Source organism: Schistocerca serialis, chromosome 1 (assembly GCF_023864345.2).
Source record: "Schistocerca serialis cubense isolate TAMUIC-IGC-003099 chromosome 1, iqSchSeri2.2, whole genome shotgun sequence".
Lineage (NCBI taxonomy): Eukaryota > Metazoa > Arthropoda > Insecta > Orthoptera > Acrididae > Schistocerca > Schistocerca serialis.
In genome coordinates, this window is record NC_064638.1 from 1042415097 (window position 1) to 1042487185 (window position 72089).

A 72089-nucleotide genomic window follows, 5' to 3' on the forward strand; every position below is an offset into this window, starting at 1 on the left:
TCCCGAGTCTTAGGATGAGACAGCCGAAGGAGACTAAATGTAAATGTCGTGTGACTAGGGCCTGATGCTATAGCTTTAAGGCCTTAATCAGAAAAACGTGTAAATCTAGACCTAGTTCGCGGACCACTGTGCCTTTCATTTGTACCACTATTCATGGTGATCTCGTTTGTTCGTTGTTAGACTGTGGTAGTATGCTTTCTCTTACTGACAAAAAATTGTATCAACACACTGTGCGCGTGTTCTAGGCTCCACAGGCTCAGAGTATAATTTACGTTGTTGTAGTGTAAGTGTATAGGTTATCCCAGTGATATGAACAATTGTTCTTCGTGTTAAGATTCAGGAACTGCGTTGGCCTACCGAGTTTACTATTGTGAAACAGTCGATGGTGATATCTTAAGAAAACCGGCTGCTATTCAGTTTCAGTTTCGTCGATGGGTTAAGTTTCTATTGCGTCATCAGTGTCGACAGAGAATGTATTACTTTCGGGCTAGCAATCCCAAGTTTGAATCATCACATTTAGATCCGAAGCAAAGTAAGACCTTATGAATGATATTGGAATATTTCCTGATATACTTCCGGACAATGTACCATTCAGCTTACTGATAAGGTTCAGCGTACTGCATAACAACGGGTGAATTAGTGTTGAGGCTCCAAAGAGTATGATCATTCCTAGATTGCGTTAGTCATAGTCTTATCGGCTCTGGGTCCGCCGTGGTGGTGTAGGGCGCGACTCAAAGCGACCACTTCCGGTTCACATATCCCGTGATTTGGATAGTAACCGTTAGCATATCTGACTTGTTAAAATCGATGGCTCCTCGCTTTCTTAGAGATATCCTTGACTTTATCGTTGACAAAATAACGCAAGACCGCGTATTTATTGCACGGTCCTGATGCTCCTCGCTAAAGAGTGTTCGACTGTCGTCCTGGTCAGAATGTTGTCCCCACCTCTCACCCACTGAAAATATCAGGTCATGGAGTGGTGGGTCACGGGAACGCTACCAGTCACCAGCTCAGATATCCTTTGGGGTTGATAATAGCAGTGCCCTTTATCTTAGAAGTGAAGCAGATGACCGTCGTGTCCACGAATGTCAGCAGCTTGGATGCATGAGATCTTAAGCTGATTTTTGCGATAATGCCCGCACTTGTCGCCGCTTACAATGTTGGGAATGGTGTAGATGATGTTTCTCCGGAGGTCTGGTAATCCATCACCAGTCTCATACATTCTACACCCCAACGTGAATACTCGTTTTTTTGTCTCTTCCCTCATCGATGTTGGAAATTTAGATTGAACGTTATCTATTCTTTCTGCCTCATCTGGTATCGAAATCGGGATACTAGTAGAATTGTCTGAATTTGTATCAGCCTTTGTGGATTTTATTATTAGTTGTTTATCTTAAATAACGTAGACATGTTTATACACAATAGTAAACCTGTATTGTATGAGAGCCTTGCAAATTAATAATTTATTAGTGTCATTGTCATATTTTCGATATTTCGTCTTTCGTTTCTACACATTGAAAAGTCTGTTCTGAATTAACGAGATGACCAACGAGTGGCACAAAGGAACCTGCACGAATCAGAACTCGTTAGTGATGTCGAAAATTGAAAGATGCAACTGAAATTTGTTTATTATCTAAAATTACGTTTACAATGCCGTACTTCCATGATTGACACTAAAACCAAGAATATACTCGTATTTCAAAGGAAAAAAATAAATTCCAAACCGCACAGGAGCTGGAGCGCCCGAAAGGAAGGAAGTGTGCCGTAGTAAGTGATTCCCACGCCTTACATCAGGGTGAATAGAACCGGCTTACGAGATGGTAGTGGGCGGACAGAGGTAAACTGAGCTACTGAGACCAATATCTGCCTGTCAGTGAACGCTGCATGTGATCCAATTTGATGGCGTGTTGTCCCTTTGACGGAGAACGGCTAATTTAGTAAACGACCGTAACAGGCAACGGTGCAGAATCCGTGACAGATTGGACGCTGCCATGCCAGCTTCTGCTGTGGGAACTACCCATTAGCTCGTGTTCACCGTGGAGTTACGTGCGACACGAACTAACTGAACTGTACCAGAGAACACACATAGTTAAAAGAATTTTACGGTATTAGTTAGGGCAGAAATATATTAAAACATGATTGTGAACAAATAACAGATTCAATCCATTATTTAAAAGTGAATATTTTACATCACACAGTCTTCCACGAACTTTCCCATTTCGGGTCGATTTCAGTCATCATTTTAACAGATATGTCTTCTGTACAGATTCTGCAATACTCCTGCAAGTGCCAACTGCTGTCATACCTTTGTTCTGTGGGATATTGCGTTCACTTTTATTACGAAGTATCAGACTTCTTAATATTGTCTGTTATTGTTGTTCCTTAGTTTGCTATTCATCTGTGCTCGTCACCTGGTCAACATCCATCGTTTTCTCGGCTGTTTCAAAGTTTGAATGTACAGCTAAATAATACTTATCAGCCACTTAGTGCTAAATTGTTGTATCTACTACTAAAAACTCACCTGTTATTATAAAATGAAGCGCCAGAGAGACTGTTTTTTTTATTAAACAATAACATAAGCACAAAAACAAAATAATGAAGAGGTAGAGGCATGCGTGTTGAAATAGAGACGTAAAGAGTCAGAATACGGCGCTACGGGCGGCAACGCCTGTATTAGGCAATAAGCGCCTGGTGCATTTGCTAGATCGGATACTGCTGCTACATGGCAGGTTATCAAGATTTAAGTGAGTTTGAACGTAGTATTATAATCGGCGCACGAGCGATGGAGCACAGCATCTCCGATGTAGCTACGAAGTGGGGATTTTCCCGTATGACCATTCCATGAGTGTACCGTGAATATCACGAATCAGGTGAAACATCAAATCTCCGACTTCGATACGGCCGGGACCAACGACGACAGAAGTGCAAACGTTCCGCAAGTTTCTGCAGATGTCAGTGTTGGGCTATCAACATGTGTCAGTGTAATAACCATTCAACGAAACATTATCGATAATGGCTTTCGGAGTTGAAGGCCCACTCATGTACCTTTGACTGCATGACACAAAGCTTTAAGCCTCATCAGAGCCCATCAACACCGACATTGGACTGTTGATGACTTGAAACATGTTGCCTGGTCGGACGTGTCTCGTTTCAAATTGTATCGAGGGGATGTACATGTACAGGTGTGGAGGCAAACTCATGAATCCATGGAACTACATGTCACTAGGGGACTGTTCAAGCTGATGGAGGCTCTGTAACGGTGTGAGGAGTGTGCAGTTTGAGTGATATGGGACTCCTAATGCATCTAGATACGATTCCGACAGGTGACACGTACGTAAGCATCCTGTCTGATCACTTGCATCCATTCATGTCCATTGTGCATTCCAACGGGCTTGGGCAGTTTCAGCAGGACAACGCAACAACCCATTCGTCCAGAAATGCTACACAGTGAATCCAGGAACACACTTCTGAGCTTAAACCCTTCTGCTGGCCACCAGGCTCTCCAGATATGAACATTATTCAGCAGATCTGGGTTGCCTTGCAACGTGCTGTTGAGAAGAAATCTCTATACCTCCGCATACTCTTACGAATTTATGGACAGCCCTGCGGGATTCATGGTGTCAGTTCCCTCCAGCACTACTTCAGACATTAGTCGAGTCTACGCGACGTCATTTTGCAGCACTTCTGCGTGCTTGCATGGCCCTACACGAAAGTAGACCAGTGTACCAGTATTTAACTGTTTTTAATTTTTACCCATGAACCATGGACCTCGCCGTGGTTGGATGGCTTTCGTGCCTCACCGATACAGGCAACTGTACCGGAGGTTAAACAGCAAAGGAAGGATATCTATTGAGTGCCGGACAAAAGTGTGGTTCCTGAAGAAGGGCAGCCATACTTGTAGGGGCAGCAGTCTAGATAAATGATTGATCTAGCCGTGCAGCATCTCCCGACATGGCTTTGATGTGGTGACACTGGGAACAGCTGAAGGCAAGGGGAAACTACGACCATTCTTTCTCCAGAGGGCATGCAGCTCTACTGTATAACTAAATGATGATGGCATCCTCTTCTGTAAAACATACCGGAGATAAAATATTCCTCCATTCGGATCATTGAACGGGGCTGCTCAAGAGGATTTCGTAGTAAGGGAAAAAAACTGACACTCTACACGTCGGAGCGTGGAATGTTAAGCAACAAGTTGGTTAGAAAATTTAAAAAGGGAGGTGGGTAGATTGAAGTGGGGTATGGGAATTAGTGAAGAAATGTAACGACGGTAATGCAGGAATAGGTCTAATAATGATTAAGAAAATAGGGATTCGGATAAGCTTCTACGGACAGAACAGCGAACGCATTATCGTAGCCAAGATAGACATGAAGCCAACACTCACCACAGTAGTACAAGTTTATATGCCAGTCTGGAAGACACTGAAAAAAAAAACTGAAATGAGATAAAAGAAATAGATACGTAAGGGAGAGGAAAATTTAATTGTGGTAGGGGACTGAAATTAGATTTATGGAAAGGAGAAAAAGGAAGAATAATAGATGAATATGTTCTGGAAGGAAACGAATGAAGGAGAAAGCCGTCTCGTAGAATACCGCACAAAGCATCATTTAATCATCGCTAGCTCTTGGATTATGAAACTTGAAAGAAGTTCGTATATGCGAAAGAGAGCTGGAGAACCTGGACAGTTTTATAGTGTTTATATAATGGTTAGACAGATATTTGGGAACCATATATTAAACTGAAAGACATTTACAGGGTCAGATGTGTTATCTGACTGCCAAGAAACTGAAAAAAGGTAAGAATCTAAGGTAATGATGTCTGGGTAACATGAAAGAATCACAGCATTTTAAGAGTTTCAGAGAGAGCATTGTTCAACAATTGATTGAAACGCAGGAAAGGAAGACAGGAGGACGACTGCGTAGCTTTGAGAGATGAAATAGTGAAGGCAGCGGTAGATCAAGTAGGTAAAAAGACAAGGCCCAGCAAGACTCTTTGGTTGTGACAGGAGGTACCGAATTTAACTGATGAAAAGAGAAAATATAAAAATGCAGGAAGTGAAGCAGGTGAAAGAAAGTACAAAGGAACAAAATGAGACTGACAGGAAATGCAAAATGGTTGAACAGGAATGGCTAGAGGACCAGTGTAATGATATAGAAACACATTCAACTAGGGGCAAGAGACATTCGGAGAAAATAAAATCAGCTCTATGAATGTGACGAACTCGAATAGAAAACCAGTAGTAAGCAGAGACTTGACAGCTTAACGATTAAAGGATTATATATAAGGCCAATGCAAGGGATATGTATTTGATGGTAATAGTACTGAAAGGGAAGTGGACGTAGATGAAGATGAGTCAGGAGACACCGTAATGCAAGAAAAATTTGACAGAAAACTGGAAGACTGAATTCGAAACAGAATCCCCCCACTAGGGAAAGTTCTCTTAGAACTACTGGCGTCACTGAAAGAGACAACTATAACAAGACTATTCCACTCGGTATGTAAGATCTATGAAACAGTCGAAACTCCCTCACACTTCAAAAATAATGTAATAATTTCAGTTTCAAAATATCGGTTTAATAAATAGTGGGTGAAAAATACTAACACGATATATTTGAAGAAGAATGGAAAAACTGGTAGAAGCCGGTCTCGGGGAAGATCAATTTGTAATCCGGAGAAATATAAGAACACCTGACATGCTAAGCCGTGTTTCAGAAGATAGATTAAAGGAAGGAAAACCTACGTACCCAGACTTCTGGGTGTTGCAGAACATCTTAGGGGACAAAATTTTGAAAAGAAATAGATCTGCGGAAATGTACCTTTTTGATGTAAAATAAATTTGAGAAATGGATCTCTTTCAAATCTCGCGCTTCATGGTACGTACATAGCGGAGACACTCAGCTCAGACCTGTGCACTCTGCAAGAGACCATGACATGGGTAACCTTGTGAGTACTTGGCATCGGGTTCTCTGCCACGTGTTGGAGGAGGACTTCTTCAAAGTCAAGAGCTTGGCGTGGGAGTGGAGCACCACAACCAACCCCTTCAGTTGCGACCGTACCATTTTCTCGCAACCTTTGATGTAATCGAACGAAGATGGTATGTGATGGTAATAATTACAATAGGGACCTAAGATGGTTCCTTCTTCTCAGTTCGTGCCGAGCCGTGAAGCGGGAAAATGATCCGGTCTTCAAATTTATTTTGTATCCAAACGGTACATTTCCGGAAATTGGTTCCTTATCAACATTTTATTTTCAAAGTCAAAACAAAGATGATGAAATGTAATCAGTTGAAATCAGGTGATGCTGAGGCAATTATATTAGGAAGTGAGACCTAAAAGAAGTAGACGAGTTTTGTTATTTAGGGCAGTAAAATAACTGATGATGGCCGCAACAGAGAGATTATAAAATGTATGTTGGCAATGGCAAGAAAAGCGTTTCTGAAGAAGAAAATCGAATGTCGAATAATACAAGTGCTAATAGGCCTTTCCTGAAGATATTTATGTCTGAATGTGGTTTGCATGCAAGGGAAACGTAGGCGACAAAGAGTTCAGACAAGAAGACAATAAAAGCTTTGTAAATGTGGTGAAAAGGGGAATACTGAAGTTTACATGGGCTAATCATGTTACCATACGAAGGTACTGAATAGTATTGGGGATAAGGGAAATTTATGGCATAGCTTGACCAAAAGCGATGGATTGATAGGACACATTAGGAGACGTTAAGGGATCACTAATTTAGTATTGGAGCGGACGTGTGAGATGTAGAAATTGTAGAATACAGGAAAGAGGTTCAATGTATGTAGGTTGCACTAGTTATTCGTAGATGAAGAGGCTAGTACAGGATAAAGTAGCGTGAAGAACTGCATCAAACCAGCCTTCGGATTGAGACAACGACAACACCATATTTTGTGACGACACGTACGACAGCACCAGCCAAGTGTCGTACCTAGACAGTCAGCAGCCGCCACCGCCAGCCGCTGTCAATGGCCAAGGGACACAGCACGCAGCAGGAGCAGGGCCCCTCCCAGTTCACCCCACTGTCCTGTCCTGTGGTGACAGCCACGCGTGAGTCACTGGCCTCTGTCCAAGAGTTTCACCTAACACAGAAACGTAACATCTTCCGCATGTTCAGTCCTAGACCGCTGTACTTAAGCCCCCAAGACCACCCTCCGTCCCCCCCCCCCTTCCCCGAGTCCACCCTGATGTCTTCGAACATCTCGGCAATGCTACTCCTTCCAGTCTCTCATGTAAAACCATAGCTATGAAGCACCCACCACCACCGTTGTGAGGGTTCGAAATGCTGACCACCTGGGAACTCGGTAGCTGTGCACTCCGCTCACTCCATAGGACTTCGGCGCTGGGAACCAGCTATTCCTGCATGTGGCGGAGTTCAAACTGAGGACTCATTTCCCCTGTGCCGATGGGCAAAGAAACAGCTTGACGTATCCAGGTGACGCTGAGGCCAGCCTGCTACGACTGGGAACTAAAGACACACACTGACAGAGTAGTGGCGGGCTCAGCTTTTGGTCGGTACCACTGAGAAGTCCAGCGTTGTGAGATTGACACTCTGGGAGATGCCAAGTCAGTATATTTTTCCGTACTCAGCATTGATCAGCACAAGCAGTTTCGACGGCGGAAAGAATGTGAATAAACAACAATAAAGGGTTCTCTGTATCCACGAGCTGCCTTCTGCTGCTACACACACATCCATCTCTGGTTGACAACCATCACCCAAATCATTTGGTGTCAGAAACTATTTGGTGGCAAAACTACTTCTAAAGATGGAGATGGGCAATAAACTGAAGAAATCATCCAGTTTCGTGGTTCTACAGCAGGTGCAATCGATGCAGCAATATAAGTAAATGTCGACTTCAGAGCTTCCGTGAGCCTGCATGGTTGTTTCTACTACCGTTTCTTCTTCCATTTTATTTTGAGAAAATGGTGTGTTCGTGGTGTTAATAAGTAGGCAAAATTTCTTAAGAGGTTTCACCTCACGAGGTGATTCAGCGTATGTTCGATCAAATAACTGACTGCAGATAACACGGAAACATAAACAATAAGGGAGGAAAGAGTAGAACGGTCACATCCAAGTGGGTCATCATACTAATATCGCTTCCTTGGTAACACCATTTTCCTGTAAATCAGAGGAAGATATCTTTCTGTTTTTTTTAATAATTTGGATAATACCACCTGGTTCGGAAACTGGAATGATGGGAAATTGTTAAAGACAGGCCGACTGAAATTAGCAGAAGATGCTAGGTCTTCTGTAAAGTGCCACAAGAAATTAAGGGACGCATAAAGTCGTTTGAGATTTAAGAGAAGATTTCGTTGAAGTTATAGGAGGAAAAATGCATCAAGGTATTACTACAAGCAACTCAACGGTCAGAAACACAGAGAGATAGGAGAAAGTGGTGTAGAAGTCTGGGCGAGGTCGCTAACGCATGTTTATGCCGTGACGGTGATGCTCGGCTTGGCCAGCTTGGTGGGGGAAGGGGGGGGGGGATGGTAGCATTCGATTTTCCAGACTTTGCACCACAGATCGGGTTTCGATACCAAACCTCTAAGTGTCTCATGAAGTTAGGGCATGACACACAATAGGTGGTGATCCGTCCGTCCGATGGGAACGTTAAGCTTGGCGAACCCCTTCGTGCTATTCGCAAGTAGAAGACTATGTGCTGGCACAACCTATCACCCTCTCACTTCTCTCATCTTTATCATCATCATCATCATCATCATCATCATAGAAACAAACACGACATCCTACACACACAGTATATGAAAGTGGTATTACAAAGATTGTAACGGAGCATATTGTCCATGTTGTAAAAAATGAAAAAAAAGTCTTTCGGCATATGCCGGCCTCTGTTCAAGACGTCCGCGTGACACAGGAATGTGACGTCTTACGCGTACTAAGTTCTAGACCGCTGTATTTAACCGCCCACCCCACCACCCACCCACTTCTCAATTAAATCAATAAATATTTGATATTAATACATATGAACTGATTGAGGATGACAACACCAATAAAGATATATTACAGGAAGCACAAACAAATCATTTGAAGCATTTATGTGGGCTTGGAAATGTCACGTGGGATACAAGGATTTCGGTCTCTCTCTCTCTCTCTCTTCTTCTTCTTCTTCTTTTTCTTCTTAGGCGTGCCCCCTAGTAGTTAGCCATTGCGACCTCCACAGTCTCTTCGTTACAGTCATCCGGTACCAGTTTTCTGTCTTCCATTGCTTCCTGTTGTCTCCTTCTTCTTCAGGGCGGCTCCTACCTTAAAATCTTCCTAGGCTACCAATGGCAGGACATTTTCTGTACTTACTGTAACACTGAAGCACTCCAGAGTCTTTGTTACGGAGCATGTTATCTCCTTTCGCCTCCATATCCCATCATCTCATATCCTGTCATACCTCGTTAACTGCAGATATGCATGTTGTTTCCAAAGACGTTAAGTCAAGCGGTAGACACCGTGGCAGCATGGGAAAGGAAAGCGACATTTAATAGAGGCCTGGTGTTTCAAATGTAGTCGGCCATATCGCATTAAGTGTACTTCCAGGGAACAACAGTTTCGAACTTGTATACGGTTTTGGTGTTACAAACGGAAATGAATATGCAAAGGTTCCCGGACGGATCACGTACTCTTTCATTTTATTGGTCAAGGGCGATACGCCAGCTGCGCAATGCTCCCCGAAAGGGTTATCAGGGGACAACTTTGTGCGGAATCAGTGGCGCACTTTTCACTGATTCTCTACGTGAGAGGAAATTTCTGCAAATTTCTACGTCTATTAGTGTCTGTGGCAAGTAAGTGTACATTTGACGATGTGAAGTTGAAACCGGTACACTGCAGGCGAAGAGGCGTAAGAGGGGTTATGTTCAGTCATTCGGTTCGGAAATGCTGAGATTTCGAGTGGGAGGGAGGGGGGAGGGGGACGTAACTTACCAGTTAGTGTTGAAGCTCTCCACGTAGTTGCCAGTACTATGAGGTCATACTTGGTTTACATTTCCTGGTTGCGCATCACGCAGAAGTTGAGTTAGAATAACATATAGCTGAATGGGACACCGTTTCATCTCGGTTTTGCAGCCGGAGAATCGACACTATCGCAAAGGTTAGCTGACTCTTATTCCAAATATGTGATCGAAATGTTCGAACTCTGGACCAAGAACTTCGTGATTACTAGGCGATGCCGCTAGACCACTATCGAAGTAGGTACTATATTTAAGGCAGGTCTGTAGTATCATGCGAAAACCACATTCACAGATCCGTCCCGTCACTGCAGTACTGTTGTATATCATTTGGAATGAAAAGTGCGACAGAAATTTTAAAACTCAATTATATAGGGTAATATGACAATAAAAGTGCGACACAAATACTATGACAATCAAAACCAAAGCAGTGCATCGTCTTCTTACACAACATCATTGCCCATCTGTCAGTGATTTGGGGATGCTTAGGGACTGTTTACATAACGCAGACACCCAGATAACGATGAAAAGTTCCCTCGCACTCTCGTTTATACTAACAACGAACGTAGTGAAACATTGTTACATGCTATCTGGAGTCCTCTGACACCAATACTCTTATTCCGGGAGGAGTTACATAAGGTTCAAGTAGATTTACCAGCACCATTGCAATTAATGACACCAGTGAGGGAAACATTTTAGCCACTGTACACTCATAGGTCTACCGTCAAAGGTACACAAGAGGTCACTGTAGTGCTACAACGATGAAAATTAATATTACGACGATGTCAAACCTTATTTTCATGATTTAAAGACGTATTCATGATATTAAAAATGTAATTATAATTTTATTATTTTCATTTTTGTGCTGAGTGTATCAAAGACTTTCTAGTGCGCGAAATAAATTAGTATTGTTTGTACTACGAAACTATATATGATTGTTAAGGGTTAAGCATGTAATAATTCGATGCAAGACATTTTGTTGAGTCTGAATTTTTTTCTCCTACTGGTCGGTAGAGAAGGAAAAGTTCCTTAATCGATGTGAAGGTATAAAGGCTGTAAAAAGGAGAGAGAGAAGAAGGTAAATACAAGTCATTCAAAACAAATATCTCCTAAATGTAACGTCTTGTCATTTCCTATAACTAAAAATTGCAAAGTCTAATCTGAGCCTGTCCTGAATAACAGCGAAGAACATTTATTTTATCATATATTTTCTTCGTTTGATCACGGTTGTGATTCGCATGTTTCTTTTCGTTACGCGACGTGTTATGATTATTTTCATTATAAGCGCAAAAGTGCACACAGCTTTAATCGAACCTGCGTCTTTCGGAAACGATAACTTTTAATCAGTACAATTACGCGAACACCGTCTAAATCGCAACCGTGATCGCAAAAGTGTTTCCTGGACCTAATAATTCTTATAAAATGTGTTTTCTCCAAAGCGAGCAGCATTGCACTATCGCTAACTCGCAGCAATCGAAAGAGTAAAAACAGTGTTTAAATAAAATTGCCACTTTTTAATAATTATTATTATCCCATTAAATAAATAAATAGCAATTCAGTGACTATCCAATCAATAAACAGAGAGGGCAATTCATCACCCAGCTAAAAATTCGCGTACACATACCTCTAACTTTCAGAGGCTGTAGATTTGAGTGCTATGCTCTCCGTACTTATCCAGTAGCCTAGGGAACCCTGAAAATGTTTGTGCTTTTAAACTAATACGAAATACTACCAATAGCACCACACAGTCCAATGCCCTGCTCTTCACACAACAATTACTGCACTGCAGAGCCGCGCTAATCAGCACCTGGCCTCAATGGCAGGTAGACACTGTTCCCAGGCCATATGAGTTAATTTTTTATGCTCCGAGATATGTGAGATGGACTGTCGCAAGGAGGAGATCACAGATGAAACTGATTTCTTCCAAAGGATAAGTCTGCGTTGGTTATACTCTGTTGCAAACCCTGTATCATCATTCTTTGTGTGATATAAATAAGGACGTTACACTGGTGATCCGGGAATAGCGCTACACGAACAAGGATTCTTGCCCGATAACATCCGATCCAATATTTCTGGGACAACCTTCCGACTACCCGCCAACATCACTGGAATCATCAGCGTAAATGTCCCCCACATATTAATTTAGCTACCCGACCGGCCCTTTGACATCCTACGCATTGAAAGCCTTACCCGGTCAAATAGGATTCACTCTGACAGCTCTAAAGATCAGTTAATGTCCGCAAGCACGGCGAGACTTTCTAGTGCTGGTCTCCGTGCTTGCTACACTGTACCATGGCCGGTAACGTCGCCGGATCTCTCCCTAATTAAGTCTGGAGCATTAAGGGCACGGTCCTCCAACCGGATCGGGATTTTATCTAACGGGCCAACTGACAAGAATATGTCTTGGTATCCATCAGGAGGACATCCGTTAGCTCTGTCAATCAATGGCAAGCCCAATAACTGCTTGCATACGGCCTAGAGGTGGACTAACGAGTTATTGATTTGCTCGATTTATGAAGCTCATTCTCTTAAATAAATAATCCAGTTTTTCTGGAATTGCAAACATTTGTTTGTGTCTACTTGTACATCATGTCTACCGATTTCCGTTCCATTCGGATAAGTCCTTCACCGTTCCTCGATTTTTTATTTTCAATTTCTTATAGGGTATATTCGTGCTCAAATCAAAGCCAGCTCACAAGCAGGAATTGAGCGGTGAGGATATTCCTAGAGGAAATAAGAGAGAACGAGAAGGCCCACAGCAACAGCAAAGTGTCGTACACAGAACTTTAGCAGCTTATACAATCAGCTGCAGTGAATGATCTGCTGATATAGCACCCAGCAAAATCACTCCACTTCCCGTTTCAGACCTACTGCACTGTGGCAACATTCGGGCCTAGGGCACCGGCTCCTGTTCAAGACGTTTCCTTGTGACATAGCAATACGACGCCTTCAGGATCTAGGCAATGACGTATTGTAAATTCTTATTTATTTCAACCTGTTTCAGTCTTTCAGCACCATCCATACCAACGCTGGTATTTATTTCATGTTGGTGTACTTCGTGGATGACCGACACCAGCTGAAATAAATACAAGTTTTCTATACATCATTGTGTCATGCATTTCCTGCTATACACGCTCTTAGAGAGAAAGAACACACCACAAAGTACCTATCCGAATGGGGCAGTCATAGTTAGATGTCATTAAAATGTACAGGAGAACAAATGATAAAATGATTACAATTTCAGAAAAAATTAAATGATTTATTCAAGAGAGACTGTCACAAATTGATTAATTGACTAACGCGTTGGTCCCCTTTGGTCCTTATGCAGGCAGTTATTCGACTTAGTATTGATTGACAGAGTTGTTGGATGTCCTCCAGACCATAGCTTCTGGTTGACAGGCCATATGGAGGGCGACGGTCGGGTTAGTACCCCACTGCTGTCTAGGACCTATTCAGATAACTCTTCACTGGTCATCGAGGTTCAAGTCGAAGCGGGACTCATCACTGAAGACTACTCTAGTCAATGAAGTGCCAGGCCGAATATGCCCGACACCACTGCAAAAGGGCTTGTTGGTGTACAGAGGTCAATAGTACTCAGCTCAAGGGTCTCTGTGAGCCCAGATCCCTTCGTATACATTTACATCTACATGGCCCTCTTTCTGTGTGTCGCATATTAATAGTATTTCTGATGAATGAAGCACCAGCTGCATGTCGCATCGATGATAATGGTGAACTCCGGCTCTGGGTACGTAACATTTGCTCGGTCCTCATGTTCTGCAATCTCTCTAGGCCGATTGCTTCCTTCTTGAAGCTGTGTTCGGCCTTGGTTCACCCATTCCAGCCAGCATCGTCGAATAGTGGCATCGCTCCTATTGAGATGTAGAGCGACTCGCCGACTACTCCAACTGGCCTCTGAGAGCCCAATTACACACCCTCTCTCAAATGTAGACCTCTGCAGTTAGTTTTCACAAGCCTGTCTGCGAGGCATAGTTACTGTCCAACTGAATACACGGAATGAAATTCACAAAGACTTTACGCCCTAATATCAACATGTTCTCTGTTTACCGTCCTTGCCAACTAAGCGGTGAAATTGCGCTGCACCGTCACACATTCATCCATCGCTCACTAAAGTTCACAGTTTTGCAATTTCTGTTGATACCTGTGTGAATGTAAATTTCTGGTCAGTTTGCATAACTGCTTCGTGGTTCAACGTCTTCTTTTCTGTCTTACAGTGTATTTATGCTGTTGGTTTTCGTCGAAAGGAAAGTATTTTGCCTTCTGAATGGTCAACACCAGACAGCTGTAATTAAACTTCCGGGCCATCCTGTCACTGTGAAACAGCTCGCCAATGCTATGACGTTCTATCTGTGGCAGACAACACTCTGAACACAGCAAGACAGCAAAATCCATCACCTGAAGATGGAAAACCGTTTTCTCGTTGAAATGTTGTTTACTTGCACAACGTTGTCCCATGGCAAATCTTAGGAGTGTATTTCATTTAAACTGGATTATATACAGTTGGTTTATATACTTCAGTTGCATGATGCGAAAAATATGTTAAAATACTCATGACTAGTTGCTTAAAGGGGCATTCACACGCTCAGTATTTATGACGTAATAATGTTGTGTCAATATAATGCGCAAAAATGTGAGGTCAAGAACGACACACCGTTTATGCCTCTGATGCGTCAGTTAGAGCTCTACCTTCATAGCCAACACGTCGGACATCAGAACTCGCCATCGCAATCGCTGCGCGGTGCAAGATAAAAATAGTAAGCTGCGATGGGCGAGAAAGTGGCCTGGAAGTCGCTCTGCACGCTACCGTATTAACATGTTAAAAGAACCTGGATCAGAGCCAGATGACTTTGTTAATTTTTTGAGAACGAACGAGAAACCTTTCGATGAGTTGTTGAACGTAGTACACCTTATGTACGAAAAGATACCGTCCATATACTCGTCGAATTTCACTTTCCACAATCCTGGAAGCGGTCTACAACCCCAAAAGAGTAATGTACGTTATTTTGGAGGTTCGGTAGGTAGTGTACTAAATAATTCAAGCTCCTGAAACAAATAAATAAGCGGTTACATTGCTATTTCCCTGCACTTAAACACATTTTGTCGAAAGTGTCTACAGCTGACTACTGAGTAGATTTTAATGTGTTATCAGAGAACTCTCCTCAAGGCATTTCAATAAACCATTCCATTCACCTGTCTTTCTAGATGTATTCATGTTCATATGGCGTCACCGTATTAGATGATTACACGTCCACAAATCGTAATGTCTCTGCAGGAACTGCCTTGTATTGGAGGTATCATCCTTGTACGGCACAATACGAGATTATTCTGAAAAGTAGCCAACATAACAAAGCAGTAAGACATTTTTTATTTAATTTTATTCTCATTTTTTAACATAATCTCCTTGTAAGTCTGCACACTTCTCACAGCAATGCTCTCATCTAGTTAACACGTCAAAATCATAGTGCCTTTCTCTACAAAGTAGTTGTTAATGAAGGTGATGTCGTCTTCATTCGAAGAAATTTTCTGTCCTCCGAGCACATCTTTTAGCGGATGGAACACAATATAGTCGCCTTGAGCTAAGGAGGGTCGTCGCAATTGAAACCACACTTCGTGGGTTTTCGCGACGGGAACCATTCAGGTATGAGACAGCGCACTGTCTTAGTGAAACAGTTCCGTTTTCTTTTGCAGGTGTACAGTTTTTCCCCAACTTCCGCTTTCAGTTCGTCAAGTAATGTCGCGTAGTATGGCCTTTTAATAGCTTTTCCTTTTTCTCTTGACCATTTGGTAAACTTGAGCAATGTTATCGCCAGTGGTTGCAGTTTGTGACAATCCCGAGCGTTCATTGTCATCTAAGCTGGTATGGCCATGTTTAAATTCGGTTAAAGGCCTCTAAGCACTATGGGACTTAACATGTGAAGTCATCAGTCCCCCCATTTAGAACCACCTAAACCTAACTAACCTAAGGACATCACACACATCCATGCCCGAGGCAGGATTCGAACCTGCGACCGTAGCAGCAGCGTGGCTCCGGACTGAAGTGCCTAGAACCGCTCGGTCACAGGTTTTAAATAAGGTCTGCCCAAACTTTCATGATGGTAAATCATGGTGTAGAGTCCCCGTACACAGTGTCCGAGTCGTGTCTAATTTGCGTAAGCGTGTTGCTTTTCAAAGACAAAAATCTAATAACAGCCAGATACACAATTTTTCCTTTTTCACAAAAACAGTCGCGTCGTCTCACTAAAATAACTGTTGAACAACCAAAATGGTAAAAATTTTGTTGAGTTCCTTACTATGCTACAAGTTCCTAAACTTTTGTTGACATATGCTGCTGTCTTCAGTTTGAGTTGGTAACTATTCAGACTACCCTCGTATATTGCGCACTGTATTGAGCGAGCGTCAACGTTTGTAAATCTCCGCCGTCGCCTTCAGTATGTTGCGCAAACTGTCACTACTCTCTCAGACGGACAATATTTTGTGCAATACACAGTGTTATATAATAGATGTTGACCTTGTGAAGAGCCCCTTAAATGTGTGGAAAACAACTAAATAGAATACGTTCACATCTTCGCAGAAAGAGTCATGTTTCTTACGTTTATCTATCTACACAAATATTACTTTCTGTTCTTATTTTGTGTATTACACCCCGTACAAATCAATGACTTGGATTGCAGTGAGCTAATGGGGTACAATATCCACTTCTAGCTCCAAAATAGTGGCTCGAATATCTATTATCCAAGCGGCAAATTGTTTCATGAATATGAACCCAAATACGCTTGAAATTAATAATTTTTGTATTATTTTGTTTCACCTGCTGACCTTCTGATGTGGTAAAACTAAACTTTTTGGATGTAAAGTTATCTTTTCAGTCACTATTGAATGCAATTGACCGTTCCTGCCTGATTAATCTGTGTGTTTCACTGCGACTAAAGCCTAAATAATTGTCTTTCACTGTTAAAGCCCTTCCCACGGAACTAGCCGTCTTAAACGTAGTACACTGCAGCGTGGAACTATTTACAGTAAGTCATTGCTGTTTTCACATTGCGATAAACACACTATTTGACTTATAAGCTCACAGGAGGCATCGTTTCGATCAAAAACTGAGCTTTAATTACTGTAGCACTGTAGCAAAAACCAGGAACCGTTAGAAGCTCTGTTTTCTATAACTACTAATCAATGAGTGGAATTCTCAGAAAAATGCGCAGTTCCACTTCTCCCTTACACCCGTTGTCCAGGGAAAACGGCTATATGGTATTTATCACTGGCATTTGGAGACAGCATTAATTTTAACAGCGAGCCCTAATTTTCAGAAGTAATTGTGGTTTATTCAGCGACGTTACTTATAAAATAAGCAGTATAACGGCGGTGGCAGTGGGCTAGATGGGGATTATAATTAGAACTTCTTCATCATAACTGAACTAGTCAGTGTATAATATTTTGGCTTATTCTTATTTTCTAACTGCTTATTTTCTAACTGTACCATATATATGTTGTCTGAAGGCGTTACAAAAGGTTGTGAAGATATACCTCGCAGGCGGAAACTAATTTAGATAAGATTGTGGTCTTCAACTGAATTAGAGAGAGAAACGGTTTCGAAATTCTCTGCTTATGTTGTGGCGTGTGTAATATTCGCTTAACTGCTGTGTCTGTAAACTAACAAGAGGCTTCAACAAACGACGAATGATGTGCTTACGAGCATGTAATAGTGACGCACGATGAACAAAATGGATATTGATGTGGCTAAAGCTGAACACCGTGCAGGCTTTCTCCCTGTATAAATGCCCATTGCCCGTTTTCAGATAAGTGGACGTTATCTTAGGTGCAAACAAGTGAAAGCTGTTACTCAAAAGCACACCGCTATATGTTCTACGGCCATATCACGGAACCACTTTCCACCCAATTGCGAGCTTTCTGGCTACGAAATACGCATCATGTCTGCTGTGGGCATACTGCTGATCTCGGGATGCGAGGAGGAGCAGAAGGAAGCATTCATGGAACAATGAATTCAGCACTCAGCAAATTCTTCTGTGTCAGTCTGCTGCAGTGTAGAATTAAGGAGTTAGCTAGTCTAGGAAACGTAAAGGCACCAGAAAGGCAGTTCTGACATAGCGATTCATAATGGAAGTAAGACTGAAGAAAGATCAAGACACTTTTACAGGACATGTCGACCTGGAAAACGCTTTGGACAGTGTAAAATGGTGCAAGATGGTCGAAATTGTAAGGATAAGACGGATAAGCTACAGAGAAAGACGGGTAATACAGAATATGTGCAAGAGGCAAGTGTGGAAGACCCTTACGAAGTGCTCAGTTTAAAAACTGTGTGACAGGGATGTAGTCTTTCGCCCGCACAGTTCAGTGTATAGATAGAAGAAGCAAAGACGGAATTAAAGAAAGACTCAAGTGCGAGATTAACATTAAGGATGAAAGGATGTCAGTGATAAAATTCCCTCATGACATTGCCATGTTCAGAAAAGCGAAGAATAATTACAAGATCTGTTGAACTGAATGAACAGTGTGATGAGAACGGAATTTGGGCTGAGAGTAAATCGAAGACGAAAGGAATGAGAAGTAGCAGAAATGAAAACAGCGTGGAACTTAACACCAGAACTAGGGATCACGAAGCAGACGAAGTCAACAAATTCTGCTAGCTAAGCAGCAAAATAATCAGTGGAGGACAGAGCAAGGAGAGCATAAAACCGGGACAAGTCGTGGCGGAAACTGACCAAGAGAAGTCCACATGTAACAATCGCAGGCTTTAATTTCGGGAAGAAGTTTCTGAGAATGCCCGTTTGGAGCTTCAAATTGTGTGGTAGTGAAACATGCAAAGTGGTAAAGCTGGAATAGAAGAGAATCGAAGCATGTCAGATGTCGTGCTACAGAAGAATCTTGAAAATTAGATGTGTAACCTCCCCCTCACTTATCGACCTTAATGACAGTGAAAAATGAAACCGCGTGTACCTAATGGGAATTTTGGAAAAGCAATCGTCACCGAAGTTAACCTGTCGGTAAAGAGGGAGGAAAGGGTTACATCTAAATGAAAGGAAAAATGCAAGTGAAACTGGTGGAAATTAATTTTGAAATGGGGATAAAGTTAATAAAGAAAGTAAATGTGCGGCCGTTACGTTAACAATCAACTAGCGGTAACTAGATATTTGAGATTTGGGGGAAATTACAGTCGCCAGTCCTATGGACAATCACTATAATAACTGAAAAAGAAAGGTTATTACACATATAATTAGCACTAGAAGCGTGGCAACTGAAGGTTGACACGTGTAGTGTGAAAACTGAAAGTTTGTCAGAAGTAATAAATTTCGCTACACTTAATTTAGCAAAAGAATTAATGAAACCAGAAAATCAAAAGTTAATTTAGTGACTGAAGTTAATGGTGAGCTTTCTTTCTGAAGCACATCGAAATACAGTTAGTCTTGGACTACCTCAACAATCATTTCTAAAGCTACATGAATCTACGCAATTTAGAAAGAAGAGATTTAACTTTGAACTTGAATTAAACGATTCTGAACAATTAACAATAGTAAAATTTAGTACGTACCAAGCTGAGCTGCAGTCACAGGTAAGGTAAAATACGGTAACAAAACTCGCACTCTTAATTTGTGCTTGTGTAATCTAACTATTGTAGCCCGCTATGAATACTTAAATTGAACTTTGAAATTAAAGCAGTGAAATGGAATTATGCTGGCGTTTGAATTTCAACGACACTCGGGTTCATTTCGGAAAAGGAAGGGACCCTGCTTGGCAATGCAATTGGGACAATGAGCAACAAAGGTTCATGCTAAGTTGCTGTAATTTTGCGAGGCAAATGGAACAATTTGAAAAGCTGAGGTCTGCCATACAGTTCTGAAACTTTACGTGCTTTTAGTCTTCCTTGTTGGTTGATTGAAGGTGTGAAGCCGTCGATCGAGGAGGTGGCGACAGTCACTCATTGTCGGCCGTCGCTGTTGCAGAAGCTGGATGTTGGCGCGCCTTCTTCTCGACACGGTCACCAGGCGAAACGGGCTCTTGATGTGCGCCAGCTAATGCTTCCCGTCCGCGACACCATGTCAGAAACTATCATCGCGAGTCGAGCACAATTACATGCTACCAAACCCCAAAAGCGCGGCAACTCGCGGGAGCGTCACACAACACACCTGCTCCACTCGCTACTCCAGCCAGACTCCTTCTCAGCTCTTGCTCTGCCCGCGCTCCACGCGGCAGAGTTAACACTACCAAAGATCCTACACACTTTGATTCTTCACACGACCTATCGATGTAATCGTTCGATAGCAGTTTTCCCTAGGCAAGACCCAGCGTAAAAATACAAATAATCTTTACACAACAAACCAATTATACATCGACATAAGTGCATAAATATATATACACAAATAGTAAAACAATTACAATATGTAAAGACACAGAAATATCATATATTCAGGTAGCAAAAATAAGGAAAACAAATTATAGTACAATAGATGGAAATAGGAGCATATTCATTTCCGGTGTTACACGTGCCCCACATTGTCTGAGGATGTTCGTGTAACGTAAACAGACTCAGAAAATGTCCCAAAAAAGAAACAGCGGAAATGCATATGCTCAAAACATCAACAAAATTTAGCATTCGCCTAATTAACCATAAACCAATTTTTAGACGATAATAATTGAGTGGAGACACTCCTAATCTTATTCCACTCTGTCATCTTGAATAAAATAAAACAGATTGACAACATATTAAAATTCATAGAAAACATAGAAAATGGTTTAGCTATTCTAAAAATCTAAATTCCTAGCAGTATCAAGAAATGGAATACTATTTACAAAATTAATCAGATTACATGGTCATAGAAAACAGGTATATCAAAATATGCAAATTAATAATTAATTACATAGAATACGTATTTTATATAAACTTATCATAATTAATATTCTCGTCATGAGTGTGCACTTAACGCTAAACAAGAAAATAATATACAGCAGATCGACAAAAACATAAATATTGACAACAGAATTCTTTCATATCAGCTGTCCGGGAAGAAAAACAACTCCGCCTTCCGTACTCGCAAGTACAAAGAATGCCGACAGCGGCACAAGAGCCGACAGCGGCACAAGAGAAGACAGCGGTTCCGCCCCGCCAGTATTGTTGCGCCCGCCTGTGCGGCACGCTTGATCTCTCTCGCCCTTGTAACGGCATTTCCAGAACGTCCGTTTCACTGAATTCCTTCGGTAAAACTCACTCCCGAGTAATCACAAGGAGTCCCTTAATACTATCACAGTGGATAACTCAACACTGACCATCATCACACGCATGTACTAGCCTGAAACTTAAAAAAGCGTCTAAGTACATCGGCAATGACTAATAAAACACACATTCATTAAATCTTACAGCAAGTTACAAAATCATATTTACATTCCTTAATCTACTGTGACTCAGCTGAAAACTTAAACTAGCAGCTTGGTTTTAAAATTGATTAATATTCTGTAACTCTTAAATCGTTTAATCAACATTAATTAATTATAAATTACAACTTCTTTAATGACCTCTAGGTCAGGCAAAAGCATCGCAACATGGCACATCCTTAAATCTTACACTCTATATTTACATACTGTACAAATTACCCGTTCTGTGGTATTAATCAATCCTTGGTTGGTACAATTTCAAATCTACAATGTTCCGTATACCCAATAGTTTTCCAGAGCTTGGATACTCTAAGCAATAAGCATTTGTGTGAGGTATACCAATGACTTTATATGGTCCATTATAAACAAACTTAAATTTAGAGATTTCATGGTCTATCTCGCTCGATTTCTCATGAGCTTTTACAAGTACTAAGTCTCCGATTGCAAACTTAGCAAAACGCGCTTTAGCGTCATGACGACGTATGCAAGCATCGGCTTTTAGCTTCATTACTTCTCGCAAACGATCTTTTTTCACACCAATACTAATGTCAATCCGTGGAGGGAATTTGATTTTCTCTTCCAATTCACTTTCTACACTTTTGTCAATGCCGAGATTCCTCACGTTATGGCAGTTCAAACTCATTCCTACGCCAATGTCATCCGGCCAGTTAACAATGTGTATAGGCTGGTATTGCCTATGCACACCGTCTCCTGCCTCGTCAAAACCAACTACCATTGTTTTATCTTGTGACGTACAGGTCAAAGTTTTGCTTTCGCAGTTAATCACTGCACGGTACTTTAATAGCCAATCCAACCCAATAATTACTTCCGTAGTTAAGTCTGGCACGACGACAAACTCTTGTTCAAATCGTGCCCCACATATCTCGAAGTTGACAAAAATCTGTTTTGTGACCGGTTTACTGGCCTTCCCAGTAGCACCGATAATTTTCACTCCTGTTACTGGCATAACTACGATACCAGGCCTGTCTTTCAGTAACTCAAATATTTTCCCAGATACAGCACTCAATTCTGCACCGTGTCAATCAACACGTTTAGTTGTAGGTCGTGCATATTAACAGACACTACTATCTGTCTACACTTGTCCGCGACTGTTTCTTTATTTTCCCACAGTAAATCCTCGTCTATATCCAGGTCATTCCAGAAAAAACCATCCGGCTTAGATCCTAAATCCGGTTTATCTGGCGGCTTTTTCAGCCTCTGTTCACATACAGTTTTAATTTCAACACGTCTGTCCTGAGGCTTAGTCTGTAGCTTCACCTCCAATACCGAAACTTTTTCCTGCAACTCGTCAACTAGTGAGTGTTGCTTTGCTATCAATTCACTGATTGTCACCTTCGTTGATTCCTCTTTGGTCAGATCGATCTCATCTGCCAATCTACCTGGAGGAATGTGCCCAGTAGTATCTGCACTTACTTCCTCTGGATCTGCGCAACAAACACTGCCATCGTCTGACCGTATAATGTCAGCTTTAACCTCATACACGCTGTAATCCACATGCTTTTCTACCAATCGTGTCCGGCTATCACTAAAATTCTCGTAATATTTCTCCTCAATACTTTCGCAATGTTTAAACCGGAGTTTTGCGTCGGATGGGTCGGCCACTTCTAACTCTATAACTTTCGGCAAAGTCTGCCGGTCAGGGCCAGAACTTTCCGTTACTACTTCAACATCTAACTCCTGCGGGATGAAACACGACGAATCTTGCTCGTGCTCCCCATTAACATCAACTGTTTCCGGTTAAGTCTGCCGGTTAGGGCCAGAACTTTCTATCATTTCACAAACACTGTCTTCCTGCGGGACGAGACGCGGCAAATCCTGCACGCGCTCCCCATAAACACTTCTCCCATACAGACCCCTATAATCTCTTAGTTCGTCGTATAAGCGACCGAACTGCCTTAACCAGACCTCATCCCTCTCTGCACCCTCTCGCCCGATGACGGACGTTTTATCCGACACCTGTTCTTCTCTCAACACTTGCGAATCATTCTTAAACTCAATCTCCAGTTCCGCTGTGGGTATTACAGCTGCCACTTTATAACCGATTTCCGGAACACTACTTAAATTATTCTCACTGACAGTGAATGTATTTTCTACTGCCGTGTCTACAGCTGATCTACTACTAGTGGGCGCACTCCTTTCTCCTAACACTGGCACACTCTCCCGCCGTTGATTATTCCACACGGAATTTTCATATCGACGACACTTGGGTTTTCTCCTGCTATTGGGCCGCCAAAATTTCTCCACGCCCGGTCGGCCCCTCACCGGCGCGGCTAATGGTTTCCCTGTCTCGTCCCAGCAGATACGGTCCCCGGATGCTGCTGAGGCGGCTGATCACACCCTCTGGCGATATTACTATTCTGTGAAGCGCGTATCACGTTAGTATGATACTGGTTTCCGTCATTCCTGTTATTATTTGCATTGTACCGATTGTTATTACGATCCGAACCATTATTGATATTGCTGCCATGGTTGCGGTATGCATTATTCCCATGGTTATCGTTGTTGTGGTTGCTGTGGTACCCGTTGTTGTTACCACGGCCTCTACCACTGTCGCGATTATTGCGCCAATTGTCCTCGTCCTCCACTCTTTCCAGGAAATTATTTATTGTTCTGTAATTGCTTCCTACGTAGCGTTTTGTATCATCTGGAAGCTTTTTGTAGAGTTCCCAGACTATTTCGGATTCCGTGCGGCGATCACGCAAGTATTCCAACTTGCGGATCCAGCCCTCACAAAACTCCTTCATCGAACCGCGCGAATTCGCATCGAAAGGCCTCGATACGACAAATTCGCGCCAGACACTTTGCTGCTTTTGCTCTGACCAGTATTCAGCCAGAAACAAATTTTTAAATTCGTCAAAAGTCAGGTCCGTAATGTTGAGGTTTAGGCCCCAACGCTTGGCATCACCAGCCAACACATCAATAATCGCATTAATTTTTCTCTCATTAGTCCATGATCTGGATAAAACTCTTTCACAGTTCTTAATGAAATCCGTCGCGTGTATACCGCCTTTTTTCAAGGGGTCGAACCGCTCCACTTTCGTCAACAATTCCGAACTATGTGCACAGATTGGCACATAGCTCTGTTTTTCGTCAAGTTTCTTTTCTAATTCCGACACTCTCGTAATTACTTGGCAAGTGGTTGTCGCAAGCGTTTCTACATCCCTTTTTTTCTCTCCGCAGGTATTAGCCTGCTTCGTCACTTTGGTATCTACTTCGGATACTAAAGCCTTTAAAGTTTCCACCTTCTTTTGATCCTCTTTTTTCACTAATTGAATTTGTTCCGTCACCTTATTCTCGATGATCGGAGCAACTGATTCTCCTACACTTTTCTCGATTCTGCTAATTTCGGAATAAAAACGAGTATTTATGCTCGCAATTTCCGCCTGAACGCCTATCACTTCCTGTTTAAGATTACCGATTTCGCTATTAATCACAACAATATCTTCTTTAATTTTATCAACTTTTGTGTTAACAACTCCAACATTGTTGTTAACAACATTAATATCTTTGTTGTGACTGTCTAGCTTTCGTTCAATTTTTTCAGACTGAGCTTCTTGCTTGGCCGATTGACTCTTGATTTCGTTAATCAAAACATTCAATAAATCAGTTAAATTCCCGGAAACTACCGGTTTTACTTCCGTAGCGGCTTCCTCTTTAATTGTCCCCCCGTATTCGTCATCAAGGGATTCGCATTTGATTTTCACTTCCGACTCCGAAACATTTTCTAAAGTGTGGATTTCCATTTCTGCTCTTTGTTGCGTTTCGACGGTCGCGTCTTTCATGCTAGCCGCCTGTCCCTGAACAATGGGTACGGCGGTGCGCGTTCCCCACTGTTCGACCGATTGTTCCTTATCCAAGCCTACCAAATTTTGGTAATTGTTGCCTTCACTCATTTTAATAATTTTCAATATAAATGCCAAATCTCAAATCTAATTAGGATTCCTCACACTAATGTTCTCGCTGACGTATCGACCATTTCGTAACCAGTACTTTGTTACGAGATCATACAATGCAAAATTCGTGTCCAGAACAACCTCATATTTGAAGATTGTCCTGTCACCAGGTCGCCACGTGTAACCTCCCCCTCACTTATCGACCTTAATGACAGTGAAAAATGAAACCGCGTGTACCTAATGGGAATTTTGGAAAAGCAATCGTCACCGAAGTTAACCTGTCGGTAAAGAGGGAGGAAAGGGTTACATCTAAATGAAAGGAAAAATGCAAGTGAAACTGGTGGAAATTAATTTTGAAATAGGGATAAAGTTAATAAAGAAAGTAAATGTGCGGCCGTTACGTTAACAATCAACTAGTGGTAATTATATATTTGAGATTTGGGGGAAATTACAGTCGCCAGTCCTATGGACAATCACTATAATATCTGAAAAAGAAAGGTTATTACACATATAATTAGCACTAGAAGCGTGGCAACTGAAGGTTGACACGTGTAGTGTGAAAACTGAAAGTTTGTCAGAAGTAATAAATTTCGCTACACTTAATTTAGCAAAAGAATTAATGAAACCGGAAAATCGAAAGTTAATTTAGTGACTGAAGTTAATAGTAAGCATTCTTTCTGAAGCACATCGAAATACAGTTAGTCTTGGACTACCTCAACAATCATTTCTAAAGCTACTTGAATCTACGCAATTTAGAAAGAAGAGATTTAACTTTGAACTTGAATTAAACGATTCTGAACAATTAACAATAGTAAAATTTAGTATGTACCAAGCTGAGCTGCAGTCACAGGTAAGCTAAAATACGGTAACAAAACTCGCACTCTTAATTTGTGCTTGTGTAATCTAACTATTGTAGCCCGCTATGAATACTTAAATTGAACTTTGAAATTAAAGCAGTGAAATGGAATTATGCTGGCGTTTGAATTTCAACGACACTCGGGTTCATTTCGGAAAAGGAAGGGACCCTGCTTGGCAATGCAATTGGGACAATGAGCAACAAAGGTTCATGCTAAGTTGCTGTAATTTTGCGAGGCAAATGGAACAATTTGAAAAGCTGAGGTCTGCCATACAGTTCTGAAACTTTACGTGCTTTTAGTCTTCCTTGTTGGTTGATTGAAGGTATGAAGCCGTCGATCGAGGAGGTGGCGACAGTCACTCATTGTCGGCCGTCGCTGTTGCAGAAGCTGGATGTTGGCGCGCCTTCTTCTCGACACGGTCACCAGGCGAAACGGGCTCTTGATGTGCGCCAGCTAATGCTTCTCGTCCGCGACACCATGTCAGAAACTATCATCGCGAGTCGAGCACAATTACATGCTACCAAACCCCAAAAGCGCGGCAACTCGCGGGAGCGTCACACAACACACCTGCTCCACTCGCTACTCCAGCCAGACTCCTTCTCAGCTCTTGCTCTGCCCGCGCTCCACGCGGCAGAGTTAACACTACCAAAGATCCTACACACTTTGATTCTTCACACGACCTATCGATGTAATCGTTCGATAGCAGTTTTCCCTAGGCAAGACCCAGCGTAAAAATACAAATAATCTTTACACAACAAACCAATTATACATCGACATAAATGCATAAATATATACATACAAATAGTAAAACAATTACAATATGTAAAGACACAGAAATATCATATATTCAGGTAGCAAAAATAAGGAAAACAAATTATAGTACAATAGATGGAAACAGGAGGATATACATTTCCGGCGTTTCAGATGGACTGATAAGGTAAGGGATGAGGAGATTCTCTGCAGAATCGACGAGGAAAGGAATAAATGAGAAGCCCTCACAAGAAGGGACGGGATGATAGGACACCTGTTGAAACATCAGGGAATGACATCCACGGTACTAGAAAGAGCTGTAGAGGGTAAAAAGTGCAGGGGAAGACAGATATTGGAACGCTTCCAGCAAATAATTGATGACGTAGGTTGCGAGTGCTTCTCTGAGATGGAAAGGTTGGACCAGGAGACAGATAAGGGAAAACATGCTGACGTCAGTGGCATCAACGAATTTCCGTTTCCTTGATGTTTCTCGTAACCATTAGCGCGACTGACGTCGCACAGGACAGATGTAATCCAACCCATTTGCAAGAAGGCTGAATCTGGAAACTGATGTTTCTAAGTTGAATACTTACACGGTATATTAATCTATAATGAGACAACGTAGACTCGAACGGCATCGTTTTATAAGGAAGGAGTAAACGCGGGGTGGAAATAAGCAAGCAACAAGAGCGAAGGAAGAAGCAACAAGCGAATCTCGATGCGACGGCCCCCGATCGCGAGCACATCTAACTCGTTTAGGAAGCCATTTGGGCCCCTGGATGTGAGCAGCCGAGATGTCGTCCGTTACCGGAATTAGAGGAGAGTGCCCTACAGATGGACGCACCCGTGCAAGCAGCATTGGAGTTTTACGCTCGCCTGCTCAGCTGCACGAAACTCTGCCACTACTACTTCGGAGTTCAACAACGATGTAATAGAGGCTCACAGATCGTGGCAGTGACATTAAATAGCTTGTCCATAGTTGTTCTATTGCTTCGTGCTCTATATATGAGGATGGAAATAGATTTCGCTTCTCCATTTAATAATCATTCTTACAACTGATTTATTGCCATGCCCATTCTTTTCCTGTGTTAACCGTGCCACCTCTGTGTAATTGCTGTACACTACAGGCCAGTTAATTTCCTTTTCATATTTTCTTCTTTGCTGCATTCATTCCTCTACTGATTCCTGCGTATCATACCAAATATTCCGCTAAAGTGATCTCTTTTCGGGAAAGGCTTTTTGACATACTTTTCCTCATCTAACGATTTTTATACACTGAAGCGAGAAAGGAACTGGTATTGGCCGCGTGTTCAAATACAGAGATATTTAAACAGAATACGGATCTGAGATCAACAACGCCTATGTAAGACAATAAGTGTCTTGCGCAGTTGTTAGGTCGGTTACTGCTGCTACAATGGCAGGTTATCAAGATGTGAGTTGAAACGTGATGTTATAGTCGATTATAGTCGGTATCTCCGACGCAGCAATGAAGTGGGGCCTTTCCCGTACGACCATTTCACGAGTGTACCGTGAATATCAGGTATGCGGTAAAACATCGAATCTCCGACATCGCTGCGACCGGAAAAAGATCCTGCAATAACTGGACCAATAACGACTGAAGAGAGTCGTTAACGTGACTGAAGTGGAATCCCTCCGCAAACTGCTGCAGATTTCAACGCTGGGCCATCAGCAACTGTAAGCGTGCGAGCCATTCAACGAAACATTATTGATTTGGGCTTTTTGGAGTCGAAGGCCCACTCGCATACCTTTGATGACTGCACGACACAAAGCTTTACGCCACACCTGGGGACTGTTCAAGCTTGTGGAAGCTCTGTAATGGTGTGGGGCGTGGCAATTGGAGTGATATGGGAACCATGAGATGTCTTGATACGACTCTGACAGATGACATGTGCATAAGCATCCTGCATCCATTGATGTCCATTGTGCATTCCGACGAACTTGGGCAATTTCAGCCGGACAATGTGACAATTCACACGTCCAGAATTGATACAGAGAGGCTCCAAGAACACTTTTCTGGATTTAAACACATACGGTGGCCACCAAACTCCCCAGACATGAACATTATTGAGCATATCTGGAATACCTTGCAACGTGCTGTTCAGAGGAATGTCCACTCCCTCGTAGTCTTACGCATTTATTGACAGCTGTGCAGGATCCTTGATGTCAGTTCCCTCCAGCACTACTTCAGGCGTTAGTCGAGTCCATGCCGCATAATGCTGCGGCACTTCTGCGTGCTGTCGGCGGCGTTACACTACTATATTAGGCAGGTGTACCAGTTTCTTGGGCTCTTCATTGTATATTGGTGGCAAGATGTTTAATAACAATTCTTTTTCTCACTATAAATTTTGTGGCAATCGTAGTAGTAGCGTACTGGAGCAAGTTTTACCTGATCTACTTAAGTCAGGTTAAATATACATAGTTTCGATAAGATAGAATACACTACCAGGAAAACAATTACTATTCCTCGAAAGACAACATCGATTTTGGACCGATGGCGGCAGATGCCTCCTGAGGGTTAAGAGAAGTACTAATTCCAACGTCGTCCGCCAACAGATAGCGTTGTGGAATAGCTACCTGTGCGTCGTCTTCTTCTATGCTTTAATAGGGACTGATCACAGCCAGAAAGCTCAGCGTCGTGCAAATAAATGAAGCGAGCAGGCATCCATGCCGCAGAGACGCACTCGTGATTCCTACAGTCACCTGAGCGTGTTTTAGAGGGGTTTAATTGTTACCTTCCGAGTGGAGGGATGGGCCTTTCGGAAAACTGCCAAACACGTTGGACGTGCTGCGTCAGTTGCGTCACGGTGCTTTTATTAGTGGTCATGTGATCATTCTCACACGAAGGTCTGGACGTCCACATGGCACAAACGCCTCCGAGATTGTCGCGTTGTAAGGGCAGCAGTGGAAGATCGTACAGCTACCACAGCACAGGTAAGAGGGCTTCTGAGCCGTGAAGTAGCAACACGATCTGTTGCGAACTGGTTGTTAGCTGTGGCACTACGGGCACCAACACCTCTAGCCTCTCTTCCACGCACTCCACAGCATCAACGTGCACGGATCGATGCACAGATCGACCGGTGCCATCAGAAGATCATTTGGAAGATGGATTGGCACGCTGTGGTCCTCAGCGATGAAAGCAGATTCTACCTGCGAGCATGTGTTGGTTGGTTGCACTTACGACGTAAACCTGATGAGTGCCGTCTCGTAGAGTACATTCGTCCAAGACACACTGGCCCCACACATGGCCTTATTGTACGGGGTGTGGTAAGCTACAACTCTTATTCACCTTTGGTGTTTGTGAATAGGACGTTAACCAGCGCTCGGTACTTGCAGGAAGTAGTTAGATCTATTCTTTTGCAGTTCTTGCAAGAGGCAGGTGATGTGCTGTTCCAACAGGATAATGCTTGACCACACATTGCCCGTGAAACTCAACGTCCTCTGCAAGACGTACAGCAAATTCTCTGGCCAGCGGGATCTCGGGACTTGCCTTCATTCGAGCACATGTGGTATATTAAAAAAAGGGATTTCCTAGACATATTGTAATGGGACGAGAAATTAAAGCGTCACCCATCCACAAGGATCACCTCAGTTTGCAGGTAAATATAAGTTTAATTTAGTGTTTTGTTTATGTATTTGTAATATTTTGTTATGTTTGTAAAATATTTAAAGTTTTGTATCTTTGTTTTGTGTGTTTCATGTTTGGAGAGGGCAGTGCAACTCGCGGAAACAGCATTTTCACTGCCGTAACAAGAAAGAAAATTGCTGGCCACTAGACGTCGCGGGTCAACGGCCAAAGAGCAGCAGAAGATCCTGTGACCGGGCTGTTGCTTCGAACCTCCAACATTCAAATAAATAAAAATTTGTAATTTTCCATTGTAATGACGTCACAGAATGTTTAGTTCATGTTGTATTTTGTTCAGTTCTGTTGTGTCGAGTCTGATGTTCACATCTGTATGTAGCATATACGAAGACAATAATACGATGTATGCTCTAAAGCTTAAATACGGGTTCGAGACTTATTTATGAAGAGTTATATTGAGGAAGAATTATTACTGAATTTTACTAAGATATTAATTTTTAGAAGAGTTTGATTTCGATTTTTGAATCTTAAAGGTTTTACAGTCTGATTTTAATATGGGAAAAATAAGATAACTTGCAAGAATCTAATTTCCAAGAAGAAACAAACGACATCTAAATTTCAAAAGTTTGTGCAAACCAGTTGGACTGAGTGACGTAATTTTCCACAAACGACGCAACTGAAAGTGTTTTAATGACAGTTTCGTTCAAGAATCTTTTGTAGAGAACTTTAAAAGAATTTAAATAACTTTTTTGAAGTGTTTCGTAAACGACGTAGGTGACGAAGTCTACACATGGTCATGTTGTTGTTGCCTGACTGGTTTGATGCAGCTCTATCCTGTGCAAGCTTCTTCATCTCCCAGTACTTGCTGCAACCTACATCCTTCTGAATCTGCTTAGTGTATTCATTTCTTGGTCTCCCTCTACGATTTTTACCCTCCACGCTGCCCTCCAATCCTAAATTTGTGATCCCTTGATGCCTCAGAACATGTCCTACCAACCGGTCCCTCCTTCTTGTCAAGTTGTGTCACAAACTCCTCTTCTTCCCAATTCTATTCAATACCTCCTCATTAGTTAAGTGATCTACACATTTAATGTTCAGCATTCTTCTGTAGCACCACATTTCGAAAGCTTCTATCCTCTTCTTGTCCAAACTATTTGTCGTCCACGTGTCACTTTCATACATAGCTACACTCCATACAAATGCTTTCAGAAACGACTTCCTGACACTTAAATCTGTACTCGATGTTAACAAATTTCTCTTCTTCAGAAACGCTTTCCTTACCATTGACAGTCTACATTTTATATCCTCTCTACTTAGACCATCATCAGTTATTTTGCTCCCCAAATAGCAAAACTTTTTTACTACTTTAAGTGTCCCACTTCCTAATCTAATTCCCTCAGTATCACCCGACTTAATTCGACTACATTCCATTATCCACGTTTTGCTTTTGTTGATGTTCATCTTATATCCTCCTTTCAAGACACTGCCCATTCCGTTCAACTGCTCTTCCAAGTCCTTTGCTGTCTCCGACAGAATTACAATGTCATCGGCGAACCTCAACGTTTTTATTTTCTCTCCATGGACTTTAATACCTACTCCGAATTTTTCTTTTGTTTCCTTTATTGTTTGCTCAATATACAGACTGAATAACATCGGGGACAGGCTACAACCCTGTCTCACTCGCTACCCAACAGCTGCTTCCCTTCCATGCCCCTCGACTCTTATAACTGCCATCTGGTTTCTGTACAAATTGTAAATAGCCTTTCGCTCCCTGTATTTTACCCCTGCCACCATTAGAATTTGAAAGAGAGTATTCCACTCAATATTTTCAAAAGCTTTGTCTAAGTCTAAAAATGGTAGAAACGCAGGTTTGCCTTTCCTTAATCTATTTTCTAAGATAAGTCGTAGGGTCAGTATTGCCTCGCGTGTTCCAACATTTTTGCGGAATCCCAACATGGTCACATTTCAAACAAAAATCATTGAGTCATTCGCATACTTACACTACAATACAAAAAGCGCTTCTGAAAAGAGATGAACAATTACCGTTACACGAATAAAGCGTCAACGCAAGATATAGGTATACACAAAACTCACAAACGGAGTGACAAAACTACGTAATAAGAACTGCCTAATGGCCGAGCGATTCTAGGCGCTTCAGTCTGGAACCGTGCGACCGCAACGGTCGCAGGTTCGAATCCTGCCTTGGGCATGGATGTGTGTGATGTTCTTAGGCTAGTTAGGATTAAGTAGTTCTAAGTTCTAGGGGACTGATGACCTCTGATGTTAAGTCCCATGGTGCTCTGAGCCGTTTGAAGAACTGCGTAATACTTGTAGTGCATATGCATATAAGTGGACGTTAATATACAGTTCAGAATACCAAAACCTAACAGACAAGAGTACTTCAAGGAAAATTAGTTCAATTACACTTGATTAAAGATCTAGAGCTCTTTTAGCACTCCAGGCAGAAAATTTTAAGAGCTAAGAAAATATACAAGTACTCCAGCAGCTACTGCCACGCATACGTCGGGAGAGTTATGTTGTCACAACCCACAACATGACCGTCAAGAGGGTTGGGGGTAGGTTGTTTTGGGGGAGGAGACCTGACAGCGAGGTCATCGGTCTCATCGGATTAAGGAAGGACGGGGAAGGAAGTTGGCCGTACCGTTTCATAGGAATCATCCCGGCATTTGTCTGGAGGGATTTAGGGAATCACGGTAAACCTAAATCAGGATGGCCGGACGCGGGATTGAACCGTCGTCCTCGCGAATGAGAGTCCAGTGTGCTAACCACTGCGCCACCTGGCTCGGTCAGATATAGAAATATAAAAGTGACTGAGATATAAAACTGACATTTTACCATATCATTATTTAAGGAAATAAAAAGAAGTATTCAAAGATCCCAAAACAAACTGATTTTAACTTCTTGATATTCCTAGTCGTAGAACAAACTGATCTAAACGATAAAGAACATAAAACAGCGATCGAGCAAAATGTGTAACGTAAGACATTAAAAAGAGTAAAAAAAAATGTATGTACAGTCGTGCTCAAAGGTATCCGAACGACCGGAATTGCATTTCGCCTGATTCACATACAACCCTCATAACGCAGCTGTCTAGCAAGTTCACTAATCGCTCCTCGGTACAGTCGTTTGACTATTGAAAATGGTTCCAACAAATCACCACTATAAAACACTGCTCTGTATAGCAATAACTCAAGATGTAAAGTAGTAATACGATACTAGAAATATTAGGGAACACCTTATCACAGATAAGACTGTCCTTAAGGCTTGTAAGCTCACATTTATTACAATAAATGACATACCTGAAATGTTACCACTCTCATTATTACGTCAGATTGGTAATGCACGTAGTAAGTTCGTCGTATTCATGATTTCCTCTTCAAAGTAACATACCGTACTTATTATTTAACACAAAATGACATTAAAAATTTAAGTTATTCACGAGCAGCTAGTTGAGAATATGTATGAACATCAAAGGACACGACGAACCGTCTCGTTCTGCATATGGACTCAAACCCAGGTCATGCAGACTAAGCAAGTATTTCGTGACTGACGGAAACAAACAGTCATTCCTGACTAGGCATACAGAGAGTGATATATCTCGATTTTAAACAGTATCAGTTAGGAGATATGAATTTTAAATTATATAACGTAAACACTTTTAACGGACGCGAATTCTTACCCAGCATCAGTTGTCCCTGTTAACGAACTACGAGAGATGTTAAATATTGCTTCTTCACAAGTAGCTTACATGAAATGCCGTGAGGTAAATCTTTGTGTTGGATAGGGATTCGAACCCAGAACATAATCGGATTGTTACCGAAGCACAATCAGCTATGACATATCGGATTTTCTCGACAATAGCAAGATGTTTTAACTGAAATGACGATACGAAACATTAATTTTTTCCTTCCCAGGTCTCCAACACGGCACCTATCGCTGTTATATTTGAAACGTCCCCTTTGAACAATTTATACAAGACTGTGCTTAACCTGACACACAATATTTTGTTAGCGCAACGCAATCTGACTTTCAAAATTCCCTACAAAAGAATGGCCCTGACTAACATTAAACTATACCTTTCACAAATCACTTACCTCACAAAAATCTTCGCTGCTCAAGCTATTGCAATACAGCGAGCGCCACTACAGCCAGCTAAATAAAAGATTCAAACTATGGAAGGCACTAACTACTGATAGGGATAGTTAGCAAATGAAAGATATTAATAGAGAACAAACAATGTATTTACCTTGATATCATCATATATAAATATAGCAGTTCATGACAAATTTCAAAACTCCGCCATCTCTCTCCCCCCATCCACCACTGCTGGCGGCTCACCTCCAACTGCGCAACGCTACGCGCTGTTCACAGCCAGCTGCCGCTGCCCAACACTACAATGGCGAGTATTACAACAATGCAAAGCAGCCACAGACTGCACACAGCACAGCCAGTGATTTTCATACAGAGTTGGCGTTACGAATAAAAAAACCTAAACAGCCTACTTACATAGCCCCCATGCTACCCACAAAAAATTTTACAAATTGGTTTGGGCAGTGGCCAATACAGATTTGAAAAATTTTTCATAATTACAATAACAAAGAAATCAAATGCACACACTTATTGATACAATGTTGGTCAAAAGCTCAAATTTTCACACAGTCCATAAAGACAGTCCTGATCGTTCATTACGGTAAAATAGTAGTGTTTTTCTCAAAGACTGAGCAGTAGAAGAAAATGCACACGGAAGTAGTAGATTTCCATGCAGTCTTGAAGAAGTAGTGTTGTCCTTCCAACGGAAAGGCAGTGCTGACTCTTGACATGCATACAGGTAATGGGCCACAACAGAGCAAACCCACAGCAGAGTCAGTCGAAATTTTGAAGAGTATTGGTAGGTAGGTCATCACAGAGCAGACCCACTGTAGTCCTGGTGGAGATTACGGTATTGGTGGGCCACCAGAGGTGCAGACCCACTGCAGTCCTTGTAGAAATAATGGTACTGGTGAGTCAGCAAAGGTGTAGACCCACTGTAGTCCTTGTAGAAATAATCGTATTGGTGGGTCATCAAAGATGCAGACCCACTGTAGTCCTTGTAGAGATGGCCAGCAGCCATCTGTTGTGACTGTGCAGGTGCACAATCACCATTGAAGAGTCTTGCGGATAATATAGCAAATCCATAAACCACCACTTGTCCACTCACAAAAAAATTTGTTTGACCTGTCCTTAGAATCAGCAATGCTGTTATCCAGTCCCTTGCTGAATTATTAACACATGTGCAAACACTAACAGTCCCTACTTCTCACATATTGTCCATATACTATGACCAACAGAAACGTGTGGAGTGTAATGTAACTAACAAGTTAATAATATCATGAAGTGGTGACAATTACAATTTTATAACATAAGAATACAATTACAAAGGTACAAAATACATCATTAAAAACATAATAATACAGATAACATTTGTAGTAATATGGGCTTTACAAAAGAATCGAAATAACATATACATCAGTGTTACAGGAATTATGACATAAGTACATACATAAAAGATCAGAGTAACTTTCGAAACATCAACTTCACACATGAGCATTAACACAAAACAGAATAAATAATGTCTAAACATCTTTACAAAGTAAATAACACATTATTAATGCCAATTGTATTTGAGGATAACAGTATTCCTCATCATAGTGAATGTAACTTAGTATTAGAAGAGAAAAAGTTCTATAACAGTACACAGAGACAGGAAGAAAACAAATACACAAGGGTACACAAACATATAGTGGGGTAACACAAAAGGGAAAGGACAGGGTTTGTTTACTGCTGTATTTTGCGTGGAGATCTGCCTTTGTTCATCATTATTCCCAAAAAGTCCTATCTAAGCCTGCTTTCTGTATTCTGTTCATATTTCTTTCAAAATAATTATTTCTGATTGTACAATACTCATTTGGGCCCAAATCTTTTTTATATAACTTCGCAATGCATTCTTTACCTATTCTCCATAGTCAGTTTCTCATATAGTCTACCCCCTCTTAAGCTAACTTAAATCTACTGAGCTCAGATGCCAAACTAAGGGACGAGGCAATGCAGCAGCACATAAAACAATTAATATAAACAGCAATGAAAAAAAATGGAAAATCGCAATTTCTTTGCATTTGCTTTACCGTGTAGTTTTCTCCTTTTGTCTGCTGCAGATTTTATATTTTTAAGAGCCAAATCAATTATGTCTTTGTGTCGAAGTTTACGTGTATTCGGGAAAGGTACAAGCTCTCTGATTCTGTTCGGTGGTTCTTCATTCTTCAGTACAAGAATAGGTGGTAAAACAGTGGAATCATGAGGCATTTCATTCAGCACATTTTGAAATAAGTGTAAATATCTGTCCCAATGCTGATGCTTTCTGTGACAATAAAGTCTGCAAAGCTTATTGATTTCTTTCATAATCATTTCAGACGGGTTGCAATGTGGTGAGTACAATGAAATAAAAACAGGTTTGATTTTATGATTCCGAAGCGTGCGTGACCAAACAGCAGATCTAAATTGCGGTCCGTTATCTGAAATGACTTTAGCAACGTGGCCAACGTCACGTAAGAAATTTTTAACAAAGGCGTTGGATACAGATCGTCCAGTGGCTTTACGTAACGGAGTGAAAGAAACAAATTTTGAAGTAAGTTCAACAGCGACTAGAACGTACGAAAATCCATTGGATGTTCTGACAAGGGGTCCCAAGAGATCAACAGCAGCAAATTCTTTTAATTTAGAAGGAATAATAGGAAACAACGCAGCACGATGTGAGATAGTAGATGGTTTCGCCTTTTGACAAAGTTTACAAATAGACAAGACTCTTCGAATTCGCTTTTCCATATTGTTAAAATAACAAGTCGTTCGAAGAATATGATAACATATTCGTGGACCAAAATGTGCGTAGCTGAAATGAATGTACCAAATGAGCTTATTAACAAAATCGTCTGGAATGCAAAGTACCCATAGCTTGTCATCAACAGTGCAGCGTTTGAAGAGTATGTTCTTTCTAACCAGGTAATAATGCCGAATCTGAGTGTATGTCTTTTCATGCCATTTACTTTTGATGTCTTTCCAAATCGGATCTTTATCTTGTTCATGAGCAATGTCCTTTAAAGTTGTGGTGATGAAGTTTTCAAAGACGACTTTCTGAATGTAAAGAATACTGAAATTTTACTCGAGGTTGCCTTCTGTGTTACTTTTCTCAAGCCCAGCCGGTGCGCGTGACAGCGCGTCCGCAACAATGTTCTCCCTGCCGGGAATGTAGACTATTGTAAAGTGGAATTCTTGCAGAAACAATGCCCAACGTTTTAACCTGTCATGATTTAATTTTGAAGACATAAGGAATTGTAATGCACGATGATCACTGTATACTTTTACGTGCTTACCAGAAAGAAAGAAACGGAGTTTGTTAAATGCCCAAACGATAGCTAAAGCTTCTAATTCAGTAACGGAATAATTTTTTTCAGATTTTGTTAGCACTCGGCTAGCAAAAGCAATGGTTTTCTGAATGGTAGTGTCATTTTCTATGGCTTCTTGAAATAAATGGGCACCAAGACCGACTTTAGAAGAATCCGTGCTAAGGCAGAAATCTTGTGACAGATCTGGATGAGCTAAGATTGGCGCGTGAAGTAACGCTTCTTTCAAAGAATTGAATTCCAGTTGTGCTTGTTCGTCCCAGTTCCAAATAGTATTTTTTCCAGTGAGAGAACAAAGTTTTGGTGTAACAAGAATTTGCATATTCTGAAAACGACGGTAAAAATTTACGAGACCTAGAAAGCTGCGGACTTGTCTTTTTGTGGATGGAACTGGAATGGCTCTGATTGCTTCTAACTTTTCAGGATCCAGCTGAATCCCTTCAGAAGAAATAATATGTCCCAAAAACTTCACCTTTGTCCTACCGAATTCAGACTTTTCCAAGTTAACTGTAATTCCAGATTCTGCAAAAATACGTAACAAACTGTTGAGAATGCGATTATGTTGTTCCCATGAAGCTTCTGCTATCAGAATATCGTCTACATATAAGGTGATGTGACGTTTTAAGAACTCAGGTAATATGGAATTTAACCCACGAATGAATGCTGCCGAAGAAATGTTCAAACCAAAAGGAAGTTTCCGAAACTGGTAACAAACGCCGAAACAAAGGAAAGCTGTGTATTTTCAACATTCTGGATGAAGTTCGATCTGATAAAAGCTGGATCTGAGATCAATGGAAGACAACACTTTTACACCATTAAAATTTTGAAGAAGTTCTTCCATCGTCTGCGGCCTGTCTGTTTCAGGAATGATGATAGTATTGATTTGTCTCGAATCTAAAACAAGCCTGATCGATCCATTTTTCTTCTCAACAACATGTAATGGGTTGTTGTATGAGCTTACTGCAGGCTCAATAATGCCCTCATTAAGCATAGATTGTATTTCTGTTCTAACACGGTCCCTATAATGCGCCGGAATTACGTATGTTCTAACACAAAATTTAGTATGTTCACGAACACGAAATTGGTATTGAAATCCCTTGATTGTTCCTGTTTTGTGAGTAAAAACTGTGGAATGTGCTTGTAAAATCTCAAAAAGGTCCTGCCTATCAGTGTCATTACAATTCTCAATTGTTTGAATTTTATTCTGAATTAACTCATTAATTTCAAATATGCCGTCGATGTCATCCCTGTCAGTACTTGCAGAGTGATTGTTAGTGTCTAGTTCCGTAGAAAATTCCGAACTGTTGTCTAACAGAACGTAAAGCCGATTAATTTCCTCATCATGGTTTGAGAGCCACTCTTCAAATTTCAAAGCTATTGACTTACCTTCTTTCTCTAAACTTATTTCAGCATCGTGAACGTTTAAGATTGCTTTGAATTCATTCAAAAAGTCTACTCCCAATATAATTTCCGTCGACAATAATGGAACAATAAGAAAGTTCGTAGAGAAGCTGTGGCTTTGACAAAAGAATTCTAAGTTGGTTTGTTGGCGTACATCTACACTTTTTCCAAAGATTGCACCTTGTAATTTAATCTTACGTAACGGAAGTGTGGGGCAATCGTTCGATTTGTTGCATTTGCTAAAGGCTGTTTCACTAATTACTGAGATGGGACTGCCAGAGTCAAGTACTGCCGTAAATTTTACGTCATTTACAGTAATGTGAATCACCGGATATGCAATGTTGTTAAGTTTTACGTCGTGTTCCTGGAGTAAGATGTCCCTAATGTCTTCCATTTTTACGTAATTACTAGCTACGGCAACTGCGTCATCAGTTTCATAAGTACGTTTTGTTGCTGCCAGCGGTGTGAGTCATTGCCTATTGTCTCTTTGTTGGCGCGCGTCGTTATTGGGATTTGGAGACCTAACTTCTACAAATTCACCGTGACGAGAGGGCCCTGCTCTGTTTGAATCCCGCCAGTTCTGATGCAATTCAGGTCTGTCGTTACGATCACATCGTCTGTCGTCATGTCGGTAGTTCCTGTAGTTTCTTTCTTGTCGGTTACGTGGTGGAGAATTTCTCCCTGAATCGTAACTGCGCGCTGGACCGTTGCGTCTAAAGTTATTCTGTCTCCCTTGATAATAATTGTTTTGGTTCCCATATTGTCTGTTTCTCTGATTGTCTCTGTGATAGTCATTACCACGGAGAGGTGATCTTTCCCTGTAGTTATTACTACTCTGCCAACGGTTGTCATACGGGTGGTGTCTGTTTTGGTCACGATATGTGTTGTGAGAATAGCCTTGTCGTGTCAAGTTATTACTTCTTTCAGCGCGGAATTGCGACGGATGTGACCTGTAATTGTTGTGTTCCTGGTTTCGCGTTCCGCGATTGTCAGTGTCAATTTCTAATTCTTGTAAGAGTCCCTGAAATGCTTCAATGTCGTCTTTGCAACGTCCTGCCAAAATAATATGTCGTAAATGTTCAGGCAGTTTGATTAAGCAAATGCGGATGAGTTCTGACGGGCTGTATGGGTTTGAAAGATACTGATTCTTATGCAACATGTCTTCAAAATATTTCATAAGACTGGAAAATTCAGATTATTCGAAACGTTTCATCATTATGATGCTATGTTTTACTCGGTCTTGTGTGGCTTGAGACCAATATGCTGAGAGGAAGGCATGGTAAAACTCTCCTTCACTGTGGCAATCGTGAATTACCGATCGCATTCTTACAGCTGGTTCATTCTCCAAGTAGCCACACATAAATTCTAATCTGTGTTCTAACGACCAGTTGGGAGGAAAACAATGCGAGAATTTATGGAGCCATGCTTGTGGATGAATGTCATTGCCAGAATTCTTAAATGTTTTGAATTTACGTGTAGTAATGAACAGCTTATAGTCAAAATCATCATGTCGGCGAGTCGCATATCGGTCATTGTTAGGTCGTGTCGGCCGTTCCATCTCAAAATTCGGTGCACATTGCCAATTTCTTTCATAACTTCCGAAATGCCCTGTGTTATTATTTTGTGGCTGTTCCGTATTTCTGTGTCCCTCTTCCCATATTGGGGCGCGAGTATCCTCTGAAATACGTAATTCTTGTATTACCTGTGTCAGCTGATCTTGTACTTCCCGGATTTCTCTTTTGTACTGTGTATTGATTTGATTTTGATTTTGTTTGAATTTTCTTATTTGTTCATACTCTTCTGTGTCAGTGAAGGCTACAGGTCTTGTGTCATTCAGATCATCATCTACCTTTGTAGATAAGTTAGTGACCTGATCCGAAAGTTCGGCTACTTTCTCCGATAGTGAACACATTTCCTCAGTGTGTTTTTCTGAACCAAGTTTCAGAGTGTCCATTTGTGTTGAAATCGAATCTACTGTGTCCTTTAAGCTTTCCTGAGTTTTTGCAAGTTGCGTAACCGAATCGGTAGATGCAACTGAGTCAGTTTTAGCCCACAAGGTCTCATGATTTTCATGAACAATGGTTTGCAGTTCTTTTATGGCTGCTTCGTGATTCTGTAATGCATTTTCATGCCGCGAAAAAATAGGTTGAAAATGCTCACAAATTTGTGTTTTTACGTCATTACAGACTTTTTGACATTTCGATTCAATGTTATGTAACTCAGTAGTTAAATCTTCACGTGTTTGTTCAAGTGTTTGTTCCAATGAGTCTAACTTTTTAAGATTTTGTTCCACTGTGTCTAACTTTTGAAGCTTTTGCTGTGTTTGTCTCTGATTTTGTTCCATTGTGTCTAACTTTTGAAGCTTTTGCTGTGTTTGTCTCTGATTTTGTTCCATTGTGTCTAACTGTTGCTGTGTTTGTCTCTGATTTTGTTCCATTTGTTGCATTAATTGCAATAATAATGTATTAGTGTCTGGAATCTGTTTCTCTACGCTTTTCGGCAGTGCATTTGCACCGGCAACATTCACATTTTGACAAGCAGAAAATGTGTCTTGACTTATTTGAGAAAACAGTGATGACCCAAAACCTGAATCTACAGTATTTGCGAAATTGTGTCCTGTCATTTCGGATTCCTGAGGCGAGCTGTTGCCGACCTATTGATCGATAATGCTTCCCTGTTCACTACCTGTTTCACTGTCTACACCATTGTTTGCAGCCCGCTCCATTTCCCTATGCACAATTACCAAATTACTACTTTGAACATAAGTTAATTCATTACTCGGTGGCGCTAACACACTGATTTCATTTTCACTGTCATTTCTCAGTTTACTTTGGAGCCTAGTATTACGTTTTTCACACGCCATTATTGTCACAGTATTTCACACGACAACACAGAAAAACACAATTTGAAGATCAAAAATAAGAGAACACATTAACATAGCACTGAAAATAATATCTAGTTAATTGCAGCTGCGAAATACTTGGTGCAAATCTACATGCATGCCCCAACTGTTTTACTGTACAACAATGAAAGACTGCAACTACAAAGGAGATTTTCTCTACAATTACGCGCTAGCAATAAACAAAATCAACATTAATTACACAAACTACAACAAAAAATCAGAAGATTCCAGTGAGGTATCGTCGGCTAAGGGTCGACATATGAAACGTCCCCTTTGAACAATTTATACAAGACTGTGCTTAACCTGACACACAATATTTTGTTAGCGCAACGCAATCTGACTTTCAAAATTCCCTACAAAAGAATGGCCCTGACTAACATTAAACTATACCTTTCACAAATCACTTACCTCACAAAAATCTTCGCTGCTCAAGCTATTGCAATACAGCGAGCGCCACTACTGCCAGCTAAATAAAAGATTCAAACTATGGAAGGCACTAACTACTGATAGGGATAGTTAGCAAATGAAAGATATTAGTAGAGAACAAACAATGTATTTACCTTGATATCATCATATATAAATATAGCAGTTCATGACAAATTTCAAAACTCCGCCATCTCTCTCCCCACATCCACCACTGCTGGCGGCTCACCTCCAACTGCGCAACGCTACGCGCTGTTCACATCCAGCTGCCTAACACTACAATGGCGAGTATTACAACAATGCAAACTAGCCACAGACTGCACACAGCACAGCCAGTGATTTTCATACAGAGTTGGCGTTACGAATAAAAAAACCTAAACAGCCTACTTACATATTATAGAGAAAACGAACGTTAAATATGGGTTTGTTACACCAGCAGCAACATGTAAACATGTTTGAACTAGAAATAATATGACGAAGAGTTCAGTGCTGACTCGTAATCGAACCCCACACATATGGTTGTTGACTACACACAAAAAGACGTTAGCTACCGAATTTTTCTCCACCAGTAGCCCGGAATAAAATCCTTGAACTTACGGTGGTCTTGCAAATAGTTATGTGTCTCACTGGGAGTCAAATACGTCAGATACCGTTAGTGTTGACAACGAATGAAAATACATTAAAAATCAAAATTATTATTCACCCTCAGATAGGTGTTCTCATGGTAGAGCTTGACAATACATAATGAAAACTTTAGTTGCGGGCCAGGATTCGAACCCATTCAGGCCCAATATGTGGAGCTGTTGAGGAATCTGTAGTTTTGGACAAACAACAAATTTTAGTCGAGCTGTATTGTCACGAAGGGATCAAATTCCGAGTTAAGGGCGGTCTGAGTTGCATTCACAGTTCAGAACCAATTTTATCGACATACAGAAGCTCAAATAAAAGATGGAATAAGTGTCCTGTGACCCTACAAAGCGTTTGTTTCGTCACTAGAAATAAATAACTATTATAAGAAAGGTTACTGGTGGTATAGTTCCTACATGTCACCACTCCTGACTTTATTGTGGTTCAACCTAATGTCTACTTAGTAGTAAAGGAATATCATGTTTAATGTGAATTTCAGACCACAGTGCCATTATACCTTCTTCACTTGCCGTAGCCAGAAGAGAGTAGAATCTGTCTCTCCATATCAAAAATCATCAGCAGAAGTTGGAATCAAACCCAGACCATGAGTATATGAACCTCTCAGCTATCCAGCAGATCACCAGATACGGTACTCCGTGGCTCATTTCTCTATTATAACGCCGTTGCGCCACACTGGATGAGAATTCTGATACAGCAGCTCCCTGTAGTGGTTTACAGCATGTTCAGTACATTCATTAACTTGGTAGATCGAATCGCCATGAACTAGCTCCCTCGGCTACCCAGTGCATGCATGCGACTCTATTTTTTAATCACCGAAATAAAATCGTGTAACTGCCACCTACACAGAACTGCCAACAGTGTTGGTTGCAGAAATTTAAATAGGAAGTGTTCTTTTCCACTTGAGTTACTCTATTGAGCTTTCTTTTTGTTGAAAACGTCGTGCAGTGCAAAAGAAAAGCTGCAACTGTCTATCTCTCAGAAGTCTACATCCGCCTATATCCATTATTTCACAACACTGTGGAATGCGGAAGTTCTGGAGGATTTGTTGTTAACTTCTAGAGCAGGTGCAGCTACGGTTCAGCTACTAATGTAATGGTAAATGTAGTGCACTCTAGAGAAAACGTCGGAGTTCAAATACATTCACTGCTACATTTTTTAAAACGCAATTCTGCTGTCTGCTGAAGTTATCACTCTAATGGAACTTTGGACATAATTCCCTTCACTTCTCACCTCAAAATAGTCGAATGTGGAAAAGGGCCAACTACTGTGACATTTTGTTCTTTTCAGGTTTAATAGTCGGCCAGGCAGCAGATGCATCTCGAAACTTTTGTATTATTTATGGGGAGAGCGTATCGTGACAAAATACGTCTGAAAAGTATTTTCTACATTAACTGTCGTGTGGCAGTGGCATTGTCCTTGTTCGACAGCTTTAACTCAGAACAAATTTTCTACATGCATGTAATCAATAAACTGCATATGCATCGTCAGACTGTTATACACAATGTCAGAGAATTCGCATATATCGTTGATGATTAATTTCTCTGTCATGTTCACTATTGTTTAAACAACACTAAAAGAAACCCTACGAAAACTGTGCACTGTATTATAAGAAATGAAGTAAAACTTTCCACAATAACCTTACGACGAAAGTCTGTTTAAATAAAGCTTAGTATCTGTACACAAGCGTGCCTCTATCGAACCGAATTAGTAAAATTCTACTCACATTGATTTCGATTGGGACTGTGTTTAATTGGTATGCTGTGTCATACTCAACAGGTAAGCAAATGTAGCATTTCAAAAAGAAAGTTATGTATTCCTAGAAACCCAAAATTTCCTAGTCAGCAACGGAAAGAGGCATTACCTGTTGTGCAGCATTGTAAGTTTTTCACCATTGCACTGTGAGCGGAAAGTATTTTCTTGCGTTTTCCTTATCGATGTTTAATCTGACTGCTTTTAGCTCTTTCACAGAAGGGATAAAAACGTCACAGTCAGCGAGACTGGCACCGCGACCCAGGACTGACGCTTTTTTAGAGAGCACCATGTTACCACAGATCTAGCGATGAGGTATATGTTCGGGTTTCCTATTGCAAGGCCAATAGTGACTAGAACTCGTAAATCGCTATTTAAAGGTCAAGATTAGTTGCGATTTCCACGTGCAACGAATTTCCTGGGCTGAAAACCGTAAATGTACTAACTTTTGTTACACCTCAAGCGATAATAACTCAGATTATTCAATGGAAATGACAGGAAAAATCAAGTGAACTGTGAGGCTTCATTCTGTGCACACCAGGAAGTAACTCGTCGATCACAGAGTTGCCAAACATATCTTGCCTTGTTGCCAAACCTCATTTACAGTACCAGCAGGAAGAAGACCTGTCACGCCGGAAATGCATATCCTCCTATTTCCATCTATTGTACTATAATTTTTTTCCTTGTTTTTTTACCTCAAGATATGACATTTCTATGTCTTAATATATTACAATTGTTTTACTATTTGTACATATACATATACAAATATATATATATATATGTGTATATATATATATATATATATATATATATATATATATATATATATATATATATGCAATTATGTCGATGTATAATTGGTTTGTTTTGTAAATATTATTTGTATTTTTACGCTGGGTCTTGCCTAGGGAAAACTATGCTATCGAACGACTACATCGATAGGTCGTGTGGAGAACCAAAGTGTTTAGGATCTTTGGTAGTGTTAACCCTGCCGCATGGAGCGCGGGAAGAGAGAGTCTGGTTGGGGTAGGGCGGTAGAGGAGGTGTGTTGTATGACGCTCCCGCGAGTTGCCGCCCTTTCGGGGTTTGGCAGCATGTAATTGCGCTCGACTTGCTATGATAGTTTCTGACACGGTGTCGCGGACGGGAAGCATTATGTCGTTGAAATTCAGACGCCAGCATTAAAGTAATATCATTCCATTTCACTGCTTTGATTTCAAACTTCAGTTAAGGTATTCATAGCTGGCTACAATATTTAGATTACATAAGCACAAATTAAGAGTGCGAGTTTTGTTAGCATATTTTAGCTTACCTGTGACTGCAGCTGAGCTTGGTACGTACTAAATGTTACTATTGTTAATTGTCCAGAATCATTTAATTCAAGTTCAAAGTTAAATCTCTTATTTCTAAATTGCGTAGATTCAAGTAGCTTTTGAAATGATTCTTGAGGTAGCCCAAAACTAATCTAATTTTACTGAATTTCGTAGTGCTTCAGAAACAAATCTCACTATTAATTTCAGTTGCCACGCTTTTAGTGCTAATTATATGTGCAATAACCTTTCTTTTTCAGTTACTATAGTAGCTGTCCATAGGACTGGCGACCGTAATTTTCCCCAAATCTCAAATATCTAATTTACGCCAATTTATTGTTAACGTGACGACCGCACATTTACTTTATTTATTAATTTTACCCTTTTCTCAAAATTAATTTCCACCAATTTCACTTGCATTTTACCTTTCATTTAGATGTAACCCTTTCCTCCCTCTTTACCGACAGATCAACTTCGGTGACGATTGCTTTTTCCAAATTTCCCTTAGGTGCACGCGGTTTAATTTTGCACTGTCATTAAGGTCGCTAAGTGAGGGGGAGGTTACACGTGGCGACCTGGTGACAGGACAATCTTCGGATTTGAGGTTGTGCTGGACACGAATTTTGCATTGTGCAAATCTCGTAACAAAAGTACTGGTTACGAACAGGCCGTTACGTCAGCGAGAATAAGTGAAGGGAGTAATCCTAATTATATTTGAGATTTGGCATTTATATTGAAAATTATTAAAATGAGTGAAGGCAACAACTACCAAAATTTGGCAGACTTGGATACGGAACAATCAGTCGAACAGTGGGAAACGCGCACCGCGGTACCCATTGTTCAGGAGCAGGAGGTTAGCATGAAAGACGCGACCGTCGAAAGGCAGCAAAGAGCAGAAATGGAATTCCAAACTTCAGAAAATGTTACGGAATCGGAAGTGATAATCAAATCTGAACCCCTTGATGACGAATACGGAGAGACAATTAAAGAGGCACCCGCTACGGAAGTAAAACCGCTGGTTTCCGGGAATTTAGCTGATTTATCGAATGTTTTGACTAACGAAATCAAGGCTCAGTCTAGCAAAACAGAAACTCAATCGGCAGATATTAAAGCTCAGGCTGCCAAGCAAGAAGCTCAGTTTGCCAAGCAAGAAGTTCAGTCTGAAAAAATTGAACGGAAGCTAGACAATCAGAACAAAGCTATTAATGTTGTTAGCAACAATGTTGGAGTTGTTAACACAAAAGTTGATAAAATCAAAGAAGATATTGTTGTAATTAATACCGAAATCGGTAATCTTAAACAGGAAATGATAGGCGTTCAGGCGGAAATTGCGAGCATAAATACTCGTTTTGATTCCGAAATTAGCAGAATCGAGAAAAGTGTAGGAGAATCAGTTGCTCCGATCATCGAGAATAAGGTGACGGAACAAATTCAATTAGTGAAAAAAGAGGATCAACAGAAGGTGGAAACCTTAAAAGCTTTAGTGTCCGAAGTAGATACTAAAGTGAGGAAGAAGAGAAAATGAGGGAAGTGGAAACGCTTGCGACAACCACTTGACAAGTAATTGCGAGAGTTTCGGAATTAGTAACGAAACCTGACGAAAAACAGAGCTATGTGCCAATCTGTGCACATAGTTCGGAATTGTTGACGAAAGAGGAGCGGTTCGACCCCTTGAAAAAAGGCGGTATACACGCGACGGATTTCATTAAAAATTGTGAAAGAGTTGTACCCAGATCATGGATTAATGAGAGAAAAATTAATGCGGTTATTGATGTGTTGGCTGGTGATGCCAAGCGTTGGGGCTTAAACCTCAACATCATGAACCTGACTTTTGACGAGTTTAAAAATTTGTTTCTGGCTGAATGCTGGTCAGAGCAAAAACAACAAAGTGTCTGGCGCGAATTTGTCGTATCGAGGCCTTTCGATGCGAATTCGCGTGGCTCGATGAAGAGTTTTGTGAGGGCTGGATCCGCAAGTTGGAATATTTGCGAGATCGCCGCACGGAATCCGGAATAGTCTGGGAACTCTACAAGAAGTTTCCAGATGATACAAAACGCTACGTAGGAAACAATTACAAGACAATCAATGATTTCCTGGAAAGAGTTGAGGACGAGGACAATTGGCGCAATAATCGCGACAGTGGCAGAGGCCGTGGTAACAACAACGGGAACCACAACAACGATAACCATGGGAATAATGCATACCGCAACCATGGCAGCAATAACAATAATGGTTCGGACGGTAATAACAATCGATATCATGCAAATTATAACAGGAATGACGGAAACCCGTATCATACTAACGTGATACGGGCTTCACAGAATAGTAATAACGCCAGAGGGTGTGATAAGCCGCCTCAGCAGCATCCGGGGAGCAGATCTGCTGGGACGAGACAGGGAAACCATTAGCTGCGCCGGTGAGGGGCCCGAACGGGTGTGGAGAAATTTTGGCGGCCCAATAACAGTAGAAAACCGAGGTGTCGTCGTTGTGAAAATTCCGTATGGAATAATCAACGGCGGGAGAGTGTGCCAGTGTTAAGAGTAAGGCGTGCGTCCACAAGTAGTAGATCAGCTGTAGGCATGGCAGTAGAAAATACATTCACTGTCAGTGAGAACAATTAAGTTGGGTTCCGGAAATCGATTATAAAGTGGCAGCGGTAGCACCCACAGCGGAAATGGAGATTGAGTTGAAGAATGATTCGCAATTGTTGAGAGAAGATCAGATGTCGGATAACACGTCCGTCATCGAGAGAGGGGATGCAGAGAGGGATGAGGTCTGGTTAAGGCAGTTCGGTCGCTTATACGACGAACTAAGAGATTATAGGGGCCTGTACGGGAGAAATGTTTATGGGGAGCGCGGGCAAGATTTGCCGCGTCTCGTCCCACAGGAAGATAGTATTTGTGAAGTGATAGAAAGTTCTGGTCCTAACCGGCAGACTTTACCAGAAATAGTTGATGTTAATGGGGAGCACGAGCAAGATTAGTCGTGTTTCGTCCCACAGGAGTTGGATGTTGAAGTAGTCACGGAAAGTTCTGGCCCTAACCGGCAGACCTTACCGAAAGTTATAGTGGTAGAAGTAGCTGTCCCATCTGAAGCAAACCTCCAGTTTAAACATTACGAAAGTATTAAGGAGAAAGATTACGAAAATTTTAGTGATAGCCGGAGACGATTGGCAGAAAAGCACGTAGATTACAGCGTGTATGAGGTTAGAGCTGACGTTATACGGTCGGACGGTAGCAGTGTAGGTTGCGCAGATCCAGAGGAAGTAATTGCAGATACTATTGGGCACATTCCCCCGGGTATACTGGCAGATGAGATCAATCTGGCCAAAGAGGAATCAACGAAGGTGACAATTAGTGAATTGATAGCAAAGCAACACTCACTAGTTGACGAGTTGCAGGAAAAAGTTTCGGTATTGGAGGCGAAGCTACAGACTAAGCCTCAGGACAAACATGTTGAAATTAAAACTGTATGTGAACAGAAGCTGAAAAAGCCGCCAGGTAAGCCTGATTTAGGATCAAAGCCGGATGTTTTTTTCTGGAATGACCCGTATATAGACAAGGATTTATTGTGGGAAAATAAAGGAACAGTCGAGGACACGTGTAGACAGATAGTAGTGTCTGTTAATATGCACGACCCACAACTAAACGTGTTGATTGACACCGGTGCAGAATTGAGTGCTGTATCTGGGAAAATATTTCAGTTACTGAAAGACAGGCCTGGTATCGTAGTTATGCCAGTAACAGGAGTGAAAATTATCGATGCTACTGGGAAGGCCAGTAAACCGGTCACAAAACAGATTTTTTTCAACTTCGAGATATGTGGGGCACGATTTGAACAAGAGTTTGTCGTCGTGCCAGACTTAACTACGGAAGTAATTATTGGGTTGGATTGGCTATTAAAGTACCGTGCAGTGATTAATTGCGAAAGCAAAACTTTGACCTGTACGTCACAAGATAAAACAGTAGTAGTTAGTTTTGACGAGGCAGGAGATGGTGTGCATAGGCAATAGCAGCCTATACACATTGTTAACTGGCCAGATGCCATTGACGTAGGTATGAATTTGAACTACTGTAACGTGAGGAATCTCGACATTGACAATAGTGTAGAAAGTGAATTGGAAAGTATTGTAGACGGTGTGTCAAACGGAACACACGAACAAAGGCGAAGCGGACTTTGCCGTACCTATGGCCATCACAACCATAGGGCATGGGGCAAATATGTAGCAGTATTTGAGAGAATTATGAACACCTTGAGACATGAATCTACGGGATTTTCTCCAGACGAAATCCTGTTGGATGACAGAAGTAAAAGTTTAGTGGAAGAGATAATCAAGTTCCCTCCACGGATTGACATTAGTATTGGTGTGAAAAAAGCTCGTTTGCGAGAAATAATGAAGCTAAAAGCCGATGCTCGCATACGTCGTCATGACGCTAAAGCGCGTTTTGCTAAGTTTTCAATCGGAGACTTAGTACTTGTAAAAGCTCATGAGAAGTCGAGCGAGATAGACAATGAAATCTCTAAATTTAAGTTTGTTTATAGTGGACGATATAAAGTCATTGGTATACCTCACACAAATGTTTATTGCTTAGAGTACCCAAGCTCTGGAAAACTATTAGGTATATGGAACATTGTAGAGTTGAAATTGTACCAACCTAGGATTGATTAATACCACAGAATGGGTAATTTGTACAGTATGTAAATATAGAGTGTAATATTTAACGATTTGCTAGATTGCCGTGCTTTTGCCTGGCCAAGAGGACATTAAAGAAGTTGTAATTAATATGAAATTAACTTTGATTAAATGATTTAAGAGTAACTGATTATTAATCAATTAAAAAATCCAAGCTGCTAGTTTAAGTTTTCAGCTGAGTCACAGTAGGTTAAGGAATGTAAATATGATTTTGTAACTAGTTGTAAGATTTCATGAATATGTGTTTTACTAGTCACTGCCGATGTACTTAGACGCTGTTTTAAGTTTCAGGCTAGTACATGCGTGTGATGATGGACAGTGTTGAGTTATTCACTGTGATAGTATTAAGGGACTCCTTGAGATTGCTCGGGAGTGAGTTTTTCCTAAAGAATTCAGTGAAACGGACGTTCTGGAAATGCCGTTACAATGTCGAGTGAGATCAAGCGTCCCGTACAGGCGGGCGCAACAATACTGGCAAGGCGGAGTCGCTGTCGGCTCTTGTTCCGCTGTCGGCTCTTGTGCCGCTGTCGGCATTCTTTGTACTTGCGGGTACGGAAGGCGGAGTTGATTTTCTTCCCGGACAGCTGATGTGAAAGAATTCTGTTGTCAATATGTATGTTTTTTTCGAACTGCTGTATATTATTTTCTTGTTTAGTGTTAAGTGGATTCTCATGGCGAGAGTATTAATTATGAAAAGTTTATATAAAAATGTGTATTCTATGTGATTAATTATTAATTTGCGTATTTTGATCTACCTGTTTTTATGACCATGCACCTGTTTTAATTTTGTAAATAGCATTCCATTTCTTGATACTGTTAGGAATTTTGATGATTTTAGAATAGCTAAACCATTTTCTATGTTTTCTACGAATTTTAAAATGTTGTCAACCTGTTTTCTTTTCTGTAAGATAACAGAGTGGAATAAAGTTAGGAGTGTCTCCACTCAGTTACTATGGTCTAAAAATTGGATTATGGATAATTAACCCAATGCTACATTTTCTTGATATTTTGAGCATATGCATTTCCGTTGCTTTTTTACCATTTTGGGACATTTCCTGAGTCTGTTTAGGTGACACGAACATCCTCAGACAATGTGGGGCACGTGTAACGCCGGAAATACTTATCCTTCTATTTCTATATATTGTACTATAAGTTTTTTCCTTGTTTCGTTACCTAAAGATATGACATTTTTGTGTCTTTATATATTGTAATTGTTTTACTATTTGTATATATATATATATATATATATATATATATATATATATATATATATATATATATATATATTTATTTATGCATTTATGTAGATGTATAATTGGTTTGTTTTGTAAATATTATTTGTATTTTTACGCTGAGTCTTGCCTATGGAAAACTATGCTATCGAACGACTACATCGATAGGTCGTGTGTAGAACCAAAGTGTTTAGGATCTTTGGTAGTGTTAACTCTGCCGCATGGAGCGCGGGCAGAGAGAGTCTGGTTGGGGTAGGGCGGTGGAGCAGGTGTGTTGTGTGACGCTCCCGCGAGTTGCCGCGCTTTCGGGGTTTGACAGCATGTAACAGCGCTCGACTTGCCATGATAGTTTCTGACACGGTGTCGCGGACGGGAAACATAAGCTGGCGCCCATCAGGAGCCCGTTTCGCCTGGTGACCGTGTCGAGAAGAAGGCGCGCCAACATACAGCGTCTGCAACAGCGACGGCCGACAATGAGTGACTGTCGCCACCACCTCGATCGACGGCTTCAAACCTGCAATCAACCAACAAGGAAGACTGGAAGCACGTAAAGTTTTAGAACTGTATGGCAGATCTCAGCTTTTAAAACTGTTGCATCATAAAAATGCAGCAACTTAGCATGAACTTTTGCTGCTCATTGTCCCAATTGCACTACCCAGCAGGGTCCCTTCCTTTTCCGAAATGAACCCGAGTGTCGTTGAAATTCAGACGCTAGCATTAAAGTAATATCATTAGATTTCACTGCTTTGATTTCAAACTTCAGTTGACGTATTCATAGCTGGCTACAATATTTAGATTACACAAGCACAAATTAAGAGTGCGAGTTTTATTAGCATATTTTAGCTTACCTGTGACTGCAGCTCAGCTTGGTACGTACTAAATTTTACTGTTGTTAATTGTTCAGAATCATTTAATTCAAGTTCAAAGTTAAATCTCTTATTTCTAAATTGCGTAGATTCAAGTAGCTTTTGATATGATTGTTGAGGTAGCCTTAGACTAACTTTATTTTACCGAATTTCGTAGTGCTAGCTTTTGAAATGATTGTTGAGGTAGCCTAACACTAACCTTATTTTACCGAATTTCGTAGTGCTTCAGAAACAAATCTCACTATTAATTTCAGTCACTAAATTAACTTTCAATTTTCCTTATTAATTCTTTTGCTAAATTAAGTCAGAATGTAGCGAAATTTATTACTTCTGACAAACTTTCAGTTTTCACACAACACGTGTCAACCTTCAGGTGCCACGCTTTTAGTGCTAATTATATGTGCAATAACCTTTCTTTTTCAGTTACTATAGTAGTTGTCCATAGGACTGGCGACCGTAATTTCCCCCAAATCTCAAATATCTAATTAAATCCAATTAATTGTTAACGTGACGACCGCACATTTACTTTATTTATTAATTTTACCTTTTCTCAAAATTAATTTCCACCAATTTCATTTGCATTTATCCTTTCATTTAGATGTAACCCTTTCCTCCCTCTTTACCGACAGATCAACTTCGGTGACGATTGCTTTTCCCAAATTTCCATTAGGTACACGTGGTTTAATTTTTCACTGTCATTAAGGTCGATAAGTGAGGGGGAGGTTACAAACGAACCGATGTGTTCCTACAGAGGGCTGGGAAATGACCTGGCATCTCAAAGACGCGGCTGGCACGGCGTGGAATGCGTCTGATTCGCATTTTTGTAACTAGGTTTAGGGACTGGAGGGTAGTTACCAATAATAATCAGACTACCTAATAAAACCAGAATTCTACGCCGATGTATACCTCTATGCAGTTCAGTTTCCTTGACCTTTCGGAAGTCGTTAGCTTCATTGACATGCACAAGTTACAATGGGATGGATTCCTTCTTTACTCGCTGCACACGGCTATGGGCTAATAAATGACACATGAAAGTTTTTTGCAATCTTGAACATTAAAAACCGTTGTACATACGAGTTAAAAGTTGAAAATATGACAAACAAAAAGCAATTCCAGTAGCAAACAAGCACTGGTTTTGGTGGTCCATCTTCATTTACTATCAATACAAATATAAAAACCTCTTGAATAAAATGCATTGCGAATGCATTCCTTTCATATTACATTCTCCTCTTGTTATTCGAAATATATCACATAAAAATAGCAAGTTAGATTAACGAGGCCAAATGTGTTGTTTTTCCTGAGCAAATGCGTATTCCAGAACAGTAAAAGTTCGAAATTGCCTTCCTTGGCGCTCGCGACGTAAATACGAAGCGTGAAGCAGTCGTAAACAGTGGTCTGCTAATGTTTGGTGCTACTTAAAATAATGGAAGGGCCCACCCCCTCTGGCTTCAATACAACGTACAACATTGATCTGCGGTGCCTCCTACCTTCTTTTTTGTCCTCATGGTTGCTACGTAGAGAGGATATCTGTGATTCATAACGTCAATTAAAAAAAAGAGAGTAAATCATATCTCTGAAAGTGCGACACAAAACAAATATTACTGTTGTCTAGCACGCTGCGTTTAGCAGGTTATACACAACGTGGTTGTGATTTTGGAATGGAAAGATATTTATACGTTATTATCAAGCACGACGTCTCATACTTTTTTTTTATAAAACACTTGAACATTTCCGTTTCACCGTTGATTAGCGAGTGCATTGTCGTGTAGCAGAGTAGTACAATGTAAGACTATATTTTGTTGCTGTGAGTTGTGAATTCGAGAATCTGATTTTCTATCCAACGTATACTATAGTGCATAGCATTTTCCATTGAAGCTGAGGTCGTCTATGCTGGCAGTTCATACAAACCTTGCAGGTATTGTGATAGTCAGATGCGTTGTTAATATCATACACTACTGGTCATTAAAATTGCTACACCAAGAAGAAATGCAGATGATAAACGGGTATTCATTGGACAAATATATTATACTAGAACTGTCATGTGATTACATTTTCACGCAATTTGGGTGCATAGATCCTGAGAAATCAGTACCCAGAACCACCACCTCTTGCCGTAATAAAGACCTTGATACGTCTGGGCATTGAGTCAAACAGAGCTTGGATGGCGTGTAGAAGTACAGCTGCCCATGCAGCTTCAACACGATAGCATGGTTCATCAAGAGTAGTGACTGGCGTATTGTGACGAGCCAGTTGCTCGGCCACCATTGATCAGACGTTTGCAATTGGTGAGAGATATGGAGATTGTGCTGGCCAGGGCAGCTTTTCTGTATCCAGAAAGGCCCGTACAGGTCGTACAACGTGCGGTCGTGTATTATCCTGCTGAAATGTAGGGTTTCGCAGGGATCGAATGAAGGGTAGAGCTATGGGTCGTAACACATCTGAAATGTAACGTCCACTGTTCAAAGTGCCGTCAATGCGGACAAGAGAGGTGACCGAGGCTTGTAACCAATGGCACCCCATGCCATCACTCTGGGTGATACGCAAGTAAGGCGATGACGAATACACGCTTCCAATGTGCGTTCACCACGATGTCGCCAAACACGGATGCGACCATCATGATGCTGTAAACAGAACCTGTATTCATCCGGAATATGACGTTTTGCTATTCGTGCACCCAGGTTCGTCGTTGAGTACACCATCGCAGGCGCTCCTGTCTGTGATGCAGCGCCAAGGGTAACTGCAGCCATGGTCTCCGCGCTGATAATCAATGCTGCTGCAAACGTCGTCGATCTGTTCATGCAGATGGTTCATGTCTTGCAAACGTCCCCATCTGTTGACTCAGGGATCGAGACGTCGGTGCACGATCCGTTACAGCCATGCGGATTAGATGCCTCTCATCTCGACTGATAGTGATACGAGGCTATTGGGATCCAGCACGGCGTTCCGTACTACCCTCCTGAACCCACCGATTCCATATTCTGCTAACAGTCATTGGATCTCGACCGAAGCGAGTAGCAATTTCGCGATACGATAAACCGCAATTGCGACAGGTTACATCCGTCCTTTATCAAAGTCGGAAACGTGATGGTACGCATTTCTCCTACTTAGACGAGGCATCACAACAACGTTTCACCAGGCAACGCCGATAAACTGCTGTTTGTGTATGAGAAATCAGTTGGAAACTTTCCTCGTGTCAGCACGTTGTAGGTGTCGCCACCGGCACCATCCTTGTGTGAATGCTCTGAAAAGCTACTTATTTGCATATTACAGCATCTTCTTCCTGTCGGTTAAATGTCGCGTCTGTAGCACGTCATCTTCGTGGTGCAGCAATTTTAATAGCCAGTGTGTATCATATTCCGGTAGCTACCACTAGCCCCTGAAACCAATAATAGTATCTGTGGCAATTTTACAGAACACAACATCTTTATACTGGTAAGTAGTGCGGGATATAATGAGAATGTCAACTTCCTAATAAAGGTGCCTCGTTTGCGATCTGTACAGACGATATTTCCAATACATGAGTTTAAACCGGCTGGTTATCTTAGGTGTAATTTTACATGTACAATCGGGTAACGTACTTCCACCATAGAAATGACGTGGCAGACTCTTGTCATGCGCTTCTTAAGTACAACTGAGTGAAACTAGGGTATTGATTTCTGCAGTGCGACGTTGCTCTCTCTTTATTTGTGTCACTGTGTTTCTGTAGTGTCTAATCGTTTGATTTCGGAGTTTGGTCGTTTCTGAAGGCTGGCGCAGTACTATCCCACATGTGTACATGGGATGATACATGAGATTATAACTGACATCAAAGATTCAGCAACACATTTTGCAATACAAGCCATAAAATTGAACATTAATAACCCAGATGCTTTCATAAACTTTATTAATTTTGAGTTCCAACCAGAAACTGATAACATTACATTTTATTTCCAAAAGCTGGAAAAGGTGGAGGGCCTTGAAGATATACCAGCTGATCAGAAGGACTTTTCTTTTTGGAAATCTTAGGGAACGCCTGCTTTGGTGGAGGGCCAGTGAGAGGCGCACCCTGTAGGGCTGATGGTGCAACATCAGCTACCTGGAGCAATGAAGATAATTCAGTGGTGTTGACACCATCTTGGAAGATGGTGGGATTCAGTAGTTGACCATTGCCAGCTGTGTTGAAATTGCCCAAGGTGGTGGGGGGCAGTAACTCAGCAGGAGTAGTATTGTCAGTGCCCAAGGAGGTGGACAGCTTCAGATCATTAGTGGACGTGCAGTAGCCACCATCCAAGATGGGGGGACATGGTGGCTTAACATCGGCAGACGCTTCGCCGCTGCCCAAGGTGGTGGGGGGCAGCGACTCAGCGGTATTAGAGTCGCCACTGCCAGGGTTGTTGGGAGGCAACAGCTCACTAGTGGATGTGGCACCGCGAACATCCAAGATGGTTGGATGCGGTGGTTCATCGTTGGCAGCCATGTTGCCACTGCCCAGTATCATGGGGGGCTGCAGTTCAGCAGTAATAATATCGTCACTGGGCAAGACAGCAATATTAGAATCGCAACTGCCAGGGTTGCTGGGAGGAAGCAGCTCACTAGTGGATGTGGCATCGCGAACATCCAAGATGGTGGGATGCAGTGGTTCATCGTTGGCAGCCTTGTTGCCACTGCCCAGTGTCATGCGGGGCTGCAGTTCAGCAGTAATAATATCGTCACTGTGCAAGACAGTGGGGGTCAGCAGTTCATTAGTGGATGTGGTGTCACGGCCTTCGAATACAGTGGGATGAGACGGTTCATCGTCGGCAGTGTGGTCTCCATTGTAAAAGGAGGTGGGGGGCTGCAACCCAGCAGTATTACTATCTCCACTAGGCGAGGTGGTGGGGACCAGTGAGTCATAAGCAACATTAACATCGCCACTGCCCAAGTAGGAGGTGGGCAGCAGCTCATCAGTAGTTGTGGTCTCGCCGCCTGAGGTGTTGGGAGGCGGCGGTGGCGTCGGTGAAGGGAGGCGTGGCAGCGTCGGTGGCAGCGGCTGCTGCTCGGCAGTGGCAGTGTAGCCACTGCAGATGGTGTTAGAGACATCATAAGCCTGGAATCAGAAGGATATTCTGTATTAGGATTGACTCTCTTGTATGCAGTACTGGTTCAGATTACAGGCTTGTAATAACTGTTTTTGTATGTTCACTGAAAAGAGAAAAGCGAAACACGAAAATATAATTATTGCTGATTAATGAAAATGGATAATGCATTTGTCTAAGTAAAATATTATCTGATACATATTACAAGATCACAGGTTAATGGAAGTGTGAACAGGCCACCAGAAATTTTAATGATACATGCAAAGGTGTGTGCATTGTGTTATACAGATGCCACATATCAGTTTGTGGAATGGAGATCGATGCCTGTGTCACCTGGTCAGTCAATTCAGTTAATACAGGGACCGTTACAGATAGCTGCAGATCACACTGGAGTTGTCGATGGATAATGCCCCATATGATCGATTGGAGACAGATCTGGTGTTTGGGCAGGTCAAGATATTATGTCGAAACCCTGAACATCATTTTGGGTTACAACAGCGGTATGTGGGCGAGAATTAACCATTTATGAAACAAAGCCTTGAATGCTGTACATAAATGCCAGCACAAAACGTCATATCAACAGACTGATGTACAAATTTGCGGTCAGGGTGAGTGGGATAACCATGACAGTGCTCCAACTGTGATATGAAATTGCACCTCAGATGGTAGCTCTAGGTGTTGCTCTAATGGATCAAGCACAGAGACAGACTGCTTGCAGGACCTCAACTGGCTCTTCCTTCTAACCACCTCACGACCAACACTAGTATGGAGGTAGAACCAGCTTTCGTCATGAAACACTACAGTATTCCACCGTGCCGTACGGTGAGCTTTCCCCTAACTCCACTGAAGTCGTATATAAATGTGTTTAAGGGTCAGTGGAATGCACGTTACAGGTTGTCTGGCTCGGCGATATCGCTGAAGTAAACGATATTGTTGCTCATATTGGCGCTGCTGAGTCAGTACTACATGTGAGAGCCATACGCAACACACGATGGTCTTCCCACTCAGTCGTGTCACTTGCCCATTCGGGGCATGGTCTTCTTGCGACGGGGCATGGTCTTCTTGCGACCGTACGTTTTCCTTTCGTTTATGTCATCTAACTTCTCGTTACTGCTGTCAGTGTATTTTGGTGAAGCTACGTTAATCAGGTCGTATGTGGTGCTCACCAATTTACTATTTTAAGATGTACGTGATATTATACATTTGAATTTGTGTAGTTAAAATGGGTTACTTCAAAACGAGGTAACCACAGTCGAAATGTTACACAGCAAAATACAGCAGCGAATGAGGGCCACTAGTCTTTTCTGTCGATTAACATGGTTGCAACTTTTTGCGCCACTTCAGAAGATGAATCAGTAACATTTTAGGGTTGCATAGGATAACTTCCGGCAAAAGAACTAAACCTTATTCTGAAAACGACTTTGTCAAAGAGGGAAGAGGAGCGGACTAACGTTCAGGGCACACTCTTGCCCTTGTGGCGGAAAGCTGCCCATAAAGGTGGAACGTAAGCAATGATCAACGGCTTAAGGGTGCAGAAGGCAATGGAAACCGCTGCATTAAAGACGCATTATGTGTATCCACAGGATCTGTGGACTGTGAATTGAAGAAGTGTCGTGATGCTCTCCCCACTGGCAAAAGACACCGGAGACTGCGAAGATGGAGGTGACCGTGAGAAAAAGATTAAGTCACGAACGAAAGGATAATGTTCTGAGAGCCGGATGTTAACGCAGTTAACGCAGAACAGGGAATCAGTGATCATAAAGCGGTTACGGCAACGATGATTTCAGCCGTAAATAGAAATATTAAAAAAGGTAAGAAGATTTTTCTGTTTAGCAAAAGTGACAGAAAGCAGCTTGCAGAGTAGCTGACGGCTCAACACAAAAGTTTTGTCTCAAGTACAGATAGTGTTGAGGATCAGTGGACAAAGTTCAAAACCATCGTACAATATGCGTTAGATGAGTATGTGCCAAGAAAGATCGTAAGAGATGGAAAAGAGCCACCGTGGTACAACAACCGGGTTAGAAACTGCTGCGGAAGCAAAGGGAACTTCACAGCAAACATAAACATAGCCAAAGCCTTGCAGACAAACAAAAATTACGCGAAGCGAAATGTAGTGTGAGGAGGGCTATGCGAGAGGCGTGCAATGAATTCAAAAGCAAAGTTCTATGTACTGACTTGGAAGAAAATCCTAAGAAATTTTGGTCTTATGTAAAAGCGGTAGGTGGATCAAAACAAAATGTTCAGACACTCTGTGACCAAAATGGTACTGAAACAGAGGATGACAGACTAAAGGCCGAAATACTAAATGTCTTTTTCCAATGCTGTTTCACAGAGGAAGACGGCACTGTAGTTCCTTCTCTAGATTGTCGCACAGATGACAAAATGGTAGATATCGAAATAGACGACAGAGGGATAGAGAAACAATTAAAATCGCTCAAAGGAGGAAAGGCCGCTGGACCTGATGGGATACCAGGTCGATTTTACACAGAGTACGCGAAGGAACTTGCCCCCCTTCTTGCAGCGGTGTGCCGTAGGTCTCTAGAAGAGCGTAGCGTTCCAAAGGATTGGAAAAGGGGACAGGTCATCCCCGTTTTCAAGAAGGGACGTCGAACAGGTGTGCAGAACTATAGACCTATATCTCTAACGTCGATCAGTTGTAGAATTTTGGAACACGTATTATGTTCGAGTGTAATGAGTTTTCTGGAGACTAGAAATCTACTCTGTAGGAATCAGCATGGGTTTCGAAAAAGACGGGTCGTGTGAAACCCAGCTCGCGCTATTCGTCCACGAGACTCAGAGGGCCATAGACACGGGTTCACAGGTAGATGCCGTGTTTCTTGACTTCCGCAAGGCGTTCGATACAGTTGCCCACAGTCGTTTAATGAACAAAGTAAGAGCATATGGACTATCAGACCAATAGTGTAATTGGATTGAGGAGTTCCTAGATAACAGAATGCAGCATGTCATTCTCAATGGAGAGAAGTCTTCCGAAGTAAGAGTGATTTCAGGTGTGCCGAAGGGGAGTGTCATAGGACCGTTGCTATTGACAATATACATTAATGACCTTGTGGATGACATCGGAAGTTCACTGAGGATTATTGCAGATGATGCTGTGGTGTATCGAGAGGTTGTAACAATGGAAAATTATACTGAAATGCAGGAGGATCTGCAGCGAATTGACGCATGGTGCAGGGAATGGCAATTGAAACTCAATGTAGACAAGTGTAATGTGCTGCGAATACATAGAAAGATAGATCCCTTATCATTTAGCTACAAAATAGCAGGTCAGCAACTGGAAGCAGCTAATTCCGTAAATTATCTGGGAGTACGCATTAGGAGTGATTTAAAATGGAATGATCATATAAAGTTGATCGTCGGTAAAGCAGATGCCAGACTGAGATTCATTGGAAGAATCCTAAGGAAATGCAATCCGAAAACAAAGGGAGTAGATTACAGTACGCTTGTTCGCCCACTGCTTGAATACTGCTCAGCAGTGTGGGAACCGTACCAGATAGGGTTGATAGAAGAGACAGAGAAGATCCAACGGAGAGCAGTGCGCTTCGTTACGGGATCATTTAGTAATCGCGAAAGCGTTACGGAGATGATAGATAAACTCCAGTGGAAGACTCTGCAGGAGAGACGCTCAGTAGCTCGGTACGGGCTTTTGTTAAAGTTTCGAGAACATACCTTCACCGAAGAGTCAAGCAGTATATTGCTCCCTCCTACGTATATCTCGCGAAGAGACCATGAGGATAAAATCAGAGAGATTAGAGCCCACACAGAAGCATACCGACAATCCTTCTTTCCACGAACAATACGAGACTGTAATAGAAGGGAGAACCGATAGAGGTACTCAGGGTACTCTCCGCCACACACCGTCAGGTGGCTTGCGGAGTATGGATGTAGATGTAGATTCTCCAAATTCAATATTTGACGTCGGTTGTTGTCTGCCATCGATGCGCAGACCTGAGCGTTGAAATAGAAATTAGCTTCGAAGCTTCACCATCATCGTGCATCCCTAATCTGAACATTTTCTTATGATATGAGTTGACTTTGTGAAGAATTGTGCCATCTATGACGATACAGTAAGGCGATTCGCTGAATGCAGCGACAGATTTTTTTGCGGCATGAAAGATTTTAATAATGTGTGTCACTACGATTAGTCTGTATTGTAAAGGATCACCATCCTAAATGGGGAAAGTTTATTTTATTCATACTCATTTCCTTCGACATGTATGCACGTTCTGTAACTACGACTGTAGATTGTAGATTCCTTTCGCGAGGTCCTATAGGGTGTAGTGCCTGTTTACGTCGTCAACGACAGTGTGACCGACGGCAATGAGTGTGAGACCAACTGTAGTTATCAGCCCTAAATGTGGGTATGGTAGCAGCTAGTCACGAAAAGTGAGCAAATGTTGAGCGTCCGGTAAGCGAGATCCTAGCAGTAGCTGGTCTGCACCGTCTATAGCTGGCGCATTGTCCTTTCTTCATCTGTACCAGGACAGGTCCCATTACTTCTGTTTGTTATGTCAGTCGTTCATTTATCCTTTAAGCAGTCGTACTCGGCATATGCTGATGCCAGATAGAACACATAGGCATTTGAGAAAGTCACTGACTCTTCTATGAAGGAGAATCAACTGTCAGAAACCAAAGTGGAAGGTCGTATTAATTATTTACTGCGAATATATTGCAGTGTAAGCGTAGTATGAATGGTGTGAGTGAGGTGACTCCTTTGAAAAATCGAAGGCTTGTTTTACTGCTTTCTAGCGTTTATCCCGCGATAGCAGCGTCGTCTTGTTGGTACATCTGACTCCATTCTGGTCTGTCAGGTGCTTCTGTGTAGGTGGAATTGATGAATTCCGTATCTTTCTTGATACGGTCCAGCCATCGTCTCTTGGTTCTGGCACGAGGTCGTCGGCCATTTGTGCCCAGGTGCATAGCTATTCTTGCCTCCGAGTCTGCTTTAATTCGCATGATGTGTGCGTATCATCTTAACCTGCTTTCCCGTAGTTTGTCTGAGATGGGTGCAAGTCCAAGCCGTCGACTGAAAACCCCAGGTCTTCATCAAACATAATAAGGCTGACAGTTTTCTTCTGCTATTCGCATGATATTTATTCGCATACCTACTAAATAATTATCAAAGGCATTTATCTCCAACAACCGGAGACAATCTCGTATAATAATAGAGAATAAAAGTGTGTAGCATCCGTAGATTTACTCCGTAATCAGGTCATTGCAGTGAAAGGGTAAAATATCTCGAAATGCTCTTTTACACATCAAGTTTCGCTTAGTGTCCGACTAATGTGCGGCTGGTCCTGACGGAGGTTCGAGTCCTCCCTCGGGCATGGGTGTGTGTGTTTGTACTTTGGATAATTTAGGTTAAGTAGTGTGTAAGCTTAGGGACTGATGACCTTGACAGTTAGGTCCCATAAGATTTCACACACATTTGAACATTTTTTACCACAAATGAAAGGCAGCCCTACCATATTGCCGACCTACCTTCACCTACAGCATCAGAAATTCTCATCTACTGGGTAGTCAATCTTGCAAACACATTTGGCGTGTTGCCAGTCCGAGGGTGCAAAACGAAAGTTGACATTGGCAATAGCCACATCGATGGACACACGCAAATCGTCATTTAAAGATGTATATCAAGTTTTTGGTTCAAGCAACTAAGTATGACACAGGGAGAGATATCCTGCCGAGAGTAAGTTTTGTATGCTATTGGTGTGACGTAGAGAGCCACTACTCACCTGCACCTTCTTGTTCTTCTTCAGCTTCTTCCGCTCGTCGCGGTCAGCGGCACGCCGGCGGATGCAAGGGCACAAACGGCGCAACATCTGCGTCAGAGAAGACCCTTGTCAAGTACTACACGCTATAACATTTCTACAGTAAACCGTGCCCATTACCTCCACTCAACCACATTAAACGCTCCGTCACATGCGGTTCACTAGTTTTTGTGCCATGATTGTCCCGAAATTGAATGAGGTTTTGTAATATCTCTTTATATTCGATGAATTATTCAGATACAATTCTACCCTTGAATGACGTTTACTAATTTTCTATCTTCATACTCGCAGAATCCATGCGAAAAGTAGCTCATACAATAGCTATGCCATGAGCGCATAAGTATTCTTTGTAGTACTCTCTCTGGTGGTAGTTAGAAAAAAAAGAAAGAGGGCTTCCGAGTTTGTCTTCGTGCCGATTAGCCTGAGCTTGGTTTGGAAGAACTGTAATCTGATTATTGAGATTTATGACAGAAGATAACTGAGACGAAACTGTACGATTAAAAAGGAAATATATATAGATTGCTCCTTCAAATAAAAGGTGTGTATTGGAAATTTGAGAATTAATGATATTTATCGATATATTGCGTAGTTGTTAATCAGAAGGGAACTTCCGAAAGACTGGATACGAACCTGCATTTAATAATACAAGAGCTCCACTACTTCTTCGGAAGGTTAAACTTCATCAAAGCCAAATATCCGCTTGATTTGAGGTTTCCCGACTGATTATACAACGCTCCCAAAATTACGAGGCATTTTATTTGTACAGATTAGCAGACTGCCGCAAAGCACGAGCCTGCAGAGAAGAAGAATCATCGCCTGATTTCATTCTAACAAGTAAAATTTCAGACTCATTTTGAGTGACTGAGCTATGACTGTGTTTCCTTTCATGAATGATAGATTGCTCGAACGAATTTAGAGCTACCGAATTACGTAGATAGGAGGAAAATTTACAGTGTTCAAAAAACACGATTGAGGACTTTGTGGCCGCATATTCATGACGAGGCACGGGGCGTGTCCACCGTACCCGAATGCGTTCTGGGTGAATGTCTGGCGTGGTCGAATGGCTTATATTCCAAAGTCGTGAATCAGCTCGCCAACCATGATCTGCAAATGTCGACGGCGTATACAACCGCTCGGACGTCTTATGAGCTGCATTTGCGCTTTTCCTTGAATTTCTGATGATTTATTTTTGACAAGGACAACGAGTGATCGGAAGCTACCGAAATAAAGTCTATCATACTTATATGTTTCACTGAAAATGACAACTGAGATACCTCGTTAGTTCACGTAATTCCCAAGAGTACAGGTAGCGCAGCATTGACTGATAACTTGTTTCTCTCTTTCTGGAAGTATTCCATATAAGTGTCGAACATTCATAGAGTACTAGCAGTATCGGAATTAGCATGATAGGCTTGAAGAATTTAGTTAAAAATTTAAGTTAGTACTAATTATAACACATCGTTAAAACAGGAGTATAGTAGATCCTACATAAAGATTCTAGAAGTGCTGAAGGAATATTACCTATTCCTTGTTCAATCTTTAGTTACGATTTTTGAGTAGCTTGGTTACCCTCTGACACTGTTAATCAACCCTCTGTGTCTTCCAAAACGACTCCCATTTCTTCTTATATCACTTCTGTAAAAAGGTCCTTCCCAGTTGGACACATTCAACAAACGTTTTCCACTTATCGGGCTCTCTCCTGGGTTCAACGGTGGAATTCCGTATGTGCTCTAAATGTTGACGCCATTTCTCTTGCCTCTGAATTATGCACACGCTGAACCCGACATTCTGAAGACCATTTCCTTTCCGATATCTTCGCATTGTTCCCGCACCTGATCGCTTTAGATTACTTGAATTCCTATTCATTTCATTGATAAGTCAATTACATAGCTATGGTTTTTTCTCAAGATTTTTGTACCTCTTTCATTTACTTCATGTTTGGGTTCACAGCTTCAAAGTAGCTTCTAAATGATGAAACCTTTTTAAACCACCGTAGGCTGTTAGTTTTATTATGCAAAGTGCGCTTAATGAAACACGTATATGTTTCACATTACTAGCCAGTTTCAGCCCTTGGCCGTTTTCAACTGTGTAGCGTTCGTTATGTTGGTGTGTGTGTCACATTTCCAAATGTGGTGGGTGAGGGTTGGAGGGACAGTCCACTCTCACACTCTCGCTCACATTCCGCTACAGAGTGAAATATTTGGTCTGAGAAGTTTAATAAAATAATTTATATTGCAATGTCGATAAAATACACTACAACTACAACTTAGCACCGACGTAAATGAAAGTACGTGTGTGTAATTACTTTACATCATAGTTAAGTAACGGAAATGTTAGAGATTCAGTTTTATACACTTTACAGTAGTCTCCCATTAACTGACATACTACTCTCGAACCAACAAAATTCGAAGCTCTATGTTGCGAACTTCCCACGGAGCTCCATTATAGGCCTGCTGCCTCTATTATCACACAGTTTCATATCTCAGCCCTCAGAGTCTAAAATAATAACTATCAGCATCATCAGACAATGGCACGAAAAGTAGTTGATAATTAAGGTAGTCTTCAATGGAAAAAAGTTACATAAGTTCCAGAATACTGACCTTACGACTTATCTTAGAAGAAAGATTAAGGAAAGGCAAACCTACGTTTCTAGCATTTGTAGACTTAGAGAAAGCTTTTGACAATGTTGACTGGAATACTCTCTTTCAAATTCTAAAGGTGGCAGGGGTAAAATACAGGGAGCGAAAGGCTATTTACAATTTGTACAGAAACCAGATGGCAGTTATAAGAGTCGAGGGGCATGAAAGGGAAGCAGTGGTTGGGAAGGGAGTAAGACAGGGTTGTAGCCTGTCCCCGATGTTGTTCAATCTGTATATTGAGCAAGCAGTAAAGGAAACAAAAGAAAAATTCGGACTAGGTATTAAAATTCATGGAGAAGAAATAAAAACTTTGAGGTTCGCCGATGACATTGTAATTCTGTCGGAGACAGCAAAGGACTTGGAAGAGCAGTTGAATGGAATGGACAGTGTCTTGAAAGGAGGATATAAGATGAACATCAACAAAAGCAAAACAAGGATAATGGATTGTAGTCTAATTAAGTCGGGTGATGCTGAGGGAATTAGATTAGGAAATGAGGCACTTAAAGTAGTAAAGGAGTTTTGCTATTTGGGGAGCAAAATAACTGATGATGGTCGAAGTAGAGAGGATATAAAATGTAGACTGGCAATGGCAAGGAAAGCGTTTCTGAAGAAGAGAAATTTGTTAACATCCAGTATAGATTTAAGTGTCAGGAAGTCACTTCTGAAAGTATTCATATGGACTGTAGCCATGTATGGAAGTGAAACATGGACGATAAATAGTTTGGACAAGAAGAGAATAGAAGCTTTCGAAATGTGGTGCTACAGAAGAATGCTGAAGATTAGATGGGTAGATCACATAACTAATGAGGAAGTATTGAATAGGATTGGGGAGAAGAGAAGTTTGTGGCACAACTTGACCAGAAGAAGGGATCGGTTGGTAGGACATGTTCTGAGGCATCAAGGGATCACCAATTTAGTATTGGAGGGCAGCGTGGAGGGTAAAAATCGTAGAGGGAGACCAAGAGATGAATACACTAAGCAGATTCAGAAGGATGTAGGTTGCAGTAGGTACTGGGAGATGAAAAAGCTTGCACAGGATAGAGTAGCATGGAGAGCTGCATCAAACCAGTCTCAGGACTGAAGACCACAACAACAACAACAAGTTCCAGAATGGCTCACAACGTTAACGTTTAATTCCTCAGAATGATGCTACCCAATAGCATACGTTGCCTCCAGCCACTGATTATTGCTTATGTCTTCGTTAGTCACCACTGTTTAGCAGTCAGTAGTGTGAGAAGGGACACACCACTGCTGAAATTTTTAAACGTGACACACACATCACCAATGAGATTTATGTTGGATAATGACAAAGAGCTGAAACTTGTAGGTAAAGTGTATTATAAACATGTTGGAATAAAGGAAATTCACACGATAAAACTGTCACGCTACGGTGGTTGTAAATAATTTTCTCTTTTTTCTTCGTTCCTGAAAATTGTCTCTTATGTTAACCATTGTTCCTTCCCACTTACCTCGCTTGCACTTATGTTTGTTCTGTCTACCTTCCTTTATCGTCCATTGAAGAGATGTCCATTCCTCTTAAAGTGAAGAGCCTACTGTGGTATTCACTATCGTAGCATCTACAGCCTCAGCTAACATCTTCCCCTACCTCAGAATTCGAGTATCTCGCTTCAAACTTTTGCTTATTCTTCATCATTGCTAAATTGTGATCTGATTCTAAATGCTTTTGTGTATGTCTTAAACCCCAGTACCTGACTTCGAAATATCTGTGTCAGTAAGTTGTAATCTACGTGCTATCTTCTTATACATTCGAGCCTGTTCCAAGTAGATCTCTTTCTGTCGTGATTCTGTAATTGTGCATAGCATTTACCAACATAAATTTATTTCACATCTCATGGTGTCTTTATCCTCTCTATTTCTAATACCGACACCATATACTCCCATGACTTTTTTTTAAAATCTTATGGGACTTAACTGCTAAGGCCATCAGTCCCTAAGCTTACACACTACCTAACCTAAATTATCCTGAGGACAAACACACGCACACCCATGCCCGAGGGAGGACTAGAATCTCCGCCGGGATCAGCCGCACAGTCCATGACTGCAGCGGCTGAGACCGCTCGGCTAATCCCGCGCGGCCTCCCATAACTCTGTTGTTCCTTTCTGCACCACAGTGTTCCAATCGCCATGGTTATTAGCTTTAGATCCTGCTTTCAATGTCGTCATACTCTGTATCCATCTCTTCTACTCCTGCTCGTCACTCAACATGTATACCTGAGCTACATTCGTTGGTGATGGTTCCCTGTAGATTCTGTTGAGATTATCCATGTCACTGAACAGTTCATAGTACTTCAACTTTGTGTCCTACCTTCCTACTCGAAATGAGTTCCATCCTCGTTACATCATTTTCTGGTACTGTTAATACTATTCTTCATTAGTCAGAACAGAAATCCTGGAGTTCTTTAAATTTCACTTCATCTACACAACTATATCTACATTGAGCCTTTACAGTTACCTTTTTCAGATCTTTTAGTTTCATATCCGAAGTCGTAGAATATAACGGCATTGTGGTAAGTTCAATCAGTTTCTCATGGTCACCTGCTCTTGGAAAGATCCATTCCTGCATATACAAATGATAGGCTGGATCTGACTCTTTTGCCAATGGAGAGACAATGAAGACACTCTCTCAGTTAGAGGCCACATTTCATGTGTACACATGTTATGTGTTGTTAATACTATGTTTTACACTACATTTTGCTCATTCATACCGTTGACCACTCATGATTATTCCTCATTACTGATAGTTCCCACACCAAGATTCAGAGGTTGCACAAAACCTCTGCCCACATCCCCAGTATAATTGACAATCCTGTTGAAAAGTACTCGGTGCCAATGCTGATGATCTATAGATATAATATATGCATTAGCGGGGGTCTAGCCCGGCACCTAGAGCTTTTTGATCCTTAGTGCAAGACGCTACCGCTTTTTTCCTCCCTGAAAATCACTTATTTAAGGAATCAATTAAAAATAAAACAACAAAGGCCATTTCAATAAATCAGAAAAACGTATATGAAGGAATATGGCGTTAATTTTAACGTGCCCTCTGCTTTTTTCGTCCGTCGCTTCTATATCTTGGAGCATTTGAATCCAAACAAGAGTGGCCACAAAAGGGGTGGGGGTGGGGGAATTTCGACTCATCCAACTCCTTGTCGATGAAAAACAAGATATAGCATATAGGAAAAGAACTCTGGATGACTTGGCATCCTGAGCCACGTCCAATGGGCTGTGGCCATATATTGATAAAAGGGAATCGGATCTGCGTGATATCCATTCACCATCACGTAGTGGACATAATGTCCAACAAGCCACATGATGTCACTGTTCTTCGACCGGGGAAAGAAGGTTGAATCGGGACACACGAGAATCTCCCCCTAGATAGCCACCTCCGACGTCATGAGGAGAAAAGCTAGTTGTCGGCGACGCCGAAGGAGATCAACCGATGATATAATGTATCAGTTTCATGGAACGAGTGCTACGATCCGTCACACTGAGGCCAATAGGAAAAAGTCGCACGTTGGTAGGTACAATATCATGAACAACTTGGTACCACAAGGGCGACACTTCCATCGGGAAAATCCGGAGGCTAACGTTAGACCAAACAATCTTCCAATTCGTTTCTGGTGACAGGACTTCCACAGAGGGAATGGTATGAGGAATTGGCGAGCGGCAAAACAGCATTTTTAGGGAGAGATTCGCCTGGGAAAGGATATTTACTCCTAAATAACTGACTTCAAGGAAAAATTCCTTAACGTGCCTTAGTTTATAAGTAATCCTACTAATATCTACTGGAGGTGTTAAACTCGCCGATCGGGTACAGTTATGAAAGCGAGCTGTAAGTGACTGGGGAGCGCGTAGACATGTTAAAACGGTGCGGCGGATGAATAAGGCAGAAGCCTTACCTCGAATGTCATGGAGGCCCAAACCTCCCAGGCGACGGGGGCGCGTCATGACCCCATAACGCAAGCGAAATATAGATTTGGACCAGATAAACCTGCCAGTTAAAGTTTACAACTTGCGGTACATCATTGCAGGAAGTGGAAAGATTTGTGCAGTTAAGCCTTACCTAACACATTCGTTTCCATGGCCCGGACCTTACGAAGAAGTGAGAGAGAGCGACGCTCGTGTTCAATGATTTCTCCCCGAATCTTATCCGTGACAGACTTCCAGTTTTCGTAGCCACCTTTAGCGGACAACTGTCAATTATAACACCTAACGATGGATAGCGGGTGACCTTAAAAGCCCATTGAATTTCAACAGCGTCAAATCCTCGCAATCTTAGTAGGTGACATTTCTGGTCATTAACCCGCGCTCCAGTAAGACGACAAAAAGCATCCGAAACTTCCTTCAGCCGTGGTATATCATCAGGGGTATGGAGAAGAACCATAACGTCATCAGCATATGCACGAACGGTAAACCTTTCTCCCAACAGCGACCAGCCACCCAAATGAGCAGTTATAGATCGCATAAGGATTCCAGAAACAGAACGTAGAGCGACACAGATAATGGACTCCCTTGAAGGACGCCCTGACACACCGCAATGGGGGAAGTAAGACGGCCATTTACGTCAATGGACGCCCGAACACCAGTAATTAGTGAGCTAAACAACCGTCGCGCAGCATCGTTAAAACCAACTGTTGTCGATACTCGCATGAGAAAACCATGATTAACGCGGTCGAACGCATGGTAAAAATCAATAAAAAGCAAACCGTATGGCACGGGAATGGTGGAAGCAGTCGAAATTAGATCACGACATTCAGCAACGGGATTCAGGAGGGTACGACCCGGAAGACAACTAACATGGCTCGCGATGGTGGTAGCCAACAAAACCGATAGTCTGCTATTTACCATTTGCGCCACTATCTTACAATCATAGTTGAAGAGGGTTATCGGGCGGACCTGGTCCATACGCAAACGTCACGACTTCTTGGGGATCAGGACAATTTTAGCAACCTTAAAGCTGGGCGGCATAAGGCCTCCGTGGAATACTTCATTCACCATAGAAGTTATCGTATCTCCTATAAGGGGCCAAAATCGAATATACAATTCTCTGGGAAGGCCATCGAAATCAGGCGATTTGTGGTAGGGAGTACGAGCCACAATATCAAATATGTCATCGCGATGGAATACAGAGAGAAACTCTTCCTGGAGAGCTGGCGTTACAACACTAAGAAGGAGGGAGGTAAAATCAACAGACGCTAGACTGTCTGAATACACTTCAGTGTAAAGGTCAGAAAAGTAATGGTAAAGTTCACGCATGATAGCAGATTGGGAGGACCATTCACGCCCATCTAGAGAACGAATGGTAGATAAGACACGTCCTTTGAGATCGTTTGTGAAGCCGAAGAAGATGACAGAGAGAGGCCAACTCATCCTGTACGATTGAAGGAGGCTGGGAACGCAAGCGGACACCATCCATGTGCCTA